At 41.1% G+C, this 72,089-nt stretch overlaps 3 protein-coding genes and 1 pseudogene across 7 annotated transcripts in view; 1 reads left to right on the top strand and 3 right to left on the bottom strand.

Annotated features, from left to right (window-relative positions):
* Nucleotides 1-1,239: 1,239 nt before the first annotated feature.
* On the bottom strand, nt 1,240-16,830 carry kif3a (kinesin family member 3A). 4 transcript variants are annotated; one of them, XM_038699875.1, is made up of 19 exons: nt 16,657-16,830; nt 15,871-16,144; nt 15,457-15,601; nt 14,827-14,911; nt 14,520-14,625; nt 12,984-13,123; nt 12,649-12,846; nt 12,277-12,451; nt 12,073-12,171; nt 11,249-11,329; nt 9,559-9,567; nt 8,867-9,023; nt 8,524-8,704; nt 5,333-5,443; nt 4,929-5,054; nt 3,469-3,522; nt 3,279-3,347; nt 3,034-3,164; nt 1,240-1,981 (listed from the first exon to the last, which is right to left on the bottom strand). In XM_038699875.1, the coding sequence occupies exons 1-19, from the start codon at nt 16,660-16,662 to the stop codon at nt 1,933-1,935; spliced, it is 2,196 nt and encodes a 731-aa protein (XP_038555803.1). In that variant the 5' UTR covers nt 16,663-16,830; the 3' UTR covers nt 1,240-1,932. The 4 variants fall into 4 exon arrangements, with proteins under 4 accessions (XP_038555803.1, XP_038555800.1, XP_038555799.1 ...); XM_038699872.1 differs by lacking the exon at nt 11,249-11,329 and having other exon boundaries at nt 9,559-9,564; nt 16,657-16,829; XM_038699871.1 differs by lacking the exon at nt 11,249-11,329 and having other exon boundaries at nt 16,657-16,829.
* Nucleotides 16,831-17,866: 1,036 nt separating this feature from the next.
* sh3rf2 (SH3 domain containing ring finger 2) lies at nt 17,867-33,571 on the bottom strand. Its single transcript, XM_038699868.1, is given in 13 exon segments — nt 17,867-18,462; nt 18,598-18,902; nt 19,021-19,322; nt 19,408-19,682; nt 19,922-20,092; nt 20,276-20,336; nt 20,339-20,396; nt 26,954-27,333; nt 27,336-27,354; nt 28,472-28,567; nt 29,646-29,942; nt 32,544-32,964; nt 33,284-33,571. Coding segments are annotated over 12 exon segments (2,499 nt in total). The 5' UTR covers nt 32,898-32,964; nt 33,284-33,571; the 3' UTR covers nt 17,867-18,281.
* A 17,423-nt stretch (nt 33,572-50,994) lies between these two features.
* Nucleotides 50,995-62,253, bottom strand: LOC119889026 (annotated as a pseudogene).
* Nucleotides 62,254-67,020: 4,767 nt separating this feature from the next.
* Nucleotides 67,021-72,089, top strand: part of nr3c1 (nuclear receptor subfamily 3, group C, member 1 (glucocorticoid receptor)) — a 70,555-nt gene continuing 65,486 nt past the window's right edge. Inside the window, exons 1-2 of one of the 2 annotated variants that reach the window (XM_038699869.1) lie at nt 67,021-67,327; nt 67,978-69,182. In XM_038699869.1, the coding sequence (XP_038555797.1) occupies nt 67,978-69,182 (1,205 nt within the window). In that variant the 5' untranslated portion in view covers nt 67,021-67,327. The remainder of the gene's footprint in view (nt 67,328-67,977; nt 69,183-72,089) is intronic. The other variant, XM_038699870.1, reaches the window with a different exon arrangement.

Below are 72,089 nucleotides of genomic sequence, written 5' to 3' on the forward strand. Positions count from 1 at the left end.
CCCTTCTTTTCACAGAAACATTTCTTCTGCAGGGCTGAGAAGGCTCTGAATGCCAAACATTTTACAGAATTAAAACTTACACGCCTCTTGCACCAGTACAACCGCCAGGTAAAAATTAATCCACTGCTTTTTTATTCTAAACCAAACCAGCGACGCTAAAAGTACTTCTTTTTTTTAGAGGTTCTGGGTCTCTCTTTTAACAGTGATTATGGTTGTTGGTTTCAAACATTATTTTATAATTTCAGCTAGATCCTTGTGTACTTGAATATGAAAGTGTAAAATTTATTTTGTTTCAGATGAACGAAATCAAGTGTTGCATTGACCTGAACGTGATGATAACTATGGAGGCATTTCTAAATCACACCATGAATTGTACAGGCCATGCCGTTGTCACCAAAAAGCCAAAGACCAACTGAATTATTTGGAGTGATCGTATTAATTATTTAAGGAACACATGTAATATACGTTATATATAAGTTATTTTTATTTATTGGAAAATTTTATATTTATATATTTTTTTGTCATTTTGTAGCATTTGTATTTATACATAAATAAATTATGTGACAGTGGTTTGGTGTTAGTCTCTTATTTTTCACAGCCTTCCAGCTTTCAGTTGTTTCAGGTATCAGCAATCCATCCTTATCGTTCAAGTAAAGCTGTTCAATCAACCAGCTGTGAGACCAATTACTTTCTGGATTTATAACAACAGTAGGAAATTAAAGTGAACATAAGCAGTCTATGGCTGTTACGTACAATAATAACCCTTTTTCAAAGCATCAGACTACTACTATACTATTATAAATATCACTGATTTAATAATGAAACACAGAAGAGCAACAAGTGTGAGATAAAACAAAAAATAATTTAATAAATAAAATATCCAGGGGGTTTGGTGCATGTAAACATTTGACATACATTATGATACAAAATAAAAGTCAGTTTGCCTCCACTACAGAACATCATACGATTAAATTATCTCCACAAAAGCTTCATACTAGTGCATAATACTAAGGCATACAGTATGTATGGTGCATTACAATATAACACAAAGTGTTCGGAATTTGAAAAAAAAATAAAAATAAAGATGTCTTGCTTCAATTGGGAAATGGCACTAACATAAGAGCTGGCTGGCATGCATGCCCATATGCGTTTGACATAAAGAGAAAAGTATAAAACTGACTTTTTAGTCACATAATTGATCCTACATCCGCTCCTCTCCTTGTTCCCTCCACATTAGTGTTTTATTTTTGTTTCTCTCCATGTTAATGATTTCTTGTATTCAGTGGGATGAAACATGGAGGCTAAAGGGTGTGCTACAAGTAGAATAATTTGCTTTAAGTGAAAATGCACCATTAATTAAAATGTAATTATAATGTATCAATGTCAGCATGGGCCGTTTAATATGAATCAGTTTCTCACATAGCAGGAAATCAGTAGAACTGAAGTTATGACTTAATCTGTGTGGTGTTCATCCTAAGTGTGTTAAATATACTCAGCAAATTTCAGAAGACGCACTTCTGAGTGTGTTAAAGTTCATGCCCTCAATTCTATTTTCAACATCCTGTCAATTCTATGTATCCATGTGCTGGCCATATTTAAAACCAATGATGTTTCAAGTGAAATATGTTTATGGTAAAATCCTGCTTACATGAAACATTAAACAGAGGCCAGCTGCCAAAATACATTCCAAAGTTGGACATCCTCAAAGAAGTCTTACACTATAATACAAATGACAGGTCCTCTTGGCCAAGAAGTCCCAATCAAATCATAGGTGCAGCTCCTTCACATTTAAAACCTTACCAGCTATACTGTGTATTTAGATCATTTTAAATAATGTTCAACAATAAATTCTTCAGACTCGACTAATTGTTAGTTGTGTTCCTAAAGTAACATGAAAGTTGCAGTGAAACCAAGCTCTCCTATATGCCGTCTTCACTGTAGAAGGGATTCGATCACAGCATCTGGCTTTGCAGATCTTTTCCTGTGGGGAGACGGGTACATGATAAGTGTTATCAACGACTATAGGGAGCTTTCAGCGTTCTCATTTCTCAGAATAACAGCATATCATGATAACAGCAAATACCGTCATGCTAACATATCATATCAATGCACTATAAATAGTTTAATTATACAGTGCGGCCAAACATCCACAACCAATAACTCTTCCGTTTACTTATAGGAGTGGTTGATGTAGTCTACAGATGAAAAACTGTTGAATGAAGAGATGAAATGGTGAGGGAATAAAATGTTACCAGGAAGTAAAGTTGCAGATACCCAGCTAAGACTGTGAACAAATTATTCCCGATTTAGGTTTTTGCTTTAATGTACACTTATTTACTTCATGTGTTTTGGGCAAATCAGATAAATATCGGATACGATGCAAACAGGAAGCATTAGAGATGGACTGAAATCAGTTTGTTTAAACACCTCGGGAGGTGATCTGTGGAAGCAGACATTTACATGATCTCCCCTTGTGATAATGGCAAGTGTGAGAAGTGATACTGAAATTTTGCTGAAATCAGCCATCTCTCTCCCGGCCACTTGATAAGCAATGGCAAAAAAAACACACAGACAAAAAAAAAATAAATAACAGCTTGCAATTTCTATGTGCACGGTCAAACATGAGGTGTTAAAGTGCTGTTGCAGCATTTATGTGATCACTGATCAGTACAACCACTGAATGATCTGTATGGGCGAGGGAACGGCGTCAATGTCAGCCTGTGAAGACTCGATTATGGTATAATCATACAAGTCAAAGAGTGGTTGTGTTATTTGAGGGTTATGAGCTTTCCTGCAAAACAGTTATTTTTGCAACTTAATTGATTTGATCTGAGACGGAGTTGCATACCTGTACATGCGGCTACTAAGTGTAAATGAAAGTTCTTTATAAAACATCTGCATAAGAGATTTTGACATGACAAATGTCAAAAGGGGCCAAAGACTGAAAGACCATGCGGTGGACTGGTATCTCAGTAATGCTCAACAGGACATGGAGATTCAGGCTGTCTGTGAGCTGTGTTGAAAGTAGATTACCTTCGCCCAGTCTTGGGTCGGCCACTTTTGCCACTTTTAGAGGTTCTGGGTCTCTCTAGTTTCATTAGTGACTGCCGCATGCTCTCCTCTGTGTAGGCCAGATACACATGGGACAGATCCACCTCAAATGGCTACAGGAGGCAGGGACAGAAGGAGAGTGAGGTCAACAATAAATCTTTAACCTGAAGTTGTCATCACACAAAAACAATCTCAGGCAATAAACAAAAAACATACAAAGAACTCACATCTTTTTCTTTTTTGTCTGGAGCAGGGGTCTGTTTTCTCATATTGTTGCCAGTGTATGCCACACATTTCTGAAAGACGTGAGATAAAGTACAGTGACACAAGCAGGCCATAACCCACTTTCACCTTTTAAGTGATGTCTATCAAACTTCCATATGCAGTGTGTGCATGAGTTGTGCAAAGTTAGCTCACCAGCTGCCATTCTCCAATGTCTTCATTCCACTGCACGTAATTCTCTATCATCTCCTACACAGGAAAATAAATATAGGAGAATATAAAAAAAACTAGAAACAAGGTGTGACATTGTCACTGATGCAAGGACAAACAAAAAACAGCTAATATCATCCAACTGGAGAGCCGCATCACCAGCGCATTCATCCAGGAGGTGATGTTCTCATGTGGCAAAGTAGATGTAGAGGTTCTTCTACAGGCAAAGTAAAAAAAAAAAAAAAAAGTAACACCTTCTACAACTCTTGTAACTGTGTCCCCTGCCGGCAATGAGCGTTACAAAGCTGTACAAATGTTTGTCTGTGTTTTGAGGTTTTATTATTTACATTTCAGACCTGCAAACTCTAAAAATGTTGTTAACTAAGTTGTGTTAGCTCTTAAAATTTTTCAAAATATGAAAATGACATGGCAGAGGGGCCTTGGAGAAGAAATAAATAAATAAATGGTCTACAATTGTGGCCGGATGTGGCAAACATGTGAAAGAAGCTCAAGGAAAGCTCTCACTATGTAAGATAATGCATAGATATTATTACTCACCAGTGAGATTCAACAGATTCGAGTTGTGAATAGTAATTTACGTTGGAAATGTAAAACTTAAATAGGAACTTTCCTACTCTGTATATTATGGGATGTAGTTTGGTCAGACCACTTTGGATCTAGGTATTAGACATTTGAAGCAGTTGGTTTAGTTCCAAAATGCTTGCTGGGTGCCCAGTCACAAATATATCCAAGTGTGCATTTTATTATTGTGGGTATAACAACATTATGTCGAGTTATTTTAAGACACTGGAGGAAAACAATAGCTGGCGGAAATAGCATCTAACAAATGTACTGTATGCTAGAATAAGCGGCAATCAGGAGGTAGGGGTTAGAGGCTGACATTTTTTCAGGAATCCTGTGGGTCATGGGATTCCCGTGCGATTCCTGTGGGATTCCGGTAGGATGGGAGTAATTTCACTGTACATCCCGGGACTGGGACAGAGTTAATGCGAGTGGGTGGGACGAGAATCACAGATCAGTTTTTATACATAAATATACATACAAACACTATTTCCAGATTTTTTTCTTCTGCTTTTTCTTTTTTTACTGTAATGGAATTGGAATGGGACGGGAGTGAAAATCCACTCCCGTGTCACCCTCTACAAGGGGTGTCTCCCTAGGACCGGTTCTGGTCTTACATTATAGTGGAAAGTCGACTTGTACCAAACACTTCCATGAGGACAAAAAAACCTCTAAGCACTTGATACTAAATGAATCTTATAATGCATCAATTTATTTATACTAAAACAACCAAGGCAACTTTTTTTATATGCATCTTCTTTTTGTGCACAGATGTGAGGAAATGATACATGTCGTAAGTATTAAGCAAAGGCAAATTAATGAAAATTAGTCATTGTGCTACAAATGTAAGTACACATACACACCTGGTATTCCTGGGGAATAAAGTTGTCTATGATAAGCATCTGGAGCCGCAATTCTCGACTCAGCTGGCGGATGTTCTCCAGTAGGCCCTCGATCTCTCTGTGATGCTCTTGCTGCAGATCTGCCATCTAACAGACAAAACACAAACAATCACAGTGATTTTATTTTGGTCTCCTGATCAATCAAAACTACAACCACAAATCCAGTCTCATAACTTAACAGTTTAAGCTCCAATTAAAAAAGTATTTTATTACAATTTCTGTAGGAATTCAGTCTGTTATAGCAGTCCCGCAGCAAATAATCCATAGCATACGACTGTCCCTTCACACTACACCACCATGCTGCTGTGACAGGGACTGTCAAATGTACGATTTCTCTCGGCATCACTCTATTATGTTATGCTTACTTCTGATTTGGCAGCCATCAGCATGGTCCATACTTTCTTCAGCTTCTTGGTCTTTCCTTGAGCCTCCTCCTGCAGGCTAGTGTACTTCTCTTCTATGTCCAGACGTTCTTGCTGTTTTAAGGGGAGAGAGGGAAATTGTTTTCAAATTCTGATGTTTACATCACTTCAAAGAGAAAGGACAAGGAGGAAGGGGCGTTGCAAGACATAGAGCTCTACTGGGACACAGAACCCCTCATTCCCCATTTAAATTTTTGATTTTCATATATTTTACTATTCATATATATTTTTGATTGAAGTGTATGAAATGTGTTAGTATGCGCCTCACCAGCTTCCCTTGCTTAGTCCATTAATATTGGCACTGTCATGTCAGAAAGGGCATTGACCAGAGCATAAGCACACACACACCTATGGTATGGTATGAAATTCTGCTATGCGGCCCTCCTACCTGACTTGTGAGCCATGTAAACAATTTGCCAATGCTGCACACCTTACACTGCAGTGCTCTCACCTCTCCTTTAAAACAGTCTGCCTTGTAATAAACCTGAATGGAAACTTCTTCTAGAAAATACCACAGAGGATCTGAATGGACCCTCTAACTCAATCCTCCATTAGGGTCTGAGCTGCTTGTATTTGAAGCTGCCTGTAGAGCTCTGGCTGTGCGTTTACTAGCTGAGGCTGCTTGTATTTCACCTGGGTCTGTGTGACTTTCTAAAAACGTCTGGACTGTGTTTGTGCTCATACTGGATTTGGATCAGCTGTGCTTGTACTGGCTTATGATCCAGCATCTACTCTACCGAGAAACTTCAGCAGAGCCCCTGTAAATTATAAATATCAATACTTGCAAGATATTAATGTTATCAGCTGCATCAGGCCCATTCAAACTGGCTCCCCAGGTTTCCTTTAATACATTTTCAAAAGGAAAATACTATTTATACTATGAAATGACTACATGTTAATTATCTACTGAAAGATGTAGGCTACATCCATATTGCCCAGTTTGCCCTGCTAATCAACATTTTAATAGTCAATATGAATCCAATGCTTTCCATCTCGCATTAGTCCAGATTTGTAACTAAACCTTCACTGAGAGACATAATTATTGTCTCGTTTTAAAATGATGTGCACCTATGAGGAGTGCCATCACATCTGTGTGTTGTCTGGACTGGTCCCACTAATGTTGCTGCTGGAATGCAATAAAGTCCAGCTGAGGACTGTAGCACCTTGCTGTTATAACAGCAATGTAACTCTGAATCGGGAGGTGCGCTTGAGTAGTGAGTGTTTGATTATCCGAGCAGCAGAAAGTGACGGTGAATGTGAGTGGATCAAAATATTCTGTCAATAAATGTACTGTGTCGGTCAAAACAGACCTAGTTGCACTGCTCAGCTGGGTTAGCAAGATAGAGATTCACTGCAGCTGCACATGAACCTGCTCACATCAGACTTTCAGAGGAGAGAACACAAGTTTCCCTCACTGCTGTACTCGAAAGTCACTCTCATTAAGTTATTTTCTCTTCTTGTGCACAGAAGGATAGTCCCTCTTTGACCTCTCACCAACGCTGTAAACACTCGCTTTCAACATTGACTCGTTTTTTGCAACATTTCATATCATAACATGCCGTTTCACATCAACCAGTTTTATTTTCAAAGTGTACCCGTAACAGTGATAATTTACAAGAACACAAAGACATTAAGATTGTGAGTAGAAGCTTCTAACCATATTTTCCAACCACTTCTGTGTAAACCAAGCTAAACTTAAGACCTCATGTAGGATGTGGTATCTGAAGTCATATCTACTCACACACTATACCACCTGACAGAGATGTAGACAGCTGATGCTGCATGTGTGGCTGAAGATGGTACTACTTTTTGCATCTTAATTATTTATTTGGGTCAAACTGTTCTTTGAATTGTTCACTAAAGACACCTTAGAAAACAAACAAATACAGCATTCAACATTTAACCCAGTGGTTTCCCAAACTGGGGGCCAGGGCCCACTAGGGTGTCGTGGATGTTGAGCAGACCTTAAGTTACATGAATTTAAATCATGTGGTGACATAAACAAAACAAGTGCGCTGATGCTAGCGAGGCTGTTTTGCTAACCTTATTCTTGTTTATTTCAATTGCCAGATCCAGCTATGCTAACTGCAGTGTTTCCCCTATATGCATTCGGGAGTGGTGGTGCGCCGCTGCTGAATTGTGACCACCGCTACAAAAAGTTCCCACGATCATTAATCAATGCATTAATAATTTTCACTCACACACTATGTGAGCACGGCAACACTTTTCGCTCAGCTCGCTTCTTCTCCTCCTTCTACAAAGGACATCTACGTCACAGGTGCTGTTATAACAGCAATGTAACTCTGAATCCGGAGGTGCGCTTGAGTAGTGAGTGTTTGATTATCCGAGCAGCAGAAAGTGACGGTGAACGTGAGTGGATCAAAATATTCTGTCAATAAATGTACTGTGTCAGTTACAGCGTGTCAGCTTCTCAAGACCAAGAAAAGTCTGTGCCATTGCGCTCCGTGCATCCTTTTAAGCAAATGAGGAGACGTTTCTTGTGTGCAAATAAAATGCACGTCAGAATGGAGGAGGTTTTTCGTGTTGCCTATTTTTTAGTTATAATAATGTCTATACAGATAAATGTCAAAAGCTGTAAAATAAAGACACAAAAGGCAAATATGAACAATCGTATCTGTAATGATTCTGAGGTCATATTAACAGGGTTTTAGGGGGTGATGTCCAAAACATGCTGCGCCATAGATGTAAAATCACTGTGGAGAGCATCTTAACCAAGCAAATTACTTTCCCCAAATCTAATGTCTGTAGTTCCTCCCCAGTAGACTGATCTTTAGGTGTTGGTTATTTGTTATCTGATCTAGCTATTTCAGCTATTTGTCTCAATGTGATGTGAAATATTTTTCATTGGAAAAGGAGGACCCCCAAACCCCCCCACCCCTCCGACCATGACTACTACGACCACCACCAAAACATTCATATAAAGCTCACATATAACTGGGAAAACACTGAAATTTTAAGCTATTCTAAGGTGCATCGCATGCTCATGGACACAAGAGCAATGCTGCTGAGACATGTTGTGTTGGGGTTTTATATTCATACAAACTACGCACTGCGCGGACAAAAAAAAAATTGCTTCACCTCCGTTGCTACAACTCCATCCTATCTATCCTTACCTCTTTCTCCTCCAGCTCCTTCCGCAGCTGCTCAGCTCTCCTGCGACGTTCTTCCAGTTCATTGTTGGACTCCTGCAAAAGCTTCTCTTGCTCCTCGGCCTTGGCCAAGAGGTCCACCCCACCCACAATCACCTTCTTCTCTAAGGCTGACAACTTCTCCAGCAGAAGGTGATGCTCCTGCCTGAAAGTTAAGGAGGGAGATAAGGTATCATATGAGCGGTTCCCACATTCACTTGCAATTAAAGAAAACATTACCAATTATTTGATTTGTTTCATCATGAATACCACATTTAACTAAATCATTAATAAAAAAGTACAAATATTTTTCTTTTCATGGACTCACTGGGCTTTAAGAAGGTCCTTCTCCCGTTTCTCCAGTTCTGCTCTTGCCTTGTTCCTCTCCTCCTCCTCCATGTCCAACTTGGCCTCCAAGACCTTTCTTTCCTCTTCAATCTTTGCCTGCATTTCCACCATCTTGTCCGGGGAAACCTTCTTCCTCCCTTATGAGACACAAGGAACCACAGTGTCTTTAATTGATATGTTGTTTTAGATGTGTCTTCCTGTACCAAGTATATGCCAGTGTATAGGTTAGAATGCTTTAAATGGAGATTAAATCAGAATTATTTAATATGTGCAGTTAAGTAATTTGTACTACAAAAGTCCCGAATTATGGATTTTCTGAAGGAACCTCAGTCCTAACAGTGAGTGCCAGGGAAATCCAGCTGCACAAACTTCTGACTTGCTAATGCACAGTATTAAATAATTATTGTTAGTGTAAGCAAAATTTGAAAATAAGGAAAACTATATAAAGGGCAAGACTTTCTTAATGCCACCATGGCTATGAAGATGGAGAACATGACCTATGGGTGACAGTCATATGTGGACAGACAGAAGATGTTAACAGCGATAATACGATCATCTGTTATCTGATTAGTCAGTTTGTGAAACAGCTAGTGAAACACACCGCAGCTGTGCAGATAATTTATGCGAGTAGAGAAACCATGGCTACAGGACAGCCAGGATTCTTACACCAACCTCTTTCTTCTTGAATTAAGAGGTGTATAGCAAGCCAGACAGGCGGCATTTACACCAGGAGGAGGAGAGAGAGAGAGAGACAAAGAGTAACAAATTACAGAGTGATCTCGAAAGTCTTATGACTCTACAGAGTGGGACACCACATAACGGACAAGAAGTGGAAGAAAGACAAACAAGAGAAGTTTCAGTAATTATAATATAGACAGTGAACAGACATGAGTCAAAAAAATAAAACAATCACATCACATAACAAAACACAATGTGGGTGAAGTGCATCTTTTTAGGTACAGGAGTTAACGCAAAAACTGATTATTTGAAATTGTCATGCAGAAACAGACAAGGAACCTTTGCAATCAATTTCATGTAAATCCTAACAATATTTGGAACATGATAATGATGCACAAGTGTGGGGGGGTGGGGGGACTGTGAGCCTACAGGAGTGGTAGAGAAAAGCCCCTTTCACACATGCACTGTAATCCTTTTTGCTCCAGGAAAATTCACTTACAACCATAAACGGCTCAAGTGTCAATTAAATCATCAGCCTTAACAAAGAAGGTTACCATGTTACCAGTTACCACCTGCTCCTCTGTGGATTCCTGAATTAATATTGCGACAGAAACTACTAAGAGATTACATGCCTCCTTCTGATTAGGCTGAAAGACCCCCAAGATGTTAATTTTGAAATATTTTACAATAGAAAATATGTAGAAATTTGAATCTGCGTTTGGATCTGTATTAAAATATATAGTGACAGATATGTAATATATAGAAAAGATGTTTGTCTTTCTGATGTTAAGTGAAATTACAAATGTCATGCAATGTAAATCATGTGCACCTTTCTTCAGACAGCGGTGCAATGTTTCACACATACATAAACTCAAGGATAAAAAAATTAATTAAGCCGATCACTTCAGAAAGGAAATACTACGAATGACTCTTAACTGCAGAGTAGACATCAAGTCATCAGGAAACCCCCCTAAGAAAACCACCTACATACACCAGATGAAAAAAATAATGCCACACTCAATTGCATCAGACAATTCACATTCAATTTTAAACTTTCACGCATGCCAGCTGTTTACCAAATATAAACACCATACAAATCAGGAACTGACGAGAGAGAATTTTCTTTTAATATTTTCCATTTTTTTAATGGAAGCAGTCTCGCCTCTGACAGACTTTATAAAGTAGCCTACACTGCAGAATTGTCTGTCATACTTAATTTATAATAAGGAACATCACTCGAGGGGACCTACAGGGTGTTTTGACATCTACTGGGGATACTTAAGTGGGGGCATGCCTCCCAAAGCACTGCCTGTTGTCAGCAATCAAGTACTGGAGATAAACAGCCAATCAGCCACAAAATATGCTTTCTCATTACTTAGTCTGCCTGTACACTTCCCCTCATTCATTTCAATATATTCAATTCAATTCAATTTTATTTATATAGCGCCAAATCACAACAACAGTTATCTCACAGCGCTTTTCATAAAAGATCAGGTCTAGACCGTACTCTGATGATATTTACAGAAGCCCAACAGTTCCCACCAAGAGCAAGCACAATATAGACACCACAAACCCTGCCTTATACATTCTTTTTTTAAACCAGCAATTTTTTGGCTCAGGTTTTATGTGTGAAAAGGGCTTGTGGGCAGGTGGGTTGGTAGAGCAGAGTCCTGCTCTAACTCACTATCCTTAGGTTTGTCCTCAGTGGGCAGTGGCACTGAGGAGGAGCAGGCAAATTCTGAGCTACTGCTGCTGCTGCTGCTGTCTGGAAAAGAAACAGAGGAAGCACCATTCCCACCAAATCCCACAGTTAGAAACAGGTAGAGACAGAAAGCTCTAGGAGCTGTTGGTTTGCAGAGCTTAATGCAAAATAGAGGTGCTCTATGTAGGTCTAACAAATCAGGCAGCTGTGGGTCCACACATGCAAACTGCAGAAACAGCACTATACTCACAGAAGCCTAATGGTTTGGTTATCATTAAATCAGTGACCTAATACTATAGTATTGGAAAGTAAAATGAGAACAAGTGGAACATATGAAGAGACCAACATAAAGACATCCTAGACCATGGCATCAGAGGAACCTTAGTGTCAGCACTGCAACATAATGTGAGGACTCAATGATGCTTGTTCATCTGAATTTAAACACTTTCCACTTAATAACAGAGAAGAGTAGAAGGTGAGAATACATGGGGAACTCCTAAATGACAACAGTGCTATGTTTATGGAAGCCTGTTTACAAAGAGCAGAGCCTAACTAGTGACTTTAAAGCAACTGATAATTACGTGGAAATGAATTCTGACTCATATTAGAATAAACATACTGATATCAGATTAACCTTGATAGACTCAAATTAAACGGATGTATAACCCAATCATTTACCAAACCGCATATTTATCCACTATGAAAAAACACTCCCCACAGGCTTATGAAGATTGCATCAGCAGATTTTCAGTAATTTGCTAAAATGCACACTTGAATCGATGTGTGCATAAATGACAGCTTCCTACCTCTTTTTCTCCTGCGGCCTTCTCCTGCTTCCCCTCCTTCATCATCACCTTCATCCATCTCTTCGGATCCACTGCCCTCTGAGCCAGAGATTTCTTCACCTAGAATCGCACAAAATAACATTTTAAAACGACACGAGTCAGTCTTTAAAAAATAAATACCTGTAATCCAAACAGCATGATTTTTTTTACTTTCTGGCTCATTACCTTCCACCAGTTTCTTCTTTAGCTCCTCAATCTCCTTCTGAAACTGGCGCAATAGGGCATCCTTAGGATCCTCATTGATCCTGGCTTTGTTCTTGATGTTTTTAGCCCTGTTAGCGTAGCGCAGGGTACTGATGGTCTCATCGTAGTTATAGTCTGCAGGGCCTATATTTGCACACTGGTGGGGAAAAGTACATCATTTTAAAACTGAGGCAAAAGTTAAAACGCTTAGAATTTACAAATGTTTACAAAATGTCAATTTGCACATTTATTGCTCTCTGAAATGAAGCACTTGTTGCTTAGAAGAACACTTCAGTTTAAAAAAGTGCAACTCATGCACGCAGGCTTCTATTTTCAAACAAACATTTACTCTACCATCATGGTCTTGGAGTTCCCTCCCAGTGAATCCTGCAGCAGGCGGGTTAGTTTCGAGTTCCTATAGGGCACGTGTGTGCTCTTGCCATCCACCAGTGCAGAGATGACGTTACCCAGTGTGGAGAGAGAGAGATTGATCTTTGTCGCTTCCTTTAAACGCTGACCTGTGGCCCCAGTCTTGCCCTGTCTCTCTGAACCCTGCAGCAGTAGAGGGGCAGATTCATTGGCGGTGGTCAGATGGATTGTGGATGATATGGCATATATCTTAGCTATATCTGTATCATCTCATTATCTAGGAAATAGTTTATTTTAAATGTCTGGCCCAAGATACATACTGCAAGATCAACCAGATGAAGTTTTCCCATGCGCACATGCTGGTTTCCATCTACACCCTTCTCACTGCACTCGATGGTGATGGTGAAGATAGCGTGAGAACGAGAGCTGTGTTCATTCATGTTTGTGGCACCGACAGACCCTAAACATAGTGAAACAACATTTGAACAGATAACATGACTGGTATAAGTATGTTTGACGACATAATTATAGCTGAAAAATGTATTTTTCCAAATGATTCCTTGCACTTTGCCCATTGCTTGATAGTTTGCATACTTTACTCAGAAATAATAGCAGAGATTTTATATTATGTACATCAATCAGTTGCATCCACACAATTCTGTATATAATGCAAGACTGTAACGGTATTTCTATTTCTTGCTTCTTATTGTTTGTATGTGATTTTACCATGTATCGCAAAGATAAATATCTAAATACCTCTTAACCTCCACTAGGTATGTCAATGGCCGACATTACTGTCTTTCAGAGGCAGTAGTGGGCTGTAGCGTGAAGATACTGGTATCATATGAAACGAGATAACCTAAGGGATCCATTGGTACCATAATGTCATGCTAGCCTTTCAGGAAGGGGGCTAGGGAAAGACTGTCAAGTCCATCTTCAAAGGGATCCCTTGACCCCTCACCTCAAGATATCTGAATGAAAATAGATTCTGTGGGTACCCACATATTTCCCCTTTCCAGACATGCCAATTTAATATTAATTCCAACCATGCTGTTATTTGTATGCAGTATAAATGTGTTATTTTGGACTCTACTAACAACAGAGTATTTTAATATTTCTGCATACTGGGGGCACTAAACAGTATCAGAATTGCATAAAATGGGTATGACTGGAAAGCTGAGACCTCAACTGCATTCATGATTGATGATGTTGGTCCCATTAGCAGCCATTTCATTGTATTGAGACCACTTTACCTCTAGGATAATCACAGCCTCATGAAACTTTACAACAACAAACTGCAGACCTGGGGCATTCACAGGATGTATGGCCTTCCAGTGTTTATTGAAAATAAGGGGGTTTCCGATCATAAACTGTTCTGTGGTGTTCGTCAAGGTCTTGGTGACTTAAAGTGGTATTCTGGAGGGATTTTTGACAATTTGTAATACATTTTGGAGTGGTCAAAAATTGTTTATATTTTGCACCAAATTTGAGTAACAAATGGTATCAACTCATAAAATGCTGCAACAACTTATAAGCCATTAAGTATAGAAATGACCATCATATATACTTTCACCATAAGGTTCTAAGCCCTCAACTACACTCAAAATCTGAATAGAGGCCTAACCAAAACACAGTGTTTATTACAGATTAATGACTTGAAAAACTTGACACACAGTGCTGAGCTGATCTTAAATTGATCTTCAGGATCCCATCTTTCAAATGACGTATACCACTTCTATATGGCAAATAGTGATTTACCTGCTATCTCGCCGTAAAGCAACACCCCTCCAAAAAAAAAACTGGATCTACGGTAGTAAGGGGTGGAGTGGAAAAATGCTGTCAGTTGTTCTGCTTACGGTTTTTGTGGCCCAGTGTCATAATCCTGTCCATGTCGTCAGCGTTGTTCACAACATAACCAGAGAGGTCTTTGATATACACACCAACATCTGGTCTTTCTTTCACCTGTGTTGGAAAAATACAAACTCATCAGGGAAAATTGCTGTCAGCATCAAACGGTTAACACAAGCAAATCTATTCCGACATCTTCTGCTTTTTAAAAAAAAAAATACTGTTTTACTGCACTTTAAGACAAATCCCCAAAGAGAGTTTTGTTTTTAATCACTGAACTCCATGTTTTAGTGTTGAATTTGAATATCCTTTTACCTCTAGCCTCTGCAGCTGGTCCTTGCCCAACAGGTCTCGCACTTCCTCATTGTAAATCTCCAGGTACGAAACACGAACCAAGAATCTGTGGAAGTTAAATATGTATTTAAAAGTCATGTTAAATGCTGAAATGTAAAACTAGGCCTTGTAAATAAATGTCTCATATATAACAAGAGCTCTCTTGCAGCCGTTTATTCTGCTTTATTTGAAACAAATTCAGTTTATTCAGAAGAAAATGCTTTGTCCAAATACTTATTTTGTTCTGAATATGCATGAGCTCCGTTTACATAGGTCATGTTTTTACTTGCCTTGAATTCAGTGAAACTCATAACAGTACATTCAGATGAAACTGTTGCTTCGGTACAAAAACAAGGTAGTTTACCAATGATAGTGTCATGCTCTGTCCACAGATTACTTTATTTTAAAGGTTGCTTGTGGTGGAGCGTGCATATTAGAAAAATAAACAGGATTTTTTAACATTATTTAGCCATAATGTAAACACCGGAAATCATAAGCTAGGACTATGTAGTAGTGTCTCTTTGGTTCTGTAGACAAAACATATTTGGCTGATTTTGCTAAATGCTTGCAGACTGATTTTGCTAAATGCTTGCAGACTGATTGCTTTCTTACCTTGTGTCGCCCTCTGCCTTGGCAATGTGACCAAAAATATGAGCAAATGAGTTGGGAATTATCCCTCTGAGTTCTGGCACTGCCCTCACACCCTCCATAGTGAATGTTTTTCCTGTGCCAGTTTGTCCATACGCAAAAATGGTGCCTGAAATAGACAGCAGAGCATACAATCATCATCATTGCCAGTATAAAATATGAAAATAAAATAATAGTAAAATAGTAGTAATCATCAGTTATAGAAATATCAGTAACATCATATTATATTATAGTTAATAATGAAAAAAACATATTCAAAGATTAGATTCACAAGAGGCTAGAGAGTGCATTTTTGAGTGTTCCACGTGGTTGATGCAGATTATACAACAATGGTTTATTGATAATATGATGTGTAATGTAATGTGGCATCACTTTTACCATTGTATCCCTCTAACACTGAGTCAATAATGGGGCGGGCTGTGAGATTGTAGACATCCAGCTGTTTGCTGTCTTGTCCAAACACAGTGTCAAATGTGAAGGTCTTAGGAGGCTCCTGGGGAGTCTCCAGTTTGTTAACTGTTATGGTCCCACGGATCTCGTCCACTTGGACGGCCTGTTTGTGGCTCATCATCTTCTCTTTCTGGTTGAGGGGACGACATCTCACCACCACCTTGACGTTATCATTAACCTCAGGTTTCTCAAGCTTATTGCTCTGGGGGGAAAACGGACCATCATAAGAGACAGTTACTCCACAGCATGCAAGCTCATATGTAGTAATAATGAACTAGCAAACCTACAATTTCATTTAACCAACATGGATATAAGGACATCGCGGTCGGGCTGTTTAACGTAAACAACACCAAGCAGTCAGTGTGCAGCTAGCTTGTTAAGTGACCGGGTTGCTAGGCAGACAAACGCTAACCTTGACGTTAACGTTAGCTATCTGGTTAGCACAATATTGGACAACAGCTAATTTGGGGAACTTTTGTCAGTCAAATCCACACATTATTAACACTTCATGCTAATTGTTTTGCGGTGACTGGTAAAACCCAACGTTGGGAACAGTATACAATTTCCTTTAATCCTACATGAAGGCAACCGGTAACGTTAAGCTAACGATGCTAAGCGGTTAGCATCACATCAGTGAGGTCGGAGGAAGGGAGTAACCCCTTTCTACACACAAAACAAAATGTAAAAAAAACAGGCGTAACGTTAGCGACTTACCGGCATAGTGACAATACAGAAAGGTGGTTATAGTAAACGTATAATGACAGTGGAATGTTTGTAAAGCTTTGTTCATTTGACTGTAGATTATCCGAAGAATTTAAATGCCAGCGCAGTGCCCATTTCATCAAAGGCTTCACATCCGATAGCTTGTTGTGAGGTCTGTGTGAAAGAGCGCATGCGTGCGTGTGGGAGGTGGGCTTTGCAGTTGTTTGGTTGAAGCAGAGCCACCTTTTAAGGGCCCTGGGTTGCACTTACTACTGCAATGTAAATGGCATCAACATACCTTTACTGTGCAGGTGATTCTATGCAGCGGAATAAAAGCACAGTCAAGACTCCACTACATTTAGCTGACGCTTTTATCCAAAGCGACTTACAATTGCTATATATGTCAGAGGTCGCACGCCTTTGGAGCAACTAGGGGTTAACACACCCCCACCACTACATGTACGTGATGACCATGGCAGGTAACCAAATTCTGTAACCCATCAGATTCTAACCAAGTAGTTTTGGTGCCTAAACCCAGGTGAATCGCACAAAAAACTGGGTCCTGTGTACAAGCATACTCTTTCGGCCCCTCCCCACATCCACAGCTATTCGTTCTAGTATCACTGTGGGCCCTTCTCACATGGGGGCCCTTTATACTGAAAATATTGAAATTCAAAGGTTTGTTTGAAATTCTCAAACATAGATATGGGTATCAGCCTCAATAATCCAGTATTAGTCGGGCTCTAACATAGGAAATCTCATCCAGACTGTCAGGTAGGACCCACCTTAAGCCATTATCATGTTAAGTGATGATATGTTAACTGTGCTTTGGTTCAGTGACTGTGACACACATTGAAGTAGTGGGGCCCCAGAGGGTTGTAGGCCATCCAGCCCTGCTGATGGCTGTAGCCACAGGTTGCAGAATTATTTTTTTCATGTAGGACATAGGGTAACTTCCAAAACATACTATTAATACATATTCAACTCAGCTGCTATATTAAAACACAATAATAATTCATATTTAACTCAGCTGCAATATTAAAATAGTTCTTGCACAAGTATTTTAACATACTGCAAGAACACGTAGACCTACTTTGACATTTTGCTGCCGTTACTTATATATCTGCATTTGCAGTTTGACTGCAGGATTTTTGCTTTTTAGAAAGGATTTCTCCATTATGGTATTAAAGAATTATGCACCTGAAATAAGACATCAAACTACTAACGTTTTGGAAGTATAGTTTATTACCACATAAGCAGTACAGATATATTACTTCGTACTTTCTCTAAATATATTTAAATATAGTTTGTTTTCTTTGCAGGTTTTGACAAAGGCACTAACCAATGCGTGTAACATGGGTATTAAACAAGGAACAGTCATTAGGTAGGTTTCTGTGCAAAATCTTATAATAGTACATGTGTAACAAACATGCACATATGTTAAAGGACACACAATATATCTCTGGAGAATTTAACCACACTCTTATATGCAGAAAAAAATAAACACCTTCATGGGATTGTCATTTGGCAGTATTAACCTTTGGGCCTCAACACGCATCTTGTTGTTCAGCAGGTCAGTCAAGTCTTTTGGCAGTTTGAACACATGGAATATATACAGTTACAGTAATAGTACACAGTCAGCTGAGCCTCTCAAGGGTTTGAAGAATACCGCTGTGGAATAAGCCTGTATGCCCACTGCTCTCCTGGGTAACCAGAACCCGTCCATCAGGTCGAGGTCTGTGGACGAGAACGAGCTCTCCTTGAAGCAGACTGAGCTCCGAGTCTGTCTGTGCTAAATGCGTAGTGGACACTCTGTGTCTGGAAAAAAAAAGCAAAAGAAGCCAGAGATTTTAATCCAGTACGTCAAATCAATACAGCATTTTACAAGTCTACTGTCTGTCTCATAATAAATCTGCTCTTTATTACAAAGACAAACATACAAATCCAACTGACCTGCTGGGGCTGAGCTGAGCCGACACAGCTGATAACGACAGCTGTGGCGATATCATTTTCTGAGGGTTAGAATTGAGATCTGACATGGTTGTTTCGAGGCCTTTCCTGAGAATAGGAACTTTTCCTTCTTTGAGAATGATCCCTGGTCCGTCTCGTCCCAGGGTGAGCGATGGAGCCCACACTTCCAACGGAAGGGGGCCAGGGCGGCAGTTGGAGGGAACCTGATTTCCTGATGACCACGAGGAGGTCCGGCGTCTTGGGGGAGGGGAGTTTTCATCTGTGAGGAACCGCACTGACTTTGACGGCTAGGAGAGTAAAACATTTACTGTAAGGCACATGCAGAGTAGTGATCACACGAACAGTTGCACAAAGCCAAAAATGTGAGCTTTTGTCTCTCGCGAGAAATCATCTGAATGACATTACCTTGTCTGTATTGTTCTTGTGTGAGTCAGGTCTGACTAGGATTGAGTGAGGCCCATTGGAAGGCTGTCTGTCATGCTGAAATGTTGCCTCATGTGAAGCAGTGAAGTTCTTGTCCTTAAAGACTGCAGCAGCAGAGGGCACTGCTGGCTCAGTCATCCAGCCCAGTGTTCTGCCAGAGCTGGACTGGCTGCTATTTTTCTTCCTCTGCAGGGCAGGTGAGTAGCCGGACGCCTGAACTTGTGCAAAGTGCTGTGAATTGGACGGGGCGTTCATATTGGGCATATGGGAGTAATGGTCTGAGCCTGAAAAAAACATTTAAAAGACATTTTTTGACAACCTGGCAAATCTCTAATTTAATCAAGAATTTCAAAGATAGATAACACTCACCTCTATGAGGGTTAAAGATCCGCCTCACAGTGTCCCAGCCTGGTGCACCCCCATAGTGGGACGGTTTTCCAGCACCAGTGGATGACATTGCATGCCGTGCTCCATTTGGCACAGATGGGACTTGTCCTGTTGAGTATACCGTTGCATCAGCGTTTACCCTATCAAGAGCAAGGACCACAGCAGGATTCCTGGCAGCTGTGGGTTTCTTTCCATCTACTGTGTTGTACTGTGAGGACGCATTAGCTGCTTTGGTCTCCATGAGTCTGGCCGAGGTTCTGCAGTGAGGGAATGAGACACTTTAGTAAAAAAAATAAAAGTACCTGCTGTTTATTGCTTGTTATACTGTAGAAAGTGTTTATTTGAAGCAAGCAGCGGCTTTAGTGTTATATTTCTGTTCCATGGATCATTTAAATGTGTGCATGATGACAGGCTGCCCTGCCCACGCAAAATTACTGTCTGAATCCAAACGTCATTTAGCTCCCACTTTCTGTAGTCAGGGATCACAGCCTCTCACCTGAGCACAGGCGAGATGTAGTTGCTGGGCAGAATGCCCACTTTCCCCGTTCTGAGCGATAACCCACGCAGCCAGCCTTCCTTGAACTTTCCGTACACTCCCACCATCTCTCCTTTCCTCAGCTCCAGCTCCTCTGGCCGTCGTGGTTTGTAGGAGTACAGAACGGCACACCTGAGTAGTCACACAGAGGGTTTATCTATGTAACTACCACACTTTCTACAATATATATACCCAGATTTTGCTGTCTTTTTAATGGGTATTTGAATGTTTTTTGTTTCTTTTTTCTATTCATATCTCGCACATCTGATCTGACATTATCATATCATTAATATAATGTTTAAAACAGTGACTCACACACTGATGGAGAGCTGCTGCGTGGAGGAGTTCTTGCCGTCAGCAGAGGCGGAGGACATTTGGGGTTCACCAGTGCCATAGAGATGGTGGGTGGAGTCTCACTGGTCATCTTCTTCTCACCCTGTATTGGGATGGATTCAAAATGATCATCATATAGAATGCAAACAGTGATGCATGGCACATTATTTAAGAACACAATATGAAAACAAAAGTCTACAGCAATGCTAGCGGTTATTCGCCACTAGTCATTCATGGCATAAGTGTTGAAAACAACCAGACTTACAATTACTTGGTAAGTGTGTTTGGTGACAGATTTATGTCACTGCAATAACTTTTTTTTAACTTTTTCATTTATTTGCCAGTTTAGTTCCCTTTATCAGAAGAACAAGAACCGACTGCAAGGTGTTAATGTCAGCCCTAAAATGGCGAAATACAAAGATGAAAAATGCACGCATTTTTTGACATAATATGTGCCTTTATGAATTGTGGCAAACTAGACACTGCCATTAATCCTTATATACTCTCAACAACAAACAATTCTTTTTAACATTGCCATATTTATATTTTTATATTTATTATGTGTGAATGAACTGTCTATTTGTACTTTTGGTTGAAAATTGGAATGCAAACGTGCAATGCTATGACAATGCTATCACAATGCTATCACAATGCTATCACAATGCTAACCTGCTGATGTTTAGAGGGTATAATAATATATCATGTTCAATGTCTCGGTTTAGCATGTTAGCATATTAGCATGTGCTAATTACCACAAAGTACAACTGAGGCTGATGAGAATGGCATTAGTTTTGTATTTGGTCATAAACCAAAGTAGCTACAACTGATCTGATGATTACAGCAAGCAAAAACTGTGTTCTTAGCTGCAACTTTTAACAACACCAATACAGAAATGATGATGTATACATTTTATGTATGATACAGTAACACTAAAACTATATATAATGGTTCGGCAGACATCTTTTGCATTTTATCTTCATAGATCCAATTCCCAATTACAGCTGACAGCTAAGAAACTATGACATTCTTGAAGTCAGTAGGCTGTTGAGTCAGGCCTGACCCAGATGACTAGCAGGGAGTGACACTGAGGTGTGTTTCACAACTATTAACAACACAGTACGAAGCTTAATCCCTAATTTACCACTACCAAACAGAAGAGGGCCTTTTAGTGAGATCTTTATAATTATTTTCTTCAACCAAACAAATCCCACATGTGTAATGTTTTCTGATTATCATTACAGAAAGACAGAAATAACTTTCCCAGTATTATCTCCGCACTGACGTCTACAGAGGCTTGCTGCTATTTACAGCACTACCACTCAGCTACTGCTTAAAGCATGCTGTCCTGTGGGCCTGGGGTTCCCGCTCTAGAGCATGAGTCTGGATTCTACAGCTCTCCCACCATTAAGCTGCAGTGCATTCACACTGCACCTCAGAGATGCACAAAAGGAGTCATAATTAAGAGGCAGCCACTGCTATAAGCACTATCTCACTTGTGTAAGGCAGTGCTATGAGGCAGAAGTAAAGAGAGATAAAGTTATGATACAATGTCGTGAAGACATACCAGCCTTCCGTCATATATGAGAGTAAATGGATGAGCATCACTGTCACCTGTAGTTTGTTTTGTCAATGTATCTTTTATGACATTCACATGACATTTACAATAAAAGCAGCCATCGACACTAAATATAAAATGTTGTGTAAAGAAAAAAGAAAACTATTTTTTCATGTATTCAATTATTTAGTTCTTTTCATTACTCTGTGCCCTTTTATATTCCTGGGATGTATTTTATCAGATACACAGAGGCTGTTTCACTTATGCTGCAGTCACGTAATGGCCCGTTCCAGTGAACCAGCAGTGGCAGTGGCTATATTTACATGGAGAGGGTAATTCTGCTATTCTGAACAAAGTCTTATTTGGAGTAAGTGGTTGACGTGCTCCTGTTCCAGATTCTCTGTCACCACAAATAAGCCAAAAATTTATAATCAAAATTAAATACATAAATGAGACATTGTGAGAATTGTGAACTTCAACTTCCTTAGTAATAGTAATCATCAGTAATGTCCAAACTGCATAAAGGACTAAGTGAGGTCTACTTTTCAATGTTACCCCTCTTTAACAAAACAGAGAAATCTTTAGCCACTATTACATTTTTGTAACTCATCTTATCGCAAAGAAACAGCCAACAGTATCTCCTGTTGAAAATACTGGATGAAAAATCCCCAAATCCCACCCAAATATATCATAATAAGTTTGTCAAACTTAACACTAGCTCGTAATGGGTGTGTAAAAGCGTTACTAAAGTAAATAAAATATGGCTTTGGACACACAGGATAGCCAATACTGTTTAATCAGGTTGAAGTTGGATGGTGCTAAACTGGGAATTACTTGATGTCACCAAACTCTACATTAGGCGTGTTTGGGATGAACCAGACCACCAGTGATCACCACACAATGCATCATGGTTAGATTTCTGGCTGACTCGATCCCAACTGAGATATGACATCATGCTGATAACATCAACAATGAGCTCACGAGATGAAGGTGGCTGCAAGACCTCTGGGTCATGATGGGAAGCGCCTGGCTGTCGCCTGGTCTAAGAGCTCATTGGCTCAGGTGATTGACCTGATTATGTCTTCAATTCCACTTAAGTGTAAATATTTAGATTTTATACATCATTTTGTGCTATGAAAGGTGATTCTGAGAATCAATTAGGAAATATGCAGGTAATAACAACTACGAGGCCAGAGAAGCTGAATAAATTAATTCTATATTTAATATTCAAGATACCATAAAAGAAGCTTATCGGTTTTTAATTATTGTTAGGTGACAAAACTTTTGGTAACGAGCGGGATGTTAGGAAATAACATTTGCACAGACTGATGTCAAGCAATGACATGGTTGACATATAAATCTACCCCTGTGTGTAGATGTAAAGATATATTCACTATTAATTGGTGTTTTGATTGGTGAATGAGTTATGGATATAGAATAATTTCTTCACATAAAATAAGTTATTAATTGCTGTCATGTCAGTATCACAGATATACTGCATTTTAAAGCAACACTTGCTGAGTGAATGAAAGCTTAATAGATTGGACAATTAAATAATAAAACATTTTAATTGGGAAAAAATTACATGACTTACTAATGTAATGTAATGTATATTCTGGAATATATCCTGGGCAGGCTAGTGGAAATTATCTGATTTAACTGCAGTTTTTGCACTACCCCTCACTGCAGCAGCCAACTTTTGTCCACCTTCCAGCCGAGGTCAAATTCATCTCAAACAGCTATTGTTAATGACGTGATTTGTCTGCCCTGGAGCAGCAACAAAGTTATTAGAAGAGTGAGGGAGATGTCAATAAAACACAGTCTGCACAAGCCTACACAGGCTAAAGGAGGTCAGGCAACCTAAATGAAAACACCTGTGTAGGTGGGCAATGAGGCTTTAAAGGTTCAAACAAAGTTTGTTATATGGTAGGGCTACAACTGAGGACAATTTTCATTATTCATTCATTAATGAATTCGAACCTTAATTAAATAGCTGGAACAAGAGAATGTTTGATTTTTTTCAAGCTACTTAAAACAATTCATTCATGATTTCTCTCTCTCTCAAATATTGTCACCTCTTCACCTGCTTCAGCAAAACATCCCTGGACCGAGTGATATCTTGTCACTTAAGACTCAGCTAAACAAGATCACAAGGTCCTGGATAATACACCTAAAAGCTACCATCAGTGTAATATACTTCCTTGAAATGGTCTCCTTTGCTGGGAAAATCTCATCTAATTTCACTCAAAATCTGGTTTTACCTCTGTCTTCTCTAATATAATATAATGTGATGTGATTTTATGTTTTCATGTTTCACCAGCCTGCACTGACTATCTGCTTAACACTGCTTTGAATTTATTGTCTGCATTTTACATGTCCTACTTTGCATGATGCTGCTTTTCCAAGCTATTTATCAAGTTCAGCTGTTCATTTAATTGTACAGATTGTGTGTTTTATTGTTATGGTTAACTTAACAACAGGCCAAGGGACAAAAGTTGAAAATTAGCCTTTTGGCTAAATGGCACTTTTACAGTGACGTCAATCAATGTGCATTGTCCCTTTAAATTCAATTAAATTAAAGTCCTCTAAAATGTTTCATGTGTGGCCAATCTAGATTTCTCTACACTGGCTCCCCATCATATTCAGAATTCAAGATTCAGGATTACTGATGATTAACTACATTAGAGAGCTACTGCTTCCCTACAGTGTGTCAGCAGTAGGTCTCTGGGGCTAATCAGGGTTTGTTGGTTGTTCCTCACTCCGAGCTATTAACAAAAGGAGATTGTGTTTTCGGAACTTTCTCTCTGTGGACATCTGTGGACACTTAAGCTGCTCAAGACACACCTGTTAAACGTGCCTCTGTGACATTTTTTATTCATTTCCATTTATGTTGATTTTACTCTTCTTAAGTCATTGTTTTATGTTTGTTACCTTATTTTCTAATTGTGAAGCACTTTATGATGTTCTGCTCTTGAGAGGTGGTTCCTACTAATCAAATATCAGAATAATTGCTCATTAATTTCCTACCAACAAATCGACTAATCAACTAATCATTTCAGCTTGATTATAGTAAATTCACAGGGTTACTAATTACAAATCAGCCTTTTGCTTATTTCTAATCAGGTATTGTTGTGTACCAGTGAACTACTACTGTTTGATATGGAATTGAACTTTTCTATGTTGCATTTTAACTTTCTGCTTTTGGCTCATTTCCATCCAAAATGTTGCTCTTACATAACAATGCCAATATTCCCACTAATATGCCTTATTTCATCCACAGTTGGTGGGAAGCAACAGTGTAGCGGTGAGAGCTGATGGGACGCAGCACTAAGAATAGCACACATAGCTTTGGTCAGTGGGGAGCTCAGCCTTGGCTTTAGGGACAGAGCCCTCCGCTCCTTTAAAAAGGGAAGTGCGTGGCTTGCCTGCTATTACTGGCCCACTGATGTGAAAGCGAGTGTTACCTGCTTAGTGAAGAGGAAGGAGTTTGAAGGCATGGGGAGAGAGGGGTCTGTTATGTAACCAACTTCAGTGACTCATCATCATCAGCATGAGAGAGATAAGCAGACACACTGAGGGACTCTCCAAGCCTCCCACTCTCTACATCCATCTCTCATTTTTCCTTCTCCTTCTCCCTCCGTCTTGTGTTTTGCCTTTTTTGCAGCCCACTCATTTTGTTTTCCGTTTCTCTTCCAAGCTGTACGCCATCTTCTTTTCCTCTTCCTGTCTTATCGCGCCCATTTCCTGCTTTTTATCTTGTTCTCAAGTCTTAAGTCTGTTTTTTCTCTGACCTGCATGAGGTTTAGCATTTTTGTGCTCTGACATGTATAATTGCAGGGTAGAGCAGTGAGATTTGAACTTTGAAAGGAAATCATTATCTCAGGAGGTAGGGCACTTGGCAGCAGGTTATATTATTAAACCTTGCAGAGGCTTTTATGTTGGCAGTGCACATAGCTGGCTTTGACTTTATGCAGTATTCACATTATTACATTGTTTCCGTTATATATGAATGGCATCATGTCCTGTGGCATCCATAAAACTGTTGTTGTGACATGTATCCATCAAAACATTTAAGCTAAGGTGATCAGAACTATAACTAAAATAAGTTAATATTCTTTAACATTTTCACAGCGTGCTATTTTATAGTGTTTCTTTCATGTTGCTTCTTATGGTCATCTAAACATATCTAAATGACAATGCTCCCAATATAGTCTCCTGGAGATGTTCATCATCCATCCATGTGAATCAGGCTGCATAACATATGCAGGTAACACTGCAAGAAACTGATCCTGATAGCTTGAGATCCAAATGTTCAAGGCTGCCCTGACAGAGCCTCAAGAAACACTTAAAAAATAAAAGTTAAACAGTGTTAGTAATTTTGTCACATGCACTCTTCTTGTGAGAAATTTAGATGACATGATAAAGCACTAAAGGTGAGCTCAGTTTTTCAGTGGCAATGAACTTAAATTTGGCCTCTATGTGTTTTACACTTAAACATTTCATTCTATCAAAGTTCAATTCAAATGAGCGTTCCTGTTTCATCTCTAGCTATGCTGTTATGCCATTCAAAAATAAGACAATTATAAAACGTCCCTCAAGTACTAAAATTACATCTGAGCTAAAGAAAAAGGAAACACACCCTGTTAGACTGTTATTCATCTCTGAGGGGAAACCCTGGCTTATGGCCCAAGACGTTTGATTAAAGATCTTTCAAAGTTTCAATCCACTCACCTCCAGTCCAAACGCCTTTCGTATCTAGCCCTTTTCCACATCTGTGTTATCTTAATGAGAGCCACTTAATCATGCATCGGCCAACACAAGGGCGATGCCTCTCTCTCTCTCTCTCGTTCATTCCTTAAGCTTAGTGTCACAGTTCCCTCCCTGTACCCCTGAGGACAACTTGATACTTTAGTGACTCAAAGAAAAAAACCATAAATTATCTCCCAGAAAACCGGCATTCCTTTTGCTAACCACATGGTTTCTGTGAAAATCTGCCAACAAAACAAAGCCAAACACAGTTGAGCTCAAAGATTATGAGAAAGAGGAGAATCTTTGCCCCATCAGTATAGCATGCATAAAGGCAGATATGTTGGCACATGACTCACCTGTAACAGGTGTCTGTGTGTAGAGTCAGAGTGGCGTCTTACTCGGTGAGAGTTCCCTCTAGAAGGGTGAGAGAGGCCCCGGGCGGCAGGATGCACCGAGAGGCGATGTGACAGACCCGGATGGTTGGTGCTTTTGAAGGTGCTGATATTGGTCGTCTCTGCTTTGGTAGTCTGATAAAAGTTGATGCTGCTGGCTGCGGGCTGTTTCCGTTGGTTGGAGAGGGGCAACGCATTGATGATGGGTGTCTTTGCTGGGACTTGAAGGACTCCGTAATGGGTGGTCCTACCGGATACGTCAATGGCCTTGTCTTTGCCCCCACTCCCAGTCCGATGGTAAAATTCTGCTGAGTCACTCCACCTCCGATTCTTTCCCTCTAGAGTTTGGCAGCCAGTGTGTATGGCTAAAAGAGATGAAAACATAAAAGAGAAACCGCAGTGAAAATCGGGATAAATCCTGACACAGAGAACAGTCAATCCTCAGTCAAGAAAATCCTCTCCAACTCGCTCCTACCTGCAACTAGCGCCTGTCAACCTCTGCTCCTACTGATCAGCGAAATGGCTGTCTAAATACACCCACTTATCACTACTCCACTCACCCCTACAACTTGTTGGCCAGGCAGGCAGTGAGGCAGGCAGACAGGAGCATAAGTACCAGCCAGTAAGCCAGGAAGGGCTGACTGGTGCTGAGAGAGAAAGCTGCACAGACAGGCAGGCAGACAGACAGATATGGCAGGGTTAATGCTTTCACTCCCCACAGTGATGTGCTGTTATGCCACCCAAGCAGAGAAAGCATTACTGTGTCTTCACGCCTGGCTGCACGACACGAGGAGAGGCAGGCTCAGAAAGGAGAGGGTAGAGGAGAAAAGAGGAGAATAGGAAAGAATAGAGTACGGGAAGTAAAAAAAGATGAAGAGCACCACTGAGGCGGTGCTTCAGAAGAAGACACGGGTGGACAGGAGACTAAAGGAGGCATAAGAGGACTAATAAGAGGAGGGGAAGAAACTAAATATTAGGAAAAACTATTGCAAAACAGATGACAAGTGAGGGACGTAAAATATAGCTGAATGAGGCACCACAATGACCCCACTGTAGGAACAAATACAATTTTCTTTGGCAAGGATGAAGTTAATTCCTGGAGGCAGAAAGTACAGAGGAAAACAAATGACAGTCAGCTAGCTAAGCAAGCTCTGCGAACCTGAGTAAGCCACATAGTCACACACTAATGAGCAGCTGCAGACACAGCAGGGCTTCACAGATTAGCTATCTGCCTCAGCACTTTGCAGCACAGGAGTGACATTTACGGATGAATCAAAGATGTGAATGAAAATCAAGGTAGCGCCCTGGCAGTGACCTGGAATTAATAACATCCAGCTACGACATCTATGGTTCAATTCATTACAAGAGCTACACCATCAGACCAAAGTGCCAAACGGCAGGTGTCAACCTTGATCATACTGAAAAGGCCACAAGCCACATTCACACAATGAAGGAGGGAAGAGAGGACTAAGAAGAACTCACCTCTGTAAACTGCAGAGGGCAAATTCCAATTTTCTCCCCGAGCTTGGCTTCAATCCAGTGTTCATCCACCCGTCTGATGACAGTAAGGATGTCTCCCTGTAAACCAGAATTAAGTAAAAGACACAGAGAAAGCAATGAACCTAAACAAAGTGCAGAAAAGGTGAGAGGCAGAGAACCCACTGGAAAAAATCAAAACAGGATGCCGGGTGCTTGTAATAGAGATAGGTCACCCTGGAGACTGAGCACTCAGCTCAGAAACTCTCCGAGCCCTGTGTTTTTCCTGCAGCATGTGACATCAACTCTCCTTGTGTCTGCAGGCCTGGTCCTTTCTGCACAGGCTCAAAACCATTTGACCATCCGCATTAAAAACTAAAAAAAAAAGCAGAGTGCAAGTGTGCTTTAATGGAAAGCACACAAGTACCGAGGCCCTTTATAACTGCCTCAGAAATCTTCAGGGTTAGTAACAACCACGGCAGCAGATTCTCCAGCTCCTGAAGTCTCTCCAAGAGGTGAAAAGAACAAAAAGCAATGACCATTATGTATTAATACTATTGGGGACTTCCTCTGCTCTTCATTATTAAAAACGTGTTAAGTTAACATTTTTCTAATATTTGAGCATGTGGTAAAGCTAATATGATAATTTGACAAGGACATCCCGGATTTGAAATATTCTAAAAGACAGCAAACACTTGTTTTCGGTACATCAATTCATTATTCAGCTACCGTTTTTTCACTAACAGACCAAACGATTACTCAAGAAAATAATAATCAATAATTGAAAATTGTCTTTAGTTGCAGCCTTAAAATATTTGGTAATTTGTCTCAATACATGATTGAAATGAGCACAAGCAGCATCCCTAAACGTCCTAGCTTGGGTTTCCCCAGGTAACTGTTTAGCAGAGGTTAGCCACCCAGATCCTGATGCATCTCGTCTTAAGACCAGTTTAGTTAGCAAATGAAACAACAGCAACACTCATTATATACAGTATAATTTCCCCCAGAAGGTTAATGTTTTATTATTCCCTGAAGGTTACTGTTAAGTGTAATCATTTTCTTTGTGCATTAATTAAAGAGTAGGAATCTCTGCAAGCATTTAAATCAAATGTACATAAGGAAGACTCAACCCCCTGAAAGTGTTTGCTGCTGTGTTAAATCAGTAGTTTGAGAGTCAGACCTTGAAGAAGCTGAGACAATATTTACTGTCTTCCAGATTCATCTCCTCGGGGTTAAAGTCATACAGCCCCCTGCAGAAAGTCGGAGGTTGGGACTGCTGGAGGGGCTGCACCTGAGAGGTCTGGTTGACGGCCTGCAGCGTGCTGGCAGTGCCAGGCACACCGCCACTGGCAGCTTCATTTCCATGTTGCCAGTTCTCATCCACTTTGTGTTTCGAGGTGATACCATTACCTGGCGTGAGGACCATCTCTCCTGACGAATCACCTCGTTGGTTACGCATCAAAGGTCTGAGAGCAAGCTGACGAGCAGACAAAAATTATCAATCAGTTACTGTATTTTAAATAAAGTTGTGGATTTATTTTACATGATACACATTTCTGACATACACATTTAAGATGGTAAAAAAAAAACATCTTTAAAGATTTGGGGGCATTAAGTACTGCATTTTCAGGATGTGAAACATTTATTTTGTCCTTTTTACCAGTGTGTCTCATTTAGGTCAACTCACTCTGGTGTTTGTTTTCACACTGGTTGATGTTGTTAACAGATCATTTTGTGCTGAGCAGACATAGATGTGTGATGATCTTATCGGATATGCAGATGTGTTTAATATGACACATCCTTTTTCCCTTTTAAGATAATATCAAATTTTGACTCAAGCTTTACTGTAATAAATGTTTTTTTTAGTTACAACTTTTCAGTGAGGTTGATTAAAAACCACACAACCTTAACGCACATAATGCACTAATTATTTTCTGCAAAAGTCATTTTTTATAACTTTTCACAAAATGAGACCTTTCCTTCAAAATAAGAAACCAGATTTTCACAGTCCTACATGTCGACAGGTGGAATTATGCATAATAGACTGCTAATAACACCTTTTGAAATATTATCTTGCAGTTTACACTCCGTAAATATGATCTTTATTAAATGAACTTGAACTCAAGCTACAGATTAACAGTAGACTCTGAACAGTCTATACACAGGACTACTGATAAGGCAGGTCTCTTCATATTTCTCATCACCTCAAAGAATAAAACACTGTCATCAAATGAAAACTGCATTTAATAATTTTACCGACTGTGAAGTATGATCCTCACATCTCATGTTGGGTTTGAATTAGGTGACATACCTGCTTTATATAGACAAAGAAAACCCTGCACCAAAGAAAACCCTCTCTATTTTGTAATTTTCTTTTCAATTGTATTGTTTTGGAATAACTTCTTAACCGCCTGAAAATAAATTGAGACTAAACGACAATTTTCTGAAAACATACATTTCAATAAAAGACTCTGCAGGGTTAAAGCCTATAAATGTAAGTCTAATTTTATTATTAACAGGCAGATTCTTTCAATGCTCCGTCAGTTTTTCATGAATAATGTACACCTTTAAAAGAGTGATACAGAACAATAATAAGCATTCAACACGTTATGCTTCAGTTTAAGGTATTAATTTCAGTGACAAGTAAGAAAATCCTATCCTATGAGTCTGTGAGCAAAGAGCTATAATTCTGTGAGTCTCTTATGATATAGATGTAACAATTTGATTTCTCTGAGTCATCTGTTTTAGTATTTTATTAAATAAGGTTTGATCTTTAATATTTGAGCCTGTATGTAACACAGTAATTCCACCCTCCACATCTGCTATGTATGGAAAATGACCATCAGAAGTCAATGTATCACACCCACTCCTACTGTATGCTCTGAGTTAGTTTTCAATATGCATCTTTTGCATAACCTTTAATGTATCCTTATCAATCCTACACCTACAGCCCTGTATGGTAGATTTTTAAAGTTATAATAGAGCTCTTGTGTCTGAAGGCGTGGAGAAGAGCTTTTAGAGTTCTTTACGATGTGAGAAGTAATTCATCCTGACTTAAATACACCTGTAGTCCTGATAGACACCATTCGTACAGGTCTGAGGGGACCTCATCACTTTAGGCCTAGGGGGGAACACTGAATTTCACTTCGTCAGCGGAAAAATTTTACTAGGTCAGATGACACAGCTCTTATGTGCCACACCGTCTCATACAGTGATATGCTCAAAGTATTAGGGGAAAAATCCCACTTAAGTTTGGTGAACTCACAGTGTTGAGTAAGTAACTCACTAGAAATAAATAAATAAGACATCATAGGTGAGAAGACAATAAATATGACACAAGACAATAGCTATTTGCCAACTTTCAGCTCGACTGAGATTTACACATCAGTGAGCAGGACTGCTTTATAGCAATATGTGTTTGATTTTCGCATCAACGTGATGTACTACTTTTTTGATTTGTCAGGTATTTTTGCTGGATTAGCCAAAAGCAGACATCCGTGTTGGGTGATTTCTTCCATTAAAGGTTTCTCGATTGATTATCCAGAAAATGTGCAATATGACAATCACTATATATCGATATTGTGATATAGATAACATAGATAATGTACATATAACGTGACAGAGATTCTTATCCATATTGCGCACTCCTGGAAGGACTTGCTGAGTGCTGAAACAAAATAATAAGCAATGGCTGACTGTTGGGAGGAATATATCTAAAAATGTTTGGAAACTGGCTGGGATTCCTGTAATGTTTGAATAGATAAATATAATATTTAAATAGGTGTAGTAAATAGGGGTTCCCATTCACAAATATCACATTTTGGTAACCACTGGGCCAACCAACCATTATTTGCTGTAAGTACCCTTTGGGTTGCACAGTGTAGTGGGCTATAGGGTTTTCTTACAGTGAAAGAATTACAGCAGATTGTTATAACCATCAACAACAAATTGTGTAACATCACCTCAATTTAGTGTAACGATTGTAACAAAAAAACTCATCACATGATTTGGATATAAAATTGTCACCCAAAGCAGAGTCAAAGCTTGTGATAGATAAGCAGAGGGTGAGTGCACTGACCTCACTGTGCCCATACTTTTCTCTGTGCTGACTCTCCTGCTGCTGCTTCTGCTGACCCTGCCTGGCCATGGGCATTGTGTAGCGGGCTGTCTGCGTTTCCCTGCGGGGCTCCAATGAGCCCTGGAGCCCTTCCAGGAGCCGCACTAGCAGGGGGTTTGCAGGAAGCTCCTCCACCGTCCTGGCCGAGGTAGGAGCGCGACACTCCGGACAGAGCAGCTGGGAGTGGGCTGCCTCCTGCCTCTGCAGACAGTGCGTACAGAAAGTGTGCTGGCAGGGCAGGACCTTGGCTGACACATCCAGCTGCTCGTAACACAGAGGACATTCCAGTAAGGCCATTAGCGCCAGCTTCTCCATTGTAAAAGGGCCAACTCTCTATGGGGCTAGGGGTTCTGGTACATCTGAAACACTGTAATCCACCATACTGGGAGAGACAAAAAAGAAAATCCAATTCAGTGACAGAAGTTAATTATACAATGAAAGAGTCAGAACTTTACTACTGAACACAGTCCTCTACAACCAATAAGATATGGCTCGAAGATAACGCCATAACTTCAAACAGTTTGATAAGGCTTGACTAGCAATTACTACGATACTTTGTTGTGAACATTACACGCTGCTTGCACACAGGTGTCATGTCAGCTCACCTGGCTACACAGGTAAGACAACAACAGGAAATAACCGGACGGACTCTCTCCATATTTGTCCCAATAACACAGAATACAGAAACTTTGGGTACTTACACGTGTCTCTGCGGACTGTCAGATGGACTATACTCCATGAACGAGTTTAGGAAATGTGTAACTTTGTCGCCGCCGTCGCCATGACGCAGTGCGCTGAAGAGGGACGGTACAGCGCAGGACAGGCGCGCGAGCTTCACCCTACACCGGTATCACCGACTAGCTCGTGCCAAAAAGTATTATGACATGAAACAAAGATGTGGAAATTAGACTTAAGACAAACTGGTAACGAGGTCTCAATCACAGAAGCAGGCTAATTCAACAGGAGCTGTATCGAATTGCAGTGTCATGTCCGACTGAGTTTAACCCTTAACAGCTAACCAGCTGTTAAATTTACAACATCGTGATAAAAAAAAACATTCCCCATAGGTAAAATTGTTGTAAAAATGTTGTACACTTAAAAACAACAGTTCAGTAAGTTAGTTCTTAAATAAGGACTCATTTAAACGTGTTGAGGGGCTATTACATTGATTAAATACCTACATTGTTAAATTCTTCTCCCTAATTCCCTAAAAAGTCTGATAATGGTTTGGGGATATTTATATATCCTTATTCCTATAATAGGTCTGTAAGTAGCCCCACATTTATTGATTTAAATGTGTGGGAAAGGGGGAAATAAAAGCAGAGCAGTGTTTACAGCATTGTCATGTGACATGGTCTCCCTCTGCTGGTGCATTTACTGACCGACTACAGCTTCACCTGCAAGTACCAGCACTGTCCACATCAGTCCTACTGGAAACAACACGATGAAAATACAATGAACCTGAACTCTGCTTAACAGCCATCGTCCTCCGTACGTTTGTAAGAATATGAGCCTTTGCTGGACACACAGAGCAGTCATGGTTGTTGCTGGAGATGGTAATGATGGTGCACAAGATATAATCACTGGGTTTATCCGTTTGCTTTATTATTGTTTGGACTTTATTTGCACAGTCCAGAATTCCCTTTCTTGCATCCCGAGACTAAATAATTTACCCATGTTGGCTATGAAGCGAAAGTTCGGGACATCTGTTTGAATTTTTTAAATAGCATGAATCTTTCATCTCTTTCTTCACGTCAGCAGAACTCGGGGAATTCTAAAAATGTGCATATGGCTTTTACAGAGAGAGTGAGAGCAACAGAAGAACAGAGAGAGAGAGAGAGAGAGAGAGAGAGAGAGATTACCCATGACTTATTTACATGGTCATATCAAAGTTGATACAGGCCTTTCCTCCCAGGCCTCTCACAGTTTAATGGCTCTGGCAGAATAAAGGGCAACCTAAACAGACCTTGATTTTAGGTCATTTATGGATAATGTTTTTTCTGGATTGAAACATAACTTCTTGATGACTGCAGCACTTCCATCTGTGAGTGATGGATCTTCTGTCATCCAGTCATAGATAGAGGTGAGGGTGTGTGGTTGTTTTGCTGGAAGTCAGTGCATAAGTGCTTATCAGCTGCTTACACCCCGACGGTCAGTCTGGCCACAACTGAGGAGCCTCGGACGTTGTGGCGTGTGGGACTGTGTTTGATGGTTCTGATATATGACCTATCTGATGGAGAGGGAAGGGCCTCCCCGGGGATAGCTCTGAGCTTGGTGTGCTGTCTCTCAGAATATCATGGCTTGTCACAAGTTGCTGTATAAGGAGGAGTGCCTTCTTCTCCAGCTTTCATGTTTTATTTAAAATGCTGTCTTACTCAGAGAGTGCTCCTAACTCATTGAATGTGATCCGTCTCAGCGTAGCCTTTCCCTCTTTTTTTCCGGGTCTCTCTCTCCCCCTCTGTCTGCGGCTGTGTTTGATCATTTGACTGTGCAGATGTGCTTCACAGTGTATGAGGATGTGTTTCGGCAGTTTAATTTGAACAAGGTCTCAATCAAAATGCATAATCCTTGGGCAGCAGTTTGTTGCGGATTAACCACAAATTAAACAGCACTTTAGGTGTATCAAAACCACATAATTAACTTTTCCCTTTCAGAGGGAACTAATCCTCCACCCAAAACTTAGCTGCTGTCGTAGTTGCAGCAGTTCCCGAGTTGCTGATTAGCTGACTAACGTTGGTTGTTTCTTTCTTTTCTCAAATATGTATTGGCAAGCTTCAGAGAGAAAAGACTTTTCTCTCACAGGGCAAACATGAGGTGGGGCTGCAGTCCGTGTTTGGAGGAACAACACAGAGCACTAGTCAGACTGGTTCAACCAGAACATCTGCAGTTTTTTGAAAAACTACACTAGACCGTACATTTTATGCAGGTGAGGTGTCCGATCCCGTTGTCTGACACAGCGAGCTCTTAATGGCCTGCAGTGTGTTGTCACTCCGAGTCAACTGACTCAGTCATGACTCCCTGAAATCCTGGGAATGTAATTTAGGCTGAAAATGTATGCAGAGCAGCAGTCAGCCCTTCACCAGATGCTTTCTTTAACATCCATCTATGAAGTTTCTTTGCGATTCCTCCACCCACAGTTTGTTCTGGCTGGTCCTCCTCTGCCAGCAGATTGAATCCTATAAATATTTCATATTTGATAAATAAATGAAACAACCTCTTTTCTTACTTCTGCGTAGCTCACTAAGTTGCTCCCCTACCTACGTATGCTGGAGCTTATTATCGCAGCTCTGACATTGTTTCAGTCATTGCCTAAATGAGGTTTGTCTCAGGGACATTTTCATTTATTTTTCAACTAGGCATCAGATGCCTCCATTTTGCTGGCAACAACAAAAATGTTTATTTTTTAATAATAGGTGCTTCTGTTCAGTTTGGAGCCATAACTGAGGTAGATTTCTTAAAGCATTTCATGAATTAAATATTTTGTAACCACAACAGTGTCAAAGTGTCTCAATGTTTTTGTAGGAAAAGAATAAATAAACTATGCTCTCTTTTCTCAAAGCCCCCAAAAGAAGGTGCATGCTTTTCCAGAAGATATAGGGTGACATCTTAGCCCATCATGTCGTTGACCTCCTCTGACTGTTGGGTCCCTCCATACATTAGTCACATGGGACATATGCTATTTACAGCTGCCTTGCTTGTCAGACTGCGGGTGGTGTGCATCAGCAGAAATCTGGGTCATGTGACTTTATACTACACCTCATGTCTAAAAGGAACTCAAACTAAAAACACAACCTGAGGGAAGCAGGGCCGAGGGGTGGGACTTGAGCTTTGAGCCAATCACAGCTGAAACACCTGAGCCAGAGTAACGTTTAAGCTTTCCTGTTGCATGAGGTTTTTGTTGTCTGCAGGAACGACGGTGTTGAAGTCTTTTGGTGTGCAAATGCTCCAGCAGCTGTTTGAGTTCGAGATGTGCATGAGGGAAACTAAAAATAGGATGCGCACACCTCTGAGCCAGCTGCCTCTTCACTGCCTTTGGGACTGCCTTTGTGTCTCCCCCTCTCTGCTCTTTCAGTCCTCTTGCTCTCCTCTACTCCTGCTTACACAGTGGCTATTGTTACCCCCCCCCCCCCCTCTCTATTTTCCTACTTTTCTTAGTCTTTGAATCAGGCCTTGTATGTCTGGCTAGTCCTGTGCTGGCATGAGAGACCTGAAACGGGACTCTGCTTCCCCTCACTATGGTCCATTATCCAAGTTGATAGGAAACTAGAACACTGTGGCACAGTACTAAAAATGAGAAGTCTCTGTCCCATGAGTCTTGGATTCAGTTATCTGAGAAGCACCCATAAGTTTATATCCATTACAGATAAAGATCTGGTATCAGAAAATATGCGCTTGAATGGGATCCTAGAAATGCCAATTTTAGTATTCCAAGGTTGGCGGCACATCAAGTTGGAGTTGGAGCTATGTCTTTGTACTTTGTTCCTGCTTAATAACACAAATGCTTCTTTCCATCTCAACGGACAAACTTCTCATCTCACTTCTGACAGTGGTCATTTTGGCACTTTCAACAGGGTAAAGAAAAATGCTGGCAACGGTACATTTTTTTCAATTGAAAAGACCAAAATCAAGTTAATTGATCCTATCCTATTCAACATTGCAGCACCATTTAACGGAGCTATATGTAGTTTTTTTTTAAATGAAATCAATCACTTTTTTGTTGCCTGTATGTGAAGGGGTTGTAATCTCATGTAAAACGACCCAATTGCAGGGTTTTTCTGATGGCCAGTATGCCTAATCCTATGTGGATTAGGGTCTGATTTTTCGGGAAAAACACTGGCTGTGATTGCATGTGCTTTCTGATTCTGTACCGTATACAGCAACAACACCGCAGCTAGTGTGATGAGTCCACTAAAACCAAAAAACGACCGGCTCCCAACACAAAACAGACTCCAACACAAACTCCACGTAAGGATAAAAAACAGCTACAAAGTTTTATGTGCTGAAGCCCTTCAGGCCAAACAAGAATCAGATCCACTTGGGGTGACAATACAGTCCACACAGGAAAGGCTTGAGTCACCAGGAGACTTCCGCTTTGACAAAACTGTCACAGAGTTGGCTTTCATCCTACTGGACAGGTAAACTGATATTACTGAAAAGCATTTGAAACAAATTGTGATGTTGTGCTTTAGTTAGTTCAATTTAGACAACATTAGCTCGCCGGCTAACGTAATTACTATTGTGTGTACCACCTATGTCAAAATGTTGATTTTAGTCTGGAAGAAATTATGGACAGTACAAAGCAAATATGGAACAATTTGTTTAAAATAGCTTATAGTGATGCAAGGCAGGGGCAGCCAGCTATAATCAGCACGGATCTACTTTCGTTTTCTTTGTAACATTCAATTCAGATTTATTGTCGTTTTGCCGATATCCAGGTACACTGCTTCTCCAACGTCTCAAGCCTAGTCCACACAGAGTTTTTTCTCCTTTGTTTTAAAAGAGACAGGGCCTCAGTCACTGTGACTTACGAGTCCCACATAATACAATAATGCAACATAACTATGCAAGCATGTTGTGTGAAGCTGTCTCCCAGTGTTTCGGTCTCTGTGTATTTGATTATGCTCGCGCAGGAGTTTGAGCACCAGTTCAACCACACACCAGGTTGCAATCTGAAAACCACACCATTGTGTTCGGTGAAAACTACATATAACCCCTTTAACTGGTGACATGTCCCCTCCAGTCATATCACCAGACAAGAACATCATGTTTCTGCAAAACCTCAGATTATATTTATCACTAATCTTGCTTTTTGTAATATCAGCACATGGCAAATACAGTATGGGTAATATTATTGAGTGGTGTGGTCTGGGTCAGTACCCAAAACACCTGATGCTGTGCATGTGACCTGCTGTGTGGAGAGAAGACATCAATAACTTAACGGCCATTCGGAAAGCCTGAGGTAAGAGATCAAATTGGAGGAAACAAAACTTGTTAGTAAGCTAGCTAACATTGTTAACTATCCTGCTAACAGGATAGTTATGTTAGCTGGCTTGGATACAGTAATGTTACCAGTTTGATACTGAATAATGGAAATGGATATAAATCGTGAGTCGCAGAACTGTCCAATGTTATATATGATACTATTATCGGAAATTAGAATGAATGCACTAATATTTCTGAATTGTTGAATATCAATAAGCTTTTGAAATGTTACAAATAAGCGTACTATAAACAATCTATAGGTTGACAAACCAAATAAACTGTGACCTAAAAATATATTAGTATTATACTAACATTAAACTTTTTATTTAATGTAATAAAATTGTACTAATACACAAATTTATACTAGTTACTCCTCCAGGTTACTCCTCTGCAGTGGAAAGATGTAGAGCCAGGATGCCATCATTCAAATAGTTGCATCTTCTTGAGAACAACACATTTCACTTGTTCTGTTTTACTAAAAGTATTGTTGCACATATTGCCACATTGTTGCACACATTGCCACTGTGCCACCAATTACTTGAACCCCTCCAGACCCAACCTTCCATCTACTGCAGGTGTCCATCTGCCTTTCGCCCCCACTGTCCTCTCTTTTGAAAACAAAAATATGGTAACCCTATGTTAAGAAACTATTAAACCTTTTGTGTGTTTTTAAAGATTTATGTCTATATAACCAGTCTTATTTTTTAAGCAGAACAACACAGCAAAAGGCTTTGGTATGTATAATTCTGCAGAGCATCAATTCAGATATGAAGCAGCATTACAGACAAATATTTGGCTATTTTCCATGAAGGACAAAAATCAAGCAGACCTGTCCTCTTCTCCTATGAATAAGAAAGGAAGCGGACTCTATTTGTCGTCCCGCAAGACTCTGTGAACAGGAAAATTCTCTTTCACAAAGTAAACGCAGTAACATGATTATTATGGCCTGCCGTATGTGTGCGGATGATGAAAGTAATTCACATCTGAAATGACTGGCCGAGTTTCCTTCATCTCTTGTGGAACAAACCCCCTCAATCACACCCTTTGATGTGCTTTTGTGTGCGTCTAATTCCCATTCAGTAGGCAGATACATGTGTCACACTGTTTGCTTGGTATCAATTTTGGAGAAAGACTCAGAGCATTCAAAATAGGTTATGCAACCTCTTCCTTTCTCTCTCTGCCTCATCACTATTCATGCACATCCATTACAAAAACACATCTGTGATACTGTTACTGTTCAGGAAATTACCAAACCTTCAATGAATGACTGGAAAAAACAAATATTGAAGAAATGAGAAAAGGTTATTATATATGTGAGAAATGCGCAAGTTTTTTTTAAACTGGTGAAGCTCTTCTGTCTGTCAAGCTTCACTATCCTGTGACATTCTTCAGTAAGTGGTGGATACAGCCATGGTAGTGATGAAAAGTGTGTCAGAAGTGATTAAGGTGACAATGAATACCATCTAGAGTCCAGATCACGACTCCTGTTAAAGCGTGTATATAAACTGCGCACAAAACCGAAGAAATGTCACCAGTCCCTTGGAAGGGTTTTACGCATTTGCTCAAGGCTCTCTCTCTCTCTCTCTCTCTCTCTCTCTCTCTCTCTCACACTCACACACACACACACACACACACACACACACACACACACACACAGCAGCAGTAACTGAATACTGTTTTGTCATACTCACTTTCTGTCATGGTTAGAGTTTTTTCTCACTGTGCAACACTATAAGACTAAAAAGAGAATTTTTTACTGCGTGTGCATTGTTTTCCTTAAGAATAAGTACATTGTGATCCTGTGGAGTGAGTTGTCCTAAGTCTTGTATGTAAGTCTCATCTCTATTTCCTTAAGAAGCTCTGATCCTGCTTGGCTAGGTCTGTAGTCTCCTTTATCTAAAGTTGATCTCACAGCAGACCTGTCCCTGACTCATGGCTGGGACCCAAACTGTGGATTTATCACACACACACACACACACACACACACTTGCAGGGCAGCTCTGTATCACCCACCACCTGCACCCTTCCCTTAACGCACTCGTCTTTCCTCCTCTTTCACCTTGACTTTGCCTACTTGAACCCAACCTATTTCCAGATGTTGATATTTCACCCAGCACAATGAGACTTGAGGCGTTAAAACAAACAATTGACAGTGCTGTTATACAGATGTAATCAGTGTTACTGCTGAGGCTAAGCCTTGGTTCAGCTGTATAAAAAGCTTGTAGGTTAAAACCACACGATTAAGCTGTTTGATTGTTGACTGTGATAGACTGTGGGCCGTCTTCATGAGGGTGATGAGGTAATTAACACTATGATTTGGAAATCTGTCATTCTTTGGTGTAGAAGCAGGCTGTGATTTAATACCATGATCAAAATCAAACCCAATCACCCAGCCTTTCAGGGTCTGCAGGATTATTTTAGAGTTTGTTGCCATGGCAATCAAATCCACCCCATCGTGGCATTTCCAGAGTGTAGTGAAGGATTAGATGGTGATGTCAGACATCTGTGTCAAATCCCTCTCCAGCTCATTTCAGCCATTTGTCATGTTCTTAGATGACAGATGACAGCCTGACGCCAGCAAGAGGAAGTGAATGTTCTGCAGCTCCATGATGAGTTTCAAACTCTTGTGTATATCCCACTTCCTTTTCTCGTCTCTTGGCTTCCCAGCTCCCTGTTCCTCCCCCCTGAGGTAATATGGTCTTTGAGGTAAATACCATTTGTTTTGTGGCGTTCCTATGATGGCTGAATAATGGCTTGAAGTATGTGGTTAAATGAGAGTCTGAGGCCGGGGATGGGAGTAATCTTGCCTTTCTTTCTGAGCGGTGACAGAGGCCAATAGAGATTAATGAGAGTGCAGGGGTCTTAACACTTTCACTACTACAAGAGAAACAGCATCTGCTTGGCTCTGTGTTGTTTACACTTTTATCCTCACAAACAGCCATTTACTGGCCCTGCAGCACTGCTCTTGTAGTCGTGATGAAAAAGAAGAGAGTACAGATGATACTGTAGCCAGGAGTTTAGAAATAATCAGGTCATGAATCCAAGCCCACCCAGCCCCCATCACAACCTTACCATCCCTCATCCCTCAGAAAATTCATATTGGGGTTTTAGCCATGAAATTTGGTACACACATTCCTATTCCCCTCATGATGAATTGTATGAACTTAACTTTTTCTCTAGCACTACCATCAGGGCAAAAGTTCAGTGTTTCCAATAATTTTTGACCAAATACTTGCAAAGTACAGTATTTGAGTCTAAAAATACTGAAATCAGTCTGTAAAATCCCCACGATGTGTACGTTTTATGTACAAAAATTGACATAAGCAATTGTTTGCAAGAGTCTATGTTTAAAATATTTCTTTCCGTTTTTAGTTTAAGCACCATATCATCAGTCGGCCATGTTTATTGTTGTTATTGATTTGTTCTGTACTTTGCTTTAGTGCTTTATTTAAACTCACCGCTGCGAACACTGGAATATTCATGTGCAGAATCTATTCCCTGAATATCATATTTTCAAGTCCTTTGTGCAGATATGTTTAGTGCACTGTTGATAATCACAGAGCAACGGTAGCAGGTCAGCGGATGTGGATGCAACATGCCCACCATCTGTCTGCAACATTTAATCTCTGGAAGGATTAATCTGGTACTCTATGGGCAATATGAGGGCTTTTGTACAGGCATAATGCACAATACATCCTGCAGACCTAGTCTGGAGGATGACAATTAGACAGTACTTATCCAGAGAGAAGAATGCTGTTTAGTGGAGCTGGGAATAAATATATTTGGCATTGATATGCAGCTTCTGTTGTGTGCTGTATCCCCATCCTTTAAAAAAATAAGAGATTACCACTGAAAATATATTGGATTACATTCAAAGAATTATGACAGCCTGAGAAACAATCTTCCTCATTGTTGGTTTGCGTGCCACATGATAGTCACCTCCCAGACGTGGTTCACTCCAACATGAAACCGATTTCAATTACAGAGAATTTAGCAGATATTTTTTGTGAAAAGGCCGATCCTCCGACAATGATTTTTGTTCCATCTGTGAGTTTTAAGCTAGTAGTGTAGAGGATCCTCAATTGCTTGTCCAATTGAATGCTCAAAATTAATACTGCAATTATTTCCTTATACAGTAATTGCTCAGTAATGCATTCAGAGCAGGGTTTCTCCCTAGGCTCTCGTTAAAAGGCATGAAAGAAATTAACAGTGAACAGAGTCTTTATCTCGCTTATATGCTAGGGTTACACATAAGGAGAAGTGCTCCAAAGCTATTTGAGGATGTTTTATAAAGCAACGACACCTCAAGGTATGGTTCAGGCAGGCAATTCTAATTGCACAGCACTGGGAAATTGTTGGGAGGAATTAAGACAGCGTTCCCTTACTGATTATTTAATTAGCTGAGCATATCAAATTTTGACTGTACAAAATGTGGCTCAACAGAAAAGTGAACTCTTTACTCTAGTATAATAACATCCTGACAAACTCCATCATAAAATTCAAAGTAAAAGTGGTGCTTGCCATAATTTCAGCCTCCTAACAGACGGATATAAAATGGTGAGTATGTTCTTGCCCATTCTCCCATAACATCATAACTGTTTACCTGTCCTGCTGTATTCATTGTCTGACATCACAGCTCACAGACACACAGTGATTATTTTCCAGATTTATGATAAGGTCTCCTACAGTGTTTTATCCTCTGCAATATATGCGGTACTCTTCCTTTGATTTATAATAGCCGCTGCCCTACTCAGCAGCACACACCACTGTGAGCTCCTTTACACTGTGGTGTAGCAGCGCTGATCAGTAGCCCTTGGAGTTGATTTATGAGCAATGGGATTTCTGGTCAGAACAGCTTAATTGAGCCTGTATATTCTCCAGAGTAGTCCTTGAGAAAAGGATAAGGTAATGAGGGGGAAAATGACGAGTGGAAGACACTTTGGCTGTAAATCAGCCTCCTTACAGCTGCTAAGAGGAAATGTATAAAAAAAAACATTGAGTACACCTGCACAAATAATGCAGAACTTCAAGTTCACTTGACTGACCTCATAACAAGGCAGCGGAGTGGCTTCTCTATTGCACCCTCATTTCTCTCCCTTTCTTCACTGACTGGTGGGTCCACTCTCCTCCACTCGTTGCTTAGGACCCCTGCATATTTTGCACAGTTAGAAGTTTTGCATCTGGTTTCTGAACCTTGTTTTTTGTGCAGTGCTGGAGGGTTGAAAGAATATCCAAGAATGTGTAGAGCTGCACAGATAATACAGATATCTAACTGCAGTGCTGACAGTGTTTGTCAAAGGAGGTGGACGATGGTGTGTTTATGTTGTTGTACCTCAGTGCTGGCGCCAGAGCTGTGAGCTCAGGGAGGAGATAGGGCGCCAAAGGAATGCAAAATAGACTCCCTGTGGACTCTATGCCTGCTAAAGTCAGCTCTATTGAGTGACACCTTTCATATATCATATATATACACATTGTTAAGCTAGGTGTGCCTGATAAACTTGCAGCTGAGGGTACTGTATATTACTTATTTTACTACACTTCTAAGGTTTTGAAACAGGCTGCAAAATTTCAAACAAGCAGAAATTTGATATCATACATGTTGTGTTGTACGTGGAAAAATCCTGGACTACCAGAAAGTAAAGGGTTTCTTATAATTTTCCCCCCACCCCCAACAACAGCATATTTTCTCACTTACCTGTAGCATTACACGGCCATGGTTTAGTTTTTGGCTGGGTTTTGAGATCTCCATCTCTGAGATTTCAGGTTTTGTTTGTGGTGCTCACAGCACTAAAAATCAAAAACTCGCTTTTCAGAAGTCAGTCCCTCGTTATTCTGAATTATCCACAAACCTAACTGTTGACAATTTTCATCGGGACTATTTCTTACAAAGTAGAAACCAGTTCACAGCAGAGTCTGTCGATCCTCCCGAGTAACTAGGACACTGTGTTTGGAAAAGAGACGTTTCTGTTGCATTTTTAACACATATTTTTCAGTACTTTAACACAAACAAAAGTCTATTCGCCTTTGTTGTATTGAGGTGGCAGCAGAAATCTTAGAGATAGATATCTCAAAACCAGGACAAATAAAACTAAAACTAAGTGAGAATTTATGTTATTTTGTGGTTTGTGTGAACCGTCCCTTTAAATTTGATAATTTTTCCTGCACAGACTGCCTTGAAAGGGTTTCAAGTAGAGGACAGAGTGGTAATTGAAGCCAATTAGCAGTGTCAAATTAAGTTTTTTAAAGCCCACGTAAGTCCAATAATTGATCAGTAAACAAATGTGAAGATGTGTATTTGGCTTGTTGATAATGCTTAGTTAAAGGCAGAAAGATTGTGGGGGGGAACGAAATAAAAGCAGTCTTAATGTGTGCATGTTTGTACCTCCATGTGTGGCGTCCACATGTGTGTTTGTGTCTTCCTCTCTCTGTATATGACATTGTAGCGGGAAGTCCCACTATGCAAGATACCGCTCCCAATTTTCTCCAGGGGGGTGATGGTAATGACATTCAATGTAGTTATGTAATTTCTTTCCCTGGATTCATTTGTTATCTGTTCCTTGGTATTTCCAACATTGGACTTGCCAGAATCAGGCCAGAGTCAGACCCTTAATGTGCTCCAAGGTTGTAAATTGGCTCCCATTTCTGTAACCACTCTGCAGGCTCCTCATGAAAGAGCACAAAGTATGTACAGGTGCTGGTCATATAATTAGAATATCATCAAAAAGTTGATTTATTTCAGTAATTCCATTCAAAAAGTGAAACTTAATGTATAATGTATACATTCATTCCACACAGACTGATATATTTCACATGTTAATTCCTTTTAATTTTGATGATTATAACTGACAACTAATGAAAACCCCAAAATCAGTATCTCAGAAAATTAGAATATTGTGAAAAGGTTCAATATTGAAGACACCTGGTGCCACACTCTAATCAGCTAATTAACTCAAAACACCTGCAAAGGCCTTTAAATGGTCTCTCAGTCTAGTTCTGTAGGCTACACAATCATGGGGAAGACTGCTGACTTGATAGCTGTCCAAAAGACGACCATTGACACCTTGCACAAGGAGGGCAAGACACAAAAGGTCATTGCTAAAGAGGCTGGCTGTTCACAGAGCTCTGTGTCCAAGCACATTAATAGAGAGGCGAAGGGAAGGAAAAGATGTGGTAGAAAAAAGTGTACAAGCAATAGGGATAACCGCACCCTGGAGAGGATTGTGAAACAAAACCCATTCAAAAATGTGGGGGAGATTCACAAAGAGTGGACTGCAGCTGGAGTCAGTGCTTCAAGAACCACCACGCACAGACGTATGCAAGACATGGGTTTTAGGTTAGAAGCGTCTCGCCTGGGCTAAAGACAAAAAGGACTGGACTGCTGCTGAGTGGTCCAAAGTTATGTTCTCTGAAAGTAAATTTTGCATTTCCTTTGGAAATCAAGGTCCCAGAGTCTGGAGGAAGAGAGGAGAGGCACAGAATCCACGTTGCTTGAAGTCTGGGTGCCATGTCATCTGCTGGTGTTGGTCCACTGTGTTTTCTGAGGTCCAAGGTCAACGCAACCGTCTACCAGGAAGTTTTAGAGCACTTCATGCTTCCTGCTGCTGACCAACTTTATGGAGATGCAGATTTCATTTTCCAACAGGGCTTGGCACCTGCACACAGTGCCAAAGCTACCAGTACCTGGTTTAAGGACCATGGTATTCCTGTTCTTAATTGGCCAGCAAACTCGCCTGACCTTAACCCTATAGAAAATCTATGGGGTATTGTGAAGAGGAAGATGCGATATGCCAGACCCAACAATGCAGAAGAGCTGAAGGCCACTATCAGAGCAACCTGGGCTCTCATAACACCTGAGCAGTGCCACAGACTGATCAACTCCGTGTCGTGGCCGATTATAATATCCAGGTTTCACTTTTTGAATGTAATTACTGAAATAAATCAACTTTTTGATGATATTCTAATTATATGACCAGCACCTGTATGGTTTAATGTAATCACTCCTCAGAGCACAGTGTGGCTTAAAGCTGGGCATACACTGAAAGACTTTAGAAGTGTTGTTCTTTAATTTCTATCTCCTACTGTGCGAGTAAAGCCAAAGCTCAGGATTTATGTGCTCACACTGTAGTGTGAGATCGTCAAGCCACTACCCGAGTGCTCACACTGTACATATAAAATTGAAAATAAAGTGGCACCGTCTGCACCTGCACACCATTCTTACTATTGACAATTTGTTTGAAAGCTCAGAGGCAGATGTTTCTTTGCAAGCAATAATGCTAACAAAGCAGAAATGTGCTCCTTGATCATCATTGCCATCCTGTGTGCCGAAACCTCTAAAAAAAAGAGGCCTATATGGACTCGCAGGTGGGTAGAAAGATGTGGACAGTTGGTTTGTCCATTTTGCAGAGTGAATTGGTAGTACCCTAGCCAATTGTTAAGATTGGTAACTTGATAACAAGTCACTTTTAGACACCTTAATTTTTCCCCACCAGATTTTCAACAACTCTGCCTCTGGGTTTGGTTGGTTACGGTTAGGGTGGGGTTCTGTTTACCACTTCGCACAGGGGCGGTGACAAAAAAGGTACTGATCATTGGAAATTGACTCGTGACTCTGCTTCAACTGCGCGAGAGCTTGACGTCGGAAGACAAACATTTCTGACACCCTTTTGTACACAAACGACACCCGACGAAGCCCAAATTTTGTCCAACTCTAAAATGAAATCAGGTCAGAAAAGGGCTCAAACCAAAATGGTAATGTTGCAAATTTTATAACTTAGCCCCCTGTTATTGACCAATAATGTTAACTAAGCTAATTGTTCATTTATGGAGACCAGTGCCAGCACAGTAGGCTACACGTAATGTAGCCTAACTTCAGCTCAATAAAAACGTGTCGGCATCTGTGTTGTTTACACTGGGTCCCCAACGCTTCTTGAAATGGCTGATTTTGTCTACATCACTTTTTGAAAGTATTTGTTAAACATGTTCTGAATAGCTTGCAACAAGAAATGTTAAATAACAAATGAAAATGCTTAGAGAAAGGTTTATTTGCACTGGTTATAAAATGATCCCAAAACGTGCATGCACCAGTCAGTAACTTTAACAACATCTTGACACAGTTTCTTTTTGGCCAAGTTTTCCGTTCTTTTATAATTTTTAGATTTTGAATCGCCATCTACCACCTGAATTTTGTGTTTACCTTTAAATAAATAAAAACATTTCCACCATAAATTGATGCAGAAAAGGAAGAAATTGGCGCAGAAAATTTCACCAGAAGGCAAGAAATTATGTCTTTAATGCTCAAGATTTTCTGGGGAAGGACCACCAGACCCCCCAATTCATACATTCAGCATTGAGGATTTTTGTAAAGTAGTGTTAAAATATTGTCACATCTTGTTGTCGTGACACCAATATCATGTGTGATCTCCTCTCGTGAGCTAAGTGTATCATCACACACCTAATCTAAACCTTATGTCCCTATCACTTTTAAACACAAAGTTGCGTGTCTCTTTCTTTTGTTGCAGTACACAATTGCAAGTTATCTATACAACATGTAAGCTTAAACAGACTCCTCTTACACTGTCTCTGTGTGTTTCTCTGCTTGCGTATCCTTCTCACCCTTTTTACCTCTGACCAGTTTGCATGCCTGAATCATATAGTGTATGCCCAGCTTGAAAGGAGTTCAAAGGATAAACTGACCCAGTAAACGGTGATAGAAGTCTATGAAATGTATGTTTTTAAATGAAGTGACACTAATGGTAACTCTGGGCCCCAGAGTTGTGATGCTAGGATTAAAATGTTGTGCTGTGACTAATTATCCAATTATTTTCCCATTTAAAAAATAATTAATAAAGGCAAACCAATTTGAGAATATTATCAGTGAGACAAAAGCTTTTGCACTATGATCACTGTGTGTCTTTTTTCAAAGTGTACTGTAGCATATTCATGGGAATACAATACCACCGTGGTTAACAAATTTGCAAATAACAAAAATGTGAACCTCAGGAGAAAGATCTCCGGATAATCAGCCAGATTTATATTCACTTCCCTGGTGTTTATAAAACTCTGAGATGTCAGTCATCTAAAATTAGATGAGTGAGCAGAAAAAACATGTTGGTCTCGGATATTTATGGAGACGCGCTGCAGGGAACAAGACCTCCCAGAAAGAGCTTGGGTATTTTTTTCAGAAGAGAGAGATAAATTGCATATTTCATCTCTCTATTCCACATGTCAAGCTTAGCAGAAATCAACCTGCGCCTGCCTTGATAAATCCAGACATCTACCACATTGCAGCAACAACACCAGTTATCGCCTCGGATTTATAACGTTAGCGAAAGTGAATTACAGTCTCTTATATAAAACAGAGCCTAATCCTAAAATAATCATTGTGTGAAAAATTAAATCCTGTTTGCATGGTTTTACATCATGCCTCTATTATTCCATGTGTGAATAACAGTCTTTTCTGGTCACCTAATATCTGATAAGCAGGGTAATTCTGCCACTGTTGAATCCACAGGCTTTGTAGTAATTTTCTAATACAAGGGCAGTAATTATACTGTCAGACTGGTCTCATGTTAAAGAAAGCTGTTGTGGGAAATGCAAGGCCTGCAGGCAACCCTGCCAGATAATTGAGAGCGGTTAGTGGTGGCAGTGATGTTTTTTGATTGAAGATTTAATGTTACTTTGCATCCTAGAGGAGGATGTTGGTTATCGACCGTCTATAAAGACTGTAAGGCTAGGGCCAGGATCTGAGGATATTGATCTGCAAGGAAAGCTAAGGGGCAACGCCTGCGTTCAGGTGTTTCTGTGGGATAGGCCATCAAGGTCACCTGGGCCAGCCCAGGCAATGCTGTGACGTGTTTATTTGATATGCAAAATAAAGATTCATTGATTTTTTTCATTGGGGTATTAGGATTCAGATCGTGCTAAGTGTGAGGCGAAATGCCTTCCAAAGCGGATCTGGTTTTCAAAGACAGGGAAAGGGGCATTGGATTTCAAACTGAGAGATTTCATGCTGTGCTCCTGTTGAATGGAGGCTGACAGGAAGAGATATGGGTCCTGGTGCCGAGTGGAGCAGAGGAAGAACGGCCACTATATCCCTGACAAATTCATTATGTTACAGTCCCCGTCCAGGTTTTTGCTATTTTATTCTCTGCTGGGGTATTAAGAATCTAATGCCCTTTTTTATGAGTTTCTGGAAGTCCATTCACATCCAAACCCGTATCTTGTCTTAGTTAAATAGCAGGTAATAGAGACTTAAAATAGCCTTGAGAGTATTTAAAACTTTCTTTTTGTAACATATTGGTGAATGCCGATGTCTTTTTTTGATCAGGATTATAGGTTTCACTTTGCATTTATGCCTTTGCTGACAAAGTTAGAAGGACTACAGAGGTATATGCCTTGTACTTATAATCTGGCTATTGTCATATGCATTTCTGCATACAGAGCAAAATGTATCACCAAGCCCTAACAAAGCTGTTTTCCTTTGAACTTGTGTTGTGAGGACACTCACTGTCTCAAGAGAGAAGCAGTTCTTCATCTATCATCACACAGGCTGTTTTTGGGGTTGCAGTGATACGGTCCCAAAGTCTTGCTCCTTATATATGCAATGGCGACACTGCAGAAATCTTGCTAAAAATAGTGTTTTCTATAAACAGCCATGGTTTCTCTTCCAGTTTCCTTTTGAGCATCTCAAGAGGATGAGGCACACATTCAAATGTCAACAAGGAGGGATCTGTTTCACTTCCTAAATTACACCAGTTTTGCATGGGGTTGGTTGATGGGCTGGTGATTGTGGGAACAACGAACGGCAATCTCTAAAGTCAAAAAAACTGCCAGCAAATATGAAGGCATAGGTTTCAAGGAGAATCAGTAAGATGTCTGAGCTGTAGGTGGGCGATGGGGCAGTGATAAGACACATGCTTTTGGTTCAATTCCCCACTGTGACACATCCACTAATGTGTCCCTGAGCAAGACACGTAACCCCTAGTTGCTCCAGACATACACTCTGATATAGCAATTGTAAGTCGCTTTGGATAAAAGTGTCAGCTAAATGCCTGATAATGATAATAATAATACTGACCCAGGGAAACATACATTGAATTTTGACCTAGAGGGTAAAAAAACATTGCTGAGAACAAAAAAAAAACTTTGGAAGGTCTCCTTAATGTGTCATATTATGAGACTATTGAGATGGGGAACATATATACGCTCCCATATTGATCTATATGGGGCAACCACTCGGTTAACCAAGGTAGCTTTTGCATGGTCAAACAAACACAGGATTTTCACCCAGGAAAACACAGGAGTTGTTTGTGTCCTGTGTGAAACCAAAAGTCAAAATTGACTAATTAAAAGTTTTAAGAGGATTAGTGAATGGTGAGTCCATGTAAATCTAAATGTACCAAAGGTCACAGTAAGGTCCACTATGAATAAATACAATTCTAACCCATTTATTAGCTTTTTTTGCACACTTACAATCAAGGATTAGTCAAATATCCATTGGCATTATATACTCTAGCTACACAACATCATCTATCCAACACATAATGACAACATGGACAAAAAGTTTTACAATGGCAAACAGATCTAGGCAGTGCTTTCCTCATTTAAGTTAGTCCCAGTTATCAACACACCACTTTTACCCATCACACAAAACAGTGAAATAAAAGTTTGTTTGATATTGCATAATTATACTAAGGGTGAAATGACATGCAGTGCCGTTATCAAAGCCTACTATAAGTATATGTGTTTTCCGTGGAGTAGTAGTGATATTCCATTGCTAAATCACAGCTCCATCTGGGTACATCCATTAAAAAAAACTGCTATTGTGGGCAATTGCACATACAGTATGTGATAGGTTGATGAATTGAAATGATGTTGCCCCTGAGGTTGCTTTGTTGCTTCAACTAGTGATATAGTAGCTTTTAGTACACCTGTCTTCCGGCTCTCTGAAGTGAGAACAGGGTTAGTGGTGTAAGCCCCAACAGGAGTAACCTGATTTACACATGTGCATATCATACACAACACTGTGCATACTGTACAAATCAAGGACTCACACTGCCTTGTACTTTGTGTGCTCCGCTAGTCATGCTGGCGGTGAAGTGGCCATAGTTTTTTTTTCCTAATACAGAATGTGTCGTGGAAGGTGCAGTCTATTGCCGTCTATATGCAGTTAAAACTCTTTATGGTGACATGATACTGCAGCTCTCCTTCTCTTTCTCCTGTCTTCTTTACACTCATATTTAGAGACGGTACTTTCTCAGGAGCTCTGATTGCCACATGTACTTCCTTTCCGGAAAGTGATCAGGAATCCTAATGCGGCGGAAGTCCTGGATGCATTTCTCCATCTCCTGCTCTGGAGTCAGCTTCTCCTTGTTCGCTTTCCTCTTTGCGGCCTCTCTTTCTCGGACCCCGAAGGTTCTCACGCGGAGCATGTCAGTCTTGCGGCGCATCTCTGCCTGCTGCAGCATGTGCACTGGTCCTTTAGGCATGGGACGGTCCAGTGTCTGGATGTTGGACTGGTGTCTCACGGGGCCACAGATCACGGTTCCTTGAGGGGAACTGGCCTCTGACTGGGTCTCAGAACAGGAAGTGGAGAGCTCGTTGAAGGACGTGCCGCTCTCTCCCTCACGCTCACTTTTGTGGCTCTTGCAGCAGCAGTCACAGTGAGAGGACAACCACCTTGAGGGCCCACCTAGAAAACACACACACACACACACACACACACACATGCACACGCACACGCATACACACACAAAGTATTTGTCAGTTGTTTTGACCATATGCAGTAAATTTTCTGTTGCAGCAAGACTATCTTTGTGCAGACCCGCACTTTAAACTAAAGCGACCGCTATCTGTATGGTGACAGATTCAAGCTGTAATCAAAAGAAACAAGCTGAACAAATGCCTACACAGCAGTTTCAATGTCATACAAATATCTTTACATGACTATCAGATGAGTGTGTGGGTATTTAGGGGGGTAAAGATGTAAGAACATGCAAGTAATTGGCTTTGACATTTAATTGCTGACCTCAAAGACCTGGTGGGCTGTCCATATTGCTTCTTCTGATAAGGAGAACCCCAGAGCTCAGTTCAGCACATCTCCCTAAAAGATCTTTCCCATTTCCCAAGGCAAGGCTGGTCTGTGAGCCAAAGCAATCTGCTTAGCAGTCAAAGTTTCTTATTAGAACTGTAACCTGACTGCCTTGTATTAACAAGGTGCTTTATTATTTTTGTGTTTTCAGATCACTCAGTCAAATAAGTCGGCAAGGTGCTTTCTACCTTTAGGGAGGCAACAAGGTAGAAAAAGCAGGTAAACACAAAGTATAATTTATCTTGGTAACAGAACCGGGTCGACGAATAGTGGAATATATGTACCTGCAGGTGTCCTGACCTGCTGTCATAAAGTTTGGATGAGAAGTGAACCAGGTAGAGGATTTTTGCAGACTTTTCCTCCTTTACCTACTTCTTATATCATCTCACATCCTCCTACACTGATAATTATGAACCAGAAATACTGTACTGTACTGCCTGCTCGCTTGTCAAATGTTCAAGTAAAGACAGTAAACACTGCAACTGTCTTTCATTTCCAAAAATATCCCTGAACTATGGTCTCATTTAGCTCTACTAACAGGTAGAAATGTGCTGAAAACTGCTGTACTCAATGTAATATAAACAACAGTGTATAAGAAATAAAACTAATGCACACAGACTAAAAACCTCTTAATGGCTTTTTCCAATGTGATGATACAGACTCAATAGCAATGATATCTCAGATGGAGCCATAATTTGTCCATTACCTCCTTCCAGTGCATGCACCAATTTATACTGAACATAGTTCAAGGGAGATTTTAACCTCTCTGCGCACGTTGTAATAATGACCTTATCTCTAGTGCGATGATTGCATTGAGCTGATAGTGAGAGAGTCACTAACAGCTTTTTAATGGCTAATCCATGAGGCCAATCAGCGCACCAATTTCCCCCCACAGAAAATGAATCTAGCAGAATCCGGCAGACGGGCAGCACCAGGCAAATGGACGCAGACGCTTTAGCGAGAAGGATCAAGAGGAGGGAGACCAAACATTGTTTCTAAATGGATGCATGCTGTGGTCCAGAGAGGCAAACCAGTTTAGGAAACTAGCCAACACCCAATAATAGCATCATAAAATTTTCAGGCCATGCAGGAGAATGAATTGAAATAAAGCCACTGACAGACTGAGGAGCACCTGTGCTTGCATTCTGTTTTATGTAACAATTTGGACAAGGAAATGGCTGTTGCCATATAGCCTATAATGCAAAAACAACCACAGATTGTTTTTGATAAACTTGTGTAGTGTCAAGCTTTGATGTCGCCTTCAGAGCCAAGACAGGAAACACATCATTCTGGGGTACATTAAACAAGTGGGTGTGTAAAATAGACTTTGGTATCTTTTCAGGGAAGCCATTGATCGCAATGAGTTTTTCTCAGATCTATACAGCCCATCTAAGAGATCATATTCCAACATTGAAACACTGGGTCTAGTCCACAGACCAGACTCAGTCAGTATCATGCTGTCCACTTCTCATAAATAACACAGAGAGAGGGAGTCGAGTTCTGCGCTGAGGCATGCAGGGGTGTCACACGGGCTGTCCTCAAACTCCTCTCCATCTCTAACGAAAGCAGGGATGTTTGTCCTGAGAAAGGTCAGAGCTTATGGAAATTCAAATGCCTCGATATTAGATTGAAATGACACGTTTTTACCCATTGTCAGGTTTTAAATGGCAGAAGAGTAGGACATGATGGGCACTAAAGGCAGAAGGCTCTCTGACAAACTCAAATTCAAATGTCAGTGGTTTTCTTGCCAGACATTAGTGTGTTTGTTTTTATCTGTGCCTCTAAAGTGACTCATCAAGGGTGTCTGGTGATTATTCCTCTAATGGCAGAGCAGCTCTGTGCTTCAGTCGTGTAGCCTAATCTGAGAGACACTGGGCATGATCATAAAAAGGAGCAAGAAAGATTCATCACTCAGCAATTTCATGTTGTTTTTGCACATAACCAGGAGGCCATAACGCAATTTATTTCAGATTTGGACTTGAGTGACCCAAAGCTGTCTGCTTTTCAAATTTGAGTCTCAGAAGTGAACTGAGCCCCCAATCTAAATAAAAGAAAATAAGTTTTGAACACAAAACAGCATTTTACATCCAAGCTGCCAGAGTCAGACAAAAAAAACCCCACTTAACTTTTGAATTTCTGAAATAAACATACTTGCTTTTTTTTATGGTGGGGGGGAGGGGGCAAACATAACAAAATCCTGTGAGACTGAGTGGTGTGAATCATCTTCAAATGCTTCAGTTGCCGCTTGGTTTTAGGACAAAAATATTCTCTGGCCAAGACTTTGGTTGTGGAACAAACAAGGAGAAAAAGGAACTGAGTATCAGCGCTGGTTAGCTTGGTGAAAATAAGCTATATGTATTAGGGGTAATATTGCCTGAGATGTTAAATATGCATATTCATTCAGCCAACCAGGGAGTTAAGCTCATATGAATGGAGACGCTCTGATCTTAGACACAGTCTTACATTCTCCAGCTCCGATACCCAGTTACACAAATATTTTTTTACTCTGCCACTGCCTCGGGAAGAGTGTAGTTTACATGCTTGTTAGCTCACAAATTAGGCCAGCGTGTCCTTGCAGCAGAAAAAAGGCTTGTCTTGCAAAGGCAGTGACTGTCCTTACAGGGCAAGGGAAATCCATTTTCCAGATAGCCCTATTTGCTGCAAAAGTATCACTTCAGCAGTTTGTGTCCAGTCTAACTGACTGCTACAGCCATCTTCTTGCCAGGTACAATAATGTCTGTAATGTCTGCATGCACTTGAATTTGTCAATATTAATTACCTCCACATAGCCAGCCTACTCTGCCGAAACAATCCTCATCAGCAGCAGTGATTAGAAAGAGCTGAAGAGGAAACGCCAGAGCAACCCATGGAGCCACAGCAAGCTTTACTTGACCTAAAGCAAGGACACTCTTACTGTCTCATAGAGCCATTACTGGCCTGGCTCAAATGATCTGTTTTCCATGAGGAGAGTGACAGCTTCCCTGGCTGATTGTTAATGACAAGAGGGGGCTGTCTCCTCCCAGAGTCAGAGGGTAGCAGCCCGCTGAGTGTCTGCCTGACAAAGAGATGAACAAGCAAATGCAGACAGATTGAAATGTCTATATCAGACTCTCCCTGTAGCCCTGTCCCCTGACCCAGAGCCACACCCCTCCACTGCACAAGCACTGATGAGGGGGGGGGGGGGCAAAAAGGTGTCCTGAGTTTCCACAGAGCTCCTGTCATCACCTAAATGTTGCCTCAGGAAGCTGGAGGAAAGAGAGGGGGCGGTTCTGGTGCCTTACCCTGTCAAGTAGGTGATATTCAAAGAGCGGCATCCACAGAAAGTGCATATAACACCTCTTTGAATTTCCCACACATTAACTGACGATGCAACAATCCTTCAGGACAAACTTCACCACAGTAGACCCCCCAAACATGCTTTCATTTGCTCTGTACACAAGCTACCTTGAGAACCAAGCCAAAACAATCACTACCTTACAATGCTGACAATCCTGCGCACCAACACACCAGATCCTCTGCCTTCAGAAAACTCTCAGCCCTGTCCACAATGTGAGTTCCACCATCCCAGAAGCCATTACGTGTCTCTAGAGGGATCATTAAGGTGTACGATGTCAGACAGTGAGAGTTTTATACCTGTTCTCCAACAGCTACTGACATAGGAGAACTAGGGACAAAAAGTAGACAGTTGTTAAATTATGGCTGAAAAATGCTATCAACTAGGTTCTAGGTGTGTGGTCTCATAAAGGAACATATTGGAGGTTTGGGTGGGTAATCCATTCAAGTCTATATTTAGTCTTTATACTTGTCAAAACTGCATTATCATTCACCTTGGTAATGAAGTTACTAGCAAGGACTATTTTGAAAATTCTCCTTGTGGGTGCGTTCAAGGACACTCCCCACATCTGTCATTTGTGAGTCAGCAGTCACACAGTATATTGTTGGAAAATCAAACGCAGAAGACAATCGACAAACAAGAACGGACGGTGTGAGAGGGTTTTGTGTGAATTTGCTAATTCCATGCATGACATAGGGTTAATATTTAGCAATTTTGGGAATGTTATAATCCTCCCAACCCTTGCTTGAGTTATTGTGCAAAAAAAAGAAAAGATAACGAAATGTTCATTTGAAAGATTGTCTATTTTATGCATGTTGTAAAGTATGTCTCTGCAAGTTCATTTTATTAGTGTACTGAGATGAAATGGAAACTAATGGCTGCATAGTAATCAATATAAAAGCTTGCGATAAGATTTTGAAAAGAATCAGCTGTGATGTGAAGAATACTATTTGTAGTCAATGATCTAAATCATGAAAAACCACGAGCAGGGTCCTTCAAAATTCAGTGCACATTGCTTCAAAGAATGACTGATTTCAAAAAAGATACAGTATATTCCTTTTGCATCTGCATCTTTTCAATGAGCTCAGATTTCCTCCCAAGGTGAGCCAGATTGTCTGATGCAGCGCACAAGGTTCTGAAAGTACTGTGAGAAAAAAATTACACAAGCTCAGGGACGGCCCAATCTCTGCCTCCATTACACCCAAGCAATTGATTACTCCAATGAACCCAATCCACCTCCCAAAAAAGCAGGTTATAATGTTATTTTGTCCATGAAGACAGCTCATTTTCATCTATGAAATGACTGAAAGAACATTTCCCTGTTTTAGAGCATGGGTTGCATTTTAAATTGGCTTTAAAATAGGTGAGCGTTTATGTTTCCAAATTACCCTCCGTCCTAGATGACTGGAGATGAGGAAATATTTTGGGATCACAGATTGCTTTTTAATTAGCCCACACTCTCCTCTTTCCCCAGAGATTATTAGCAATAAGGAGACTGGTCCCAAATGCAAACTGGAAGGTAAGAAATGTTAATCACTACAGCAATACTGTTGTCACTGCCAATTGAAAAAACCTAAATGTCATCATGTTCAACGACCTACATTTCTACTTGACCAGTAACCTGATCATCGACCCACAGAAACCCATTTAAAAAAATGGAAAACAATGCTCATGATAAGTAACACTTTTGACTTACTTTGTAATAATTTAGACTTTTTATCTCACAATTTAAATGTTTTATCTCAGAATTTTGACCTATGTCTCAAAATGTTGACATGTGACTTTTCAATCTCATACTTTTAATTTTTTTATCCCAAAATTGTTCTTTCATAATTCAGATTTTTAATCTATAATTAAAACGTTTGACTTACCATAAGCATGATGAAGCAAGATGAATAATGTTTCATCTATTTGTAGACTTCCATACCTACATCTTTTGAATGCAATACCATGCAAGATGCTGCAACCAGCCAATCCTCTGGATTTTTTGGACCATCCCACTCTAATGTGTGCAGGTTATCAGTTTTGATATATTTCTCTCTGGCTCAATTGTTTATTCAAAGGGTGAACAAGTCACACCCGGTCAAATGCAAATTATTCATCATGGCCATCAGGTGCAAAAACTCTTGTTCATGATGAATGCTCAGACACTGCGGCCTCCAGAGGAGAGTGCCCTTTTTCCTGAAAGATTCATTTGTTAGTTAGTCAGCGAAGAAACCAACAGCATAAATCGTACTGAACAGGAGTGGATGACAATAAGTGAGAGTGGAGTGTCTTAACTCTATGAGGGAACTAGTTTCCTGACTGTTGCAGTAATATACCACGCAGTAAAATGATGAATATCTACTGTGGGCATTTTGGAAAATGGAATCCAAAGTAATACTCACGAGTCAGTGGAGCCTGTAGAAAACAACTGACGCATTTAACAAGAAGAGCAGCATGGATGACGTTAAGGAACTGACAGGCAGGAAGAAAGTCTCTCAACTTGTTTTCTGTGCTGGATTGCTCTTTTTACACTCAAACCCAGCATCCCTGTTTCACTCCATATGAGCCAGTGATTGGATGCAAGGGGGGGTAAAAAGAAATGCTCTGCTGAAAACAACAATAAATCTGTTTCGTGCCCACCCTAAAGGTGCACTTGTCGACATGCATTCTTAGTTTAGGACTACCTGCCCTAGGCCAGCCAGTGTCCCACATTCAGAATCAGGTTACAGTATTAGTTTTGAAAGTGGATGTGGGCCACTGTGCTGCTGTGGAGCAAGGGATCTCACGCCTGTCTGCCTTTGATGTGTCCATCCATCATCCTGACTAGGCCTCTGTCTCCTAATGCTCGCTGTATATATGTGCGTGTTTCTCGTGTGTCTCTCACTGTCACCTTGTCGCCTCTCTCTTAATGAAAACCTAGTCTCTCCCTCGTCTTCTGTGCTATACCACCAAAAATATTTTCCCTCTCCGCTCCCTTAGACTCAGTGAACTTTCCTGTCTGATACTTGCTTTAATCTATTTTTTGCTCCTCGCTCCCTCTCCCTTCTTTCTGCCTCAGTTCTTTCTCCCCATGGCCAGGTCTCATGCAACTTTTACTCCCTCGTCCCTCCTGCTCAGCCGCTCTCTCATCCATCTGCTCGCCTCCCTCTTCTTCCCTTCCATTCGGCTCGCTTCCTTAATTGCTTTCCTCTCTGTGCTCTTCTTACTCTGCATCTCCTTTCCTGCTGTACTTACTGCAGTCTCTCCCCTGTCTCTTCCCATGTTCTCATCTTATCCTTTGTCCTGGGGCATAGTCTGTTAATGGGGAAGGGGGTTAACACCTACACCATATGCTGTACTCCAGAAAGTTGAATGACTCAGGAAAATCCTATCTGGCTGGGTGTTCATGTGGGTCAGGGCAGACCCCTCTGTTATAATTAGCCTGTATTAACAACACTATTGGTAAATCATTAGCAAACCATATGTCTTCCTCAGCTCTTCACCTCCAACCTTGACCCACCAACTGGGGTTTCTTCTGCTCTTCCAAAGGGGGGCATTCAGTACTTTTTAATCGGCCATATGGTCCAGCTCCTCCCTCTGCAAAGAGTGGAATGAACCATATTTGCAGCTAATTAAGTGATTTGCTGACGAGCAAACTTTCTCTTCAAGTAAAAAGCAAAGCATTCCAGAGAATGTAGCAGCATTTATGTGAAACGTTGCTGCCTACTTGCGCTATATTATTCATAACCCTTCAAAATCTGAGCGATAGCTCCTGTTTACGCATGACGCATGTGTACTTGAAGCATAGCAGCACTGTGACTCAACTCCCCTGTGGCCCGTGGGCTAGTTTGCCTCATATCTCGGACCCAAAAGAGAAGGTTCAAGTCAGCCATCGCAAGGGATGCAAAGATTCAAGAAGCATGTGATGTAACCCGACCATGCCTCCTGGTGGTGTGAGCTAACACACACCAGCTTCTGCAGATCACCTCTAAATCTAAACCATTAGAAACTAATTACATTAGGTTTCTTATGTAATTCTCTGTGTACCAACTTTTTATACTATTTAATAAGAAAAAAAGCCTCTCTCATGGATGCCATGCAATACCTCACTGATTTAACCTGGATGTGGTTATATGGAGGGAGGAGGGGCGCTTGCCATTTTCTAGTTTACTTTGGGTGCTGTTTGCATTTTACATTCTTCTGTATGTCAAGGCCACCCGTTTATGTCACATTATTTCTGAAAGAGTAGGAATAAATCTTCACTCACGATAGAAGATGTACTGTGCGTAATTGGACCAGACCCTGTCATCCGCGTAATGACCGATGGAGGACGCGGTCAGGGACGAATTGCAGGCCACAATGTGAAAGCCACTCTCTGACAGCATGTCAAAAGCTCTCTCCAGGTGCTTGAACTTGAGGTAAAACCTGCAGGTGTAACGGTCGGGTGGTCTGTCCGAATCCCTATTCTCATTCAGGGCGTCTCCAAATACCTCTTTCGCCAAGCCAATCCTACTGCTGATGAAGATCCTCGGGAACTTTTTCGCCTTGGCATCAGTTTGACTTGGTCTGCCTGCCCCGGCGCAAACGCCTTTAAAAGCGACCGTGATGTAGCCATACCTCCTGTCCAAGGAGAAAGAGGGGTAAAACATCTGGTCGCTGCCCACGACGCATCATCGAAATCACTGTGGTACAAGTCCTCTGGAACTAGTTTTGAATCATCGGATGACAAAAGTTTGGCCAATTCTGGCAGCTGGAAGTATTCCGCCTCTCTTTTCAACCTTCCCCTCTCGGGGAAGTGGTCAGGGAGGACAACTTGCTTGTCTCTAAGGTAATCCAATACATACCGAAACAGAAAGCCATCTCTGTCAATAAAATAACGCCCTCTAAGGTCTCGGGACAAGTCATTTGAAGACCCCCTCTTGTTAGAGAACAGCTTCCCAAGCAAAGAATTTGGAAAGCTTGTCAAGGTGGCATGGCGAGTGTAATACACCTGACCACCCACGTTTAGCTCAATAACGTCCGACGGAGGGTTTTGCACTGAGCCTTGCTCTTTTGTAGGTTGCGTTTTGCAATTTTCGCTCAGTGCCATTTTTTCCAGATCTTGCACGAAATCTGAGTCTCGGAGCGCAAACGTCCCAGAAGTTCAGGGTGTGGGATGTAGATACATTGTGTTGGTGCACTCAGACCCAAAGCATAGTCTTGATTCACGCTGCAGTCCTTGCATCCAGTGTCAAACAACCCCAAGGTGTGCCTACAGCTGATCACTTAACCCTCTGCGTAAATGTGCCTGCCCACGATGCATCCCTTTTTTTTTTAACAGAATCGATTTTCATAACCAGTGAGGGCATCATGTTACACGCATCCACTGCGTTGGGTCATTGCTGTGACTTCAAAGAAATACAATCCTCACTTCACTCTGAAATTTCCCAGCAACAAAAAAAGTAAAAACATTTCTTGGCTCAAGTTTTTGTGGAAAGGTTCACCGTTTAGCGTCTGGCTTCTAGTTCAGTCCAAAGATAAATTGAAGAATGCGCGTGTATCCCATCATTCTGCTACTAAGCCTCACTCCTGACAAATGGGATGCTGTAAGATGCTCACAGAGGGGAGGATTGAAGCGGGACTCCCGTGCGCACCCATCTCCAAACTGCTGAGTGCGGAAGCGTTTGGTCGGGCAGAAGGTTTAAGATAATGTTGCTCCAAGCTGTGCACGAGAGAGAGAGAAAAAAAACTCGTCCCATGAAGTAATGTCTTACATCATCTTAAAGGAAAATGACATTTGCAGACGATCGACATAACGCGGACTGATGTGGATGCATCTGTGCAGTTTTTCATGAAATTCTGATCTAGCCACGGGCGACGTGCAGCTGGCGGAGAGGATTCAGGTCTAATACAGTTTTAACATCCAGCGTTGCGGATTTTAATCCCTTCTTCTGAGTCTTCACTGAGGCTTTCGCATTTACATTTAACGGTTTTAGCTGACGCGCTTATCCCGAGAGACGGGTGAGGGGTTAGGCCCCGTGCATGTGTCTTGCTCATCGACAGTGACAGCGAGTGAATAGAGCTGGTGAAACTACTATTTGACTCATTTTTCCACCCAACTGCCCATAATGGCTCAAACATTAAATGAAATGAGCTTAAATCAAAATGACAGTTGAACTTTGCCCCATCAGATGGAACCTCCAGGCCACAGAATCACTTCTCTCACGCAGAACACTGTGACTTAATATGAAAATTGATCCCTTCCTCATCGTGTAAACATAATGCATCAATATGAGCTCCATTTTGGTATCAAATTCCCCCCATAAAGTGCATGTTCCTTGCGGTTTTCCCAGCTATTCTGTGTAGAGGAGACTCAGGAAGATGAACCCACATTACTGAGTCATTTTATTCTGGATTATAGTAGCAGGAGGACAGGGGTTTGGGACTTGTTTGTTATTGCTCAGGGCCTGCTCAGTGAATTTGTCATAGAGCCATCAGTATACTCCACAGTGAAGCCAAGTAGTGTAGGGCGGAAAATCCAGTTTGGAGGAAGTGAGATGCAAGGCTGAATTTAAGGCTTGACAATGCATGTCATCATCCATATATGTAGTTATATATAGGTCACAAGCTAGTGTTGTATGTAAGGTACACCACAAAGGACAGGCCTACATGTGGACGTTAACCTGCATTTAAAGCTGTATATCGTGTAAATCTGGGAGAGCGAAGGTGATAGATTTTTATACTTATGGAGCTGTTTGTGAAGTATCAGGTCCCTTATTTCCACTGCCCACATCACATGGAGCCACCAGAAGCACTGACACAGGTCTGGGTTTCGGACTGTTTTGTACCTCGCGTTTGCTTTTTAGCGTGTTTGTTTTTTTTGTATGTGTTTTTTGAAGCCACGTTGCAATAAGCCAGAAGCTTTTATTGCTGCAGTGCTGAGAGAAGGCGTTGATGATGGGAGAGCACCCTTGACTCGTGGTTTTGAGGAGGCAGCGGTCACGCTTTACCCTGTTAATTCAGAGTATATTGTGCTGGAGAGGGGTTGCTAAGCAGCCACAGGGGACTGAGTAGGATTCAAACAGTGGGGATTTAGAGCTACAGTGAGCAAACCACTGTTTTGGTGATGTGAGGCTTCTCTGCTTACAATATACATAATTTTGTGGATTGTGTGATTAACGGTGGAGCTAATATCAGTAGATGGTGATAATCTAGATTATTCTATGAGGATATGTCTTGTGTGTGTGTGTGTGTGTGTGTGTGTGTGTGTGTGTGTGTGTGTGCGCGCGTGTGTGTGTGTGTGTGTGTGTGTGTGTGTGTGTGTGTGTGTGGGACTTGTATAACAGTAAGACTTGGAGTTTCATTCCCTGCCCCTCTGCTTAGGGATGATTCTCTTCGCATATGTGCAATAAACCCTGTTTCTTATTCATCTCACTCATCCTCCCATTAGAGCCAATTTCCCTACCTCCTGTCTTCACTTTATTTCCTGTTCATGCACTACTCCCAGGTTAGATTCTATCTTTTGGAAGGGGTTGAATATCATGCAACTTCAGCATGAATAATGTAACACAATATGGGTCCCAGCTGAGTGTGGAGTGCGGACAACTGTGCTGTAACATTAAATTGATAAACGTGGGTTTTGAAAGCTTTTGCTTTATAATATGTGGTCTGGGCAAAAATATTAAGAAATTTAAGGTAGATTAGGTTGTGTTGCATGTCAAATGAGAAATGGTTTGAAATTTCTAATTTAAAAATCCCACCAAACGTGTGATTTATAATGAAATGTTCATTGATACATTTTACAAACAAGCTAGAGAATTTGCTGTCCTAGAAAATATTAAATGTAGGCCTACTGTTGTACTGCCCTGAAAGCAACAAATAATACAGGCCCAAACCTCTCTGCAGACTAGAGTTATTATCCCTATGCAGGCAGTAATAGCCTGCCTTACCATATTTCCTTTTCTCCCAGGCACTTTCCAGCCACTCATATTTCCAGATGAAAGAGGCAGTAGTGTGTACTGGCATGTCTCGAGAAACAAAATGTTTTTTGCGGAAGTAAGACATGTTGCTTCACATCTTTGAAAATTCACGTATAGATAGTTTCCTTCCAACAGGAAGGTGAAATGGTCACCCATTACAGCTTACCGATTAATAATCATCCAATAGGGGTTTATTGTTTACTGATGCAGCTATTGTCCTTTGTAAATGTAACTGGTAAGCATTCATATTACTTATTGTATATGATCAATAGTTTGCACAAACTAAGAAAGCCCTAACAAGCGTATTGTTTTGTTTAACAATATTTTTTAAGTGAAGATTAATGTTAAACATCACACTGCACAGACTGCATGTTATTTATACCAACTGCCATTGTCTCCCATCCTGACTGAGACACTACAGGCTACAGACCAGTGTAGCAAGGAGCAAAATGCTTCAGTTTACTGTAGGATAAAAAGACAAGTTCTAATCTACATATAAACACTAGATTGAAGTGTTAGCTAAAATGTTCTTGCATCCATATTTACACCCAACAACCAGTTGCATCAGATTTGAACAATAATCTTGTGATTTAATCATAATTTATTAGCCTTTTTGACATGGCAGCTATATAGCATAGGCTAGTTTTCTTCAGTCAGTTATCAGTGCATTTTGGATGACTACAATGTCCATTCATAATTGTCTCTCGCAGTCTCTGCCTCAGATGTCTTTCTGCCTGTCAGAAGATCCGTTAACAGCTGCAAGACAGTGGAGCCCCCACACCAGCAGATGAACAATCATATGAGACAAATGCTTATGTGCTAAGATAGCATTACTAAATTGCACTGAAATACATGGTTATTTGCCAAGGAAATGTGAACATGTATCATACCATAATTTATTGGTTATTATTTGGATAAGAAATTGTCCTCAGATTTTATTTGAAGAGATTATTTGTATATAGACGTTGTATGTTGGTCATTATTGCTTTATATATTTATATAGGGTTTTTTCACCCATTTGCAAGTACATAAGACTGGCAGACGAGCTGAATGGTTTCTACTGTAGGTTTGAAAAGCCCAGAGTCACACCTCTCCCCCACTCCAACGCCATCTTCAAATAGTCACCTTCCCCCTCTGACCTCTCACCCGCACTCAAGATCTGTGAAGAGGATGTGAGCCACCTCTTCCAAAGGCAGAAGATCAGGAAGGCTCCTGGACCTGACGGTGTCTCACCATCGTGCCTGAAAATCTGTGCGGACCAGCTGGCCCCCATCTTCACTCAGATCTTTAACAAATCACTGGAGCTGTGTGAAGTTCCCTCCTGCTTCAAATACTCAGTCATCCCGGTCATCCTGCAACACCTCGACTCTCTAGGGACATATGCTAGGATCCTGTTCGTGGACTTCAGCTCGGCGTTCAACACCATCATCCCGGACATCCTCAGCACCAAACTCACCCAGCTCACTGTGCCAACCTCCAACCTCCAGGAGTCAGCAGATGAGGCTGGGAAACATCACATCCAGCACCCGGACTATCAGCACTGGCGCCCCCCAGGGGTGTGTGCTCTCCCCACTGCTCTTCTCCCTCTACACCAACGACTGCACCTCAGGGGACCCATCTGTCAAACTCCTGAAGTTCGCTGATCCGGTCCCTCGTCCGGGACCGGATGAGTCGGCCTACAGACGGGAGGTTGATCAGCTGGCTCTCTGGTGCGGTCAGATCAACATGGAGCTTAACACGCTCAAAACTGTGGAGATGACCGTGGACTTCAGAGGAGCCCCCCCACTCTGCCCCCCATCACCACACTCAACAGTCCTGTGTCTGCTGTGGAATCCTTCAGGTTTCTGGGTTCCACCATATCCCAGGACCTTAAGTGGGAGCCCAACACTGACACCATGATCAAGAAGGCCCAGCAGAGGATGTACTTCCTGCATCAGCTCAATAAGCTCAACCTGCCTAAGGAGCTGCTGATCCACTTCTACACAGCCATCATCCAGTCTGTCCTCTGTACCTCCATCACTGTCTGGTTTGGATCTGCCACCAAAAAGGACAGGACAGACTACAACGTACAGTCAGGACTGCAGAAAAAATAATCGGTGCCAACCTGCCCTCCATTCGGGACTTTACATTTCCAGAGTCAGGAAACAGGCAGGAAACATCACTGCAGATCCATCTCACCCGGACACAACCTGTTCCAGCTCCTCCCCTCTGGTAGGCGCTACAGAGCACTGTACGCCAAAACCAACAGACTCAGGAACAGTTTCTTCCCACAAACCATCACTGATGAACAGCTGATTTCTGACTCACAGTGTCAGGAACAATTCCTGTGCAATAACCCAGTAACTCTGCTCTAATCAGCACCTGTTTACTGGTTTCCACTTATTATTTATTTATTCACCATTCCTATTTCAGTGCTGCTCATACTATGTTCGTACTATGTCATATTGTATATACTGTATACCAATACACCTACCTCAGGTCATAAGGTCATAGGTCTTATTTTTTTTTTTTTTCCCAGCATCCTTTGCACTATGCTCCATCACACTGTGTACATGTGTACCTGTATCATATCCACCTTCAACATGTACATAATGAGAATAGTTTACTCTTGCATCCTTTGCACTCTGATTACTGCACTATTTGTCAATATGTCTATATTGTTTTGTTCATAGTGTGTATATTAGTGTTGTCTCTCTGTAGTTTGTGTCTGATTTTATTTTATTATTATTATAGTATTATTTTATTATTGTATAAGTAAGCACATCGTGAGCAATGTACAATCCTGAGTCAAATTCCTCGTATGTGTACACATACCTGGCAATAAAACTGATTCTGATTCTGATAAATCAGAAATACTTAATTGGTCCCCGAAGGGAAACTCTTACAATTGCTCACTTTCGTATCAAGATATTAATGAACAGAAATAATAGTAACAACGATATTAACTTTTGTTCTATGTTTACTTTTAGCTGCCTTTTTTTGTCGTTGTTTTTATCTTGAACTCCAAACATAACAAGCTGCAGTTACCGGGCGCGGCCAGCAGGTGGCGCTGCATGTCGTAAACAGTTTTGCCATGGGCCTGGCTTGCTCAGTTCTCCATTTTGTATGTTTTTCTTGAAAGGTTAGCGCCTACTTTCCTAATGGCTAGCTGCGAATCACCGTAGCTCAGCCAGTTCAACGCAGTTTGTGTGACAGTGTACAGCTGGGTCGAAGTAGAAGAGGGACCATTCATTAACACCCAGCTCGGTGTGTTTTTGTCGTTTTGATCAAGCCATGTATGTAGGATACGACGCGTGAGGAGTAACGTTAGCGTTAACTAACATTGAGTCAGTGTTGCGTGTTGTGGACTGCCACTTTCAACCAAAACAATGTTGACAGACGACCTGTGGACACTTAACAACAATCAGGCATTTCAAGGGTAAATATGAGCTTTTGTTTAGATCTGGCTTTGTATGTATTAGCTGAAGACAAACACAGCACCGTAGCACATTTACCCCCAAATGTGCCATAATGTTAGGGGCTATGTTGGCTAGCATGCTAACGTTGCTGTCAACGACATTCGACCGAAATGTGGGCACGTAGCTACATAGCATGCTAACATTTAGCAATAAGCCAATATTAGCATACGTGTTAGACTTGAGTAAAGTTCACGGCTCTCTGTTTTTGATTTGTGGTTGAATCTGTGCTATTTCTGTTTGCTTTACGTACAGTCGATATAACACGGACACGTTTTTATGCGCTCGTGTGAACATTTTGCTAATTAAATAACTAACTGCATTAGCTTACTTTAGCTTCGTTAGTTATCAAGGGCGCGCGAGGTTGCATGTATGGCAACTTTCCCCAACCGTATATTAATCTAAGGTTCGTTAGTTTGGAGCACGTTAGTTCGTCTGCATGTGCACAAAGTGAAACCTTTTTAAATTACTTTGCAGTGTAGCGGCACTGGTTTTAAATGACGTCTGACAATCGCCTTGAAATGTGTTTTAATGTTGTTGTTGTAGTGCACTCTAAAGTTATTTACGCCTGTCCGGTAACGCTCTCTGTCTGTTTCCCCCCTCCAATAAAAAGATGGATAATGGTGGAGTGAAGAAGATAACATACATAAGAGATGGCCATTTAAGCAAACTGGTCTACACTGAAAGCCCGGAGGAGGGAGGTCTACTGAAAGTGGCTCCTCACAGTGCAATGTCCATCACCTCTGCCACCTCTGTCGTTCTTCCATCCAACTCATTGATGCAGCCAGGGCAGGTGCCTATTAACGGACTAAGCAACAGCCCCCTTCCAGAGGAGCTCACCTCCACCTCTGTCACTGCCTTTGTAGGCCCCTTGTTGGAAGACCCAGAACCCAGGGGCCTGACCAAAGATCAGAGGCTTCAGCAGCAGTTACTCCAGACACAGACTTCCGCTACGTTTGAGCGTCAAACCTTGAGGGACAATTTGGCCCAGTTGGAGGCCAGTATAGCGGACATTACTCAGTCCTCCATGGATTCACTTATTGGGGGATCAGATCCCAACTTCTTTCCCATGAGAACAGAGGATTTCTCCATGGAAAAAGGAGACCAGGACCCCATTGACCTTGATCATGCCTTTGAGCACATTGAGAAAGATGTGGACGTGAACCAGAAATTGTTTAGTGACAACACTCTGGACCTGCTCCAAGATTTCGAGCTGACTGGGTCCCCCTCAGATTTCTATGTAGGGGATGATGCCTTCCTGTCTTCTCTGGCAGATGATTCAATGCTTGGGGATGTTAGCTCAGAAAAGGACATAAAGGCCGCCGTGGTTGAGGACATTAACCGTAGCGCAGCAGTCTCTGTTGCTCTCAATGGCAGTCCAGATCAGTCCATCTCCAGCGTATCCACAACTACCTCCTTAACCCCTACAACCACTTTGTCTGCATTGGTGAAGAAAGAAAAAGATGCTGGCTTCATTCAGCTCTGCACCCAAGGTGTGATCAAACAGGAGAAGATGTCTGCAGGTCAGAGTTATTGCCAAATGAGTGACAGGTCCTCCACAGACATGTCCAACTCTAACCCCATCTCCATCTGTGGGGTCAGCACTTCAGGAGGACAAAGCTTCCACTTTGGAGTCAACCCCAGCAGCAATGAAGCTCAGCAGCAGAAGGATCAGAAGCCAGTGTCCAGCCTGTATCTCCCATTAACACCCATTGGTGGGCCCTGGAACAGAGGCCCAGGTGTTGGGGACAACTTGGCGATGCACAGGCCCAGTGATGCTTTCTCAAGCTCTTCCTCTTACCCCACCAGCCTTGCCAGGTAAGAAATGTAGGCAGTAGTCAGCTGTGTAGTCTGACCTGACATTACGTTTAAGTCTTACTGACTTGTGGTGCTCCCAGTTATGTCTTATTTTATTCTCCTCTGCACCACCAGTCGTCTAATGTTCTTTGCTCAAAGACCAGAAGAGGAAGTCAAAAATTACCATCTAATTGACACCACACTATATAGTAATACAGTATAGAAAATATATCTTACTGTAGTTCAAATTATAATCAGGCTATTGCCTAAACTATAACCGTGAGCACTACACGCGGTTTCCATTGTAGTGTCCGGTCCTGGGCCGTCCAAATCCCATGCCAGGTAGCGATGTTTTCAGTCAGGATGCTTTCTATTGCTCCTCTGTCGAAAAAGACAAGAAACTTGGCACAGGAATTTGGCCTTCTTAACCTTCTTCCTCACTCTGAGGAGTGTATGTGTGCTACTGTACTGCTAGCAAGTTTGGGCATGATTTGGACAGCCATTGTTTAATTCAGTTTTTGAGCCACGGGGCATAGTTCACCTGAAAAATTACGCTTAATTGTCAACCAGAAGAGGTTTTTGACTCACTGATGTTTTCTAAAAGGGTAGATATTAATAAAAACTGCTGCCTGATTGTTTAATGCTGCTTTGTGGTTCATTTGTTTCTAACTGTTGGGAATCTTTGACAGTTCATGTAAGCTGAGCGCCATACACAAAGGATCAGAAATACACAAGGCTTCATATATCTCAGACCAATCTATTTTAGGAATGTCTTGGTTAACCCCTAATTTAAAGACATTACTTGGGCTTTAGTAACTTGTGGTTGCCGTTTGACGTGCCACTGACAAAATTATTAATCTGTGCTGAAAATAATTGGTAGTTTTTCAGCCCTACTTGTGTTATTTATAGTGCAACTGAGGCAGGCTCTGTTATCTGGTTTCACAAATGAAACACTAGCTGTTCTGGATAACCACTCTCATAAAGCTGGTTATTGAGTTTATGAGTGCCTACATATGAAGGAGTTAGGGTTTGTAACAAACAAATCAGCGGATAAAGTACATTTAATACTCATGGAAGTTATTGATCCCTACAGGAACATCGGGGCATTGCAGTTTCAAATGCTAGAGTAAATAAAAATATAGCATATAGTAAACACGATTTGCAGTGCTGCCATCAGTGCTCTGGGATACTTTCGCTTCACGTGTTTGTGGACAGCAGTTGGGCTGCAGTGAAGCTATTTCCAATTCACAGAGCTCACAGAGCAGCACATTGTTGAGCAGCACAGTTGAAGGCGTGGTCTTGTAGATGAAGCATTTCACGTGTGTTTTCTGGACAAAATGTGGTTTGGAGACCAGTCTGGTGACAGTCTTTGTCAGCTCGTGTCGTGTGTGATCCCCTGTTACCGATCAGTCGCCTAATGTGAACGCCACAATGACTTCAAGTTGGCAAGTTGTGTAGTCTGAACATGGCGATCTGCCTGCACGAGCCTTGAGCTGCACTGTCAGTATTGTGATACAGTAAATGCAGTACAATGAATATAAAACAGTATGCAGTAAATGTAATATAGTACTGATAAAAGCATCTATTGCTACTTGCTATTCTTTTAAAGTCCTTTTATAGCCACAGTGAAACGCACGGACTGCAAACATGACCCAAATCAGAACACACAACAAAGCCATAGCATCCATAAAAAGAAAACAATGTGCATCTGATATGATGGAAATAAAAATAGTTTTGTGGTGGGTAGCCGCATCTTTTATTGTTCTGTAGTTGAAACTTTAACATGAGTGGGGTAATTTTGTCCATTCGGTGGCGGCTGGGCCACTGAAGGGGCTCTACTCTACTCACTCACTCACACGGAGTGGAGCAGAGGAGAGACTGGTGAACTACTGGAGTTAACAACAACCCATTACGTTAAAGGACTACACGACCTTCAGCATCGGCCGATGGCTATGCTGTTCAGACTACACAACTTGCCATCTTGTGACATGATAGTTGAAGTCGCTGTGGCTACGTGACTGATCAGTGACGGTGTCACACACTACACGAGCTGACAGTGACTGTGTCACCCGGCGCTGGTCTCCAAACCACGTTTTGTCAAAAAAAATACACGGGGAAACGGGAAATGACATGCGAAACAGTCTGCTGTTTGTTATTATAAAGACAAAGAATATGTGTGAAAGAATGTATTAGCACATGCAGGTAGCGGGGATTGTATGAGCTACAGAGAGAGCTGGAGGGGGAGTAAAAAGTGTTAAGGTGAAAAAGTAGCTGCCTGCTCTGCCAGCTGCTGCTCTCATTGGCTGGATGTGGATGTCGAGTCGGCCGACTCCTCCAGATATTTGATATGATAGATAACTGGCTGGTGTCGGCGATGTGTCAGAAATGTGTCGGGGAGCCGTTTTGATGCGTCGTTCAGTGGTTCATACATAACGAGTGGCGGCCGCCAATCGATCTCTGATTTACCCCTGATCGCAGCCTGACGGTCGCCAAGCTCTCCGGCTGGCAGGTCAGGCTAAAAATCGTGTAGTGTGAACTAGGTTTTACGTAACGCTGAAATTCAACAGTGTTGTTCTGTTGGGAGATGTATGACATAAAACAACAATGTGGAAGAAAAGCAAAAATATTATGTAATGCGTTGATCTGTGAGTACAGGAAATGTCTGCTAGCCGTGGGTAGTAAAATGCCATAGGTATAATAATAAGCAAATAATGGTGACTAACAAGTTGTATCAGTTATAACCCCGCTGAACTTAACATGCAACAGCCTGGCTGAGAGCGAGTTTGGGCTTTTAGGGAGGGGCGAGAGCCACAGATTTAAGGGAAAGGAGTATGCTGGATCTGTAACGGACAACAACACAGGAGTATCATTGTGAAATGTAATGCTGTTCAATAATTGTTTAATCTCGATGCTTTTGTTATCATAATT

This window comes from Micropterus salmoides, unplaced genomic scaffold (assembly GCF_014851395.1).
Source record: "Micropterus salmoides isolate LMB-PRFRI ecotype aquatic unplaced genomic scaffold, ASM1485139v1 Ms_hic_scaffold_5, whole genome shotgun sequence".
In the NCBI taxonomy this organism is placed as follows: Eukaryota; Metazoa; Chordata; class Actinopteri; order Centrarchiformes; family Centrarchidae; genus Micropterus; species Micropterus salmoides.

Excerpts from the sequence above, each read along its gene's own strand:
- kif3a (XM_038699875.1), bottom strand. Across the intron at positions 14,626-14,826 it reads ACCAGCTGCAGAGGCTAGAG|GTGAAAGAAAGACCAGATGT; the intron begins GTAAAAGGATAT and ends TTTCCAACACAG. Across the intron at positions 3,348-3,468 it reads ACATTGGAGAATGGCAGCTG|AAATGTGTGGCATACACTGG; the intron begins GTGAGCTAACTT and ends CACGTCTTTCAG.